Below are 61,523 nucleotides of genomic sequence, written 5' to 3'. Positions count from 1 at the left end.
AAGGAAAGGTGGCATGTAGAAGGAAACAATGGAGGGAGGGAAGAAGGGAGGGAAGGAAGGAAAGGGGAAAGGAAGGAAGGAAGGAGGGAAGGAAGGAAAGGGGAAAGGAAAGAAGCAAGGAAGGAGTGAAGGCAGAAGGAAAGGAAAGAAGGAAGCAAGGAAGTCAGGAAGGAAGGAAGAAAGAGGGGAAGGGAATGACAAAGAAAGAAAGAATGAAACAAAGAAAGAAAAAACAAACTAGAGGGTGAGCAACTGAAAGGCCCTGACTCTGGCAGCAGGCTGGGAGGAAGAAAGGAACGAAGGAAGGGAGGCAGGAGAGATGGAAGCAAGGGGAGGAAGGAAGAATGGAGGCAGGAAGGAAGGAAGCAAAGGATGGAGGGAAGGAAGGAAGAAGGAAAGGAAAGAAGGAAGGGGGGAAGGGAATGACAAAGAAAGAAAGAAATAAAGGGTGAGCAACCGAAAGTCCGTGACTCTGGCAGCAGGCTGGGAGGAAGAAAGGAAGGAAGGAAGGGAGGCAGGGTGGAAGGAAGCAAGGGAGGGAGGGAAGAAGGGAGGAAGGAGGGAAGGAAGGGAAAGAAATAAAGAAAGAAAATGGGGGGTAGGCATGGGGACTGCAGGTGGCTGGAAGAAAGGAGAAATGGAAGGGAATGGAAGCAAAAGAGCAGGTCTTTATTATGGTGAGTAAGTCTGACACTTTAGCGTTGCGCCCAGTGCCAGTCCATCCGTCATCCAGCTCTCCTACTGATGAGCATTGGAAACAAATCTGAGGAAGCCGGGCTTTATTTTGCCGCCTGGGTGACTTGTCGGAGTCGTCACAGGCCCATGTGTGCCTGCATCCCTCCCCACTGACGTCTCCCCACCTTCCCCTCGCCCGCTGGGAATCTCTCTCTCTCTTCTTCTTCTCCTCTATTCATTATGCAGATAGGTTGGAGTTTTATTTATTTTTTTTTGTTGTTGCCCAATCCCTTGCATTTATTTGATTCTTTATTTATCTCCAATGTTTCTGCTGTTTATCTGTTGTGGAGTGTGTGTATATGCACTTGATAAGTTGCGAAACACAGAGGGCATCAATCACTGTCACTTAGCTGCTCAACGCGTCGCTCACGCTGCCAGACCCCGAGAGCCACAGCCCCCCCCCTCCCCCCCCCACCTCCTCCTACCCCTCCTTGCCAACTCTAACCGCCATGAATTTAAAACTCTTTCAATACATAAATCTACGAGAGAGAGAGAGAGAGAGAGAGAGAGAGAGAGAGAGAGAGAAAGAGCAGGGGGTGGGGTGGGGTTGCGGGGAGCGGGGGAAGGGGACAAGCGCTTTTGTGCGTTTGCAATCTGAGCCAAATATATGTTTACACGTTTACAAATGAGAAATCCAGGAGCGCAACGTCAGTTCTCATATTCCACACACCCATGGCAGCCTGCCTGGCGCTCCGGCCCCCTCCCGCAGCTGAGTTCTGCAACAGTTATTTAGATGAATGATTAAAGTTAAGGCGCAGCCAGCAGGAGTCTCACCACTCTTATTTAAGGAAGAATGGGAGAGCTGTCATCTTTTGATGCATTGCCTGCCATCCCGCATGCAAAAGAGACGCTCTCACACCGCCATTGCCGCCTGCCTCCCTTTCTCACCCTCTCCTCCTTCCTCCTTTCTCCTTTCCTCCCTTTCTCCATCCCTCCCTTCCTCTTAGGCGGCTCCCTGAAGAGGTGCTGTGGGTGATTGATCAGGTGCAGTGGCATCAGTGGAGACATGTAGGTAGTCCGCCCACCCAGCCGGGCGAAAACGCTCCGGCATGCTGATCTGATGTGATCAGAGAGATAGGAGGAACAAGGGAGGATTACTGCACACTGTTGATCTATGGGCACTGAAGTCAGACTTCTGAGAGCAAAATGTTCTAATGGCTTTATAGATAAAGCGTAGTGCTGGTAGTATTAACTTCCTCCCTTTTCTTCCTCTGGGCAGATGGCGTAGGGAGATGTTAGAGAACTTGAATGCTGAACTCTGGACATTGGCTGTTTTCTCAGTCCTGTTTGCAGGACTTCATGTTCTAGTTGCCTGACTGTAGAGTGCTCTGCTTTTGTTAAGGAGAATCAGGTAGTTTACCGTGCTACATATTGTATTGTCAGTTATGTTATGTTAAACAGATGAAAAATACAAATTGTTTCGCAATTTGTGGTAAAGAGGAGACCATTCTTTAATGATTGTTATTCAATAATCATATAAATGTATATAGATAAAATGTTGATGCTGTAATCATTAAAACTTTACACATTTATATTTCCCCTGCAGAGAGTCAACAAAAGGAGCTAGTAAAACCACCATATTGCTGTACTTCATCTCTTTCAAGCACATTCTGTGCAGTGTAGGACTTACCATTATTGACTTTCTTAAGGTCATGTTTCTCATTTCCAATTTTATTGGTTGTCCTTTTGAGTATTCTGTCCTACTTCTAAAGGCCAAGATAGACAGTCAACATTTTCAGGTATCAGCGCCCAGAGTGGTTAAGACCCGTGCATCATATGCATACCTCTGGTATGTACATACCCCTTTAAAAATAATCAGGTGTGACAGGAAGTGTGGAGAGTGTCCTTTCAGCCCCAGATTAAGGCCGTTCTTCCTGTTGGCAATTTCACTTCTCCTATTAAAGCCCTCGTGTTCACACAAACATCCTCTTGGGAGCTTTGCTCCATGTGTGCAAGGCAAGAAGATGGCTTCAACAGGTCTTTCTTAATCTCTCAGGTGGTTGCACTACTGGAGGTGGATTAGCAACCAACACTGAGATTGTTTTTTGCAGAGGTTTGTGCGGTGACTGTCAGCTTTAACCAATTTTCACATTTTGACTGATTTTTCTCCAGTTAGGCAGCTCCAGTGGCAGATCCCTTCATGTCTAGTGTATCACACACCACTGGCTTGGCAGTGTGTTGGAGGCCCATGCACAGTATGACTGAAATGTTAATAGTTTATAGCCATACCCCAATATTTAGCCTGTGCTGAGGCCAGTATGGCCAATACTATTGAGTTTTTGTTGTTTTGTGAAATTAATATAACTGTATTTCCCAATGGAGGCTTAGTTTGCCATAGGCAGTATGCCCAGAGAAGTAAATCCAGCCATCGGCTGTCAGATGCTCTTTTGCTCCCATTGTTATCCTTCATGCAGGCTGATGTTAATATCAGGCATGTGTTATCAGCTAGTGGGCTTCTGTATTTTTGATCACTTTGTTTTTAGTAATTTAATTGGTTTTTGCAAGCACACCATAACCTAATGGTCTGTTGCCACATTTTAATTTATTTAATTTTGTTGGAGGAGGGTAGTGGTCCCGGGTTTAGGGTTAGGACATTTCACTGCATGATGCAGTGTAATAAACATTACTTTGTGATCATGATTTTAACCCATGTGCGTTCACATGTGCCAGTGTTTCATAGTACCTTGGTGATCCTAAAGAATCCCCTTGGTCAATACCCCTCCTGTGGTCAGGTGACCTTGCTGTCACCTTTACCTGTGGCAAGTTTCCACCACCTCAATTCACCATTCATTCAGCCTATTGTATTTTAACTTCTTCTACTATTTCTACTATGTTTTATGTTAAACTCCGGAAATTCTGTTTCTATTCAGTCTCTTTATCCCCACTCTTCAACTTTCAGTAAAGCTTATTCATAAATGCTGTCTTGTCCAATTGTTGTTAGTCTCAAGGACCCACCTCATGAATACACGTGGTTTGCAGCTGAGTGTGACGCACTTGGGACGGGTGTTAGCACCTCCAAAGCTGGCCCATAATGGTGGAGAGTGAGCAACTGCTGCAAGTGGAAAATTTCAGTATCTTGGTCTTCACCAGTGAGGGTAAAAGGGATCATGAGCTTCACCGCTGGTTAGGTGCAGCGGCTGCAGTGATGCGGTAGTGGTAAAGGGAGCTGATCCACATTGATTCAGCGGTCAATCTTTGTTCCGACCTACGGTCACAAGCTTTGGGCAGTGACCGAAGGAATAAAATCACTGGTACAAGCGGCTGACATGAGGTTTCTCTGCAGAGTGGCTGGGCTCACTCTCCATGATGGGGGGCGGGGGGGGAGCTCGGTCACCTGGCAGGACATCAGACGTGTACCGGGCATGACTGACTGAGAGGAGACACTGGGGCAGACCCAGGAAACACTGGAGGGACTACATGTCCCAGCTGGCCTGGATGCTCTGCTTTTCCTGTTGCTATCACGACCCTGACCTGGATAAGCAGCAGGAAACTGCTGGATGGATGGACTATGTTCACATTACACTAATGTTAAGTGATCTTGAGCATTTTTGTTGGTCCTTTATACAGTGATGTAGTAGTTGAAAAGATGGATATTATGCTGTTGGGATCTAAATATACTACTGTGGTGCCACTAATATATTTTAATGTCAACTAGGGTGAAAGGTGAGTAATATATTAAATACCAAGAAAAAGGGGGTATGTCCACTAGACCACTGCCTTTGTATAGGATGGGTTGATGTGTTGAATATCTTGATTCCCTATTCCATTCTTAGCAAGATGCGAGAGTGGTTTCTCAATAGTAAAGGGCAGGGAAGGCAGATAAATCCTGTGCACTAGTAGGATATTGTCTCCCAACCTGTTCTCCTGCTACTGACCTTTCTGTCTCCTCTGTATCTCTATCAGACACTCTGCCAAAACACAGCAGCTAGGAAAGAGATACTGTTCTGGCTGTATCACATGGGTTTAGCTAAGGGTGCCTGACTCTACAATGCTTTGTAATATAGACATTACTCTATCTTGCACCCATGCCACAACACTGCAAACATGAAACAGAACAGACAAATACAACAAAATATAAAACCCTAAGGAGCTTACAAAAACATCAACCAACAATGGCACAGCAATGCAACAAAAATGCAAAATATGGAACATCTACGATGATTACATCTGTTCGTACTACATGTTGGTCTTCCTCCTGCACAAACTCTTAAGCGATATTGTTTGTGGAGAAAATAACAGCTACAGTTTCATCTGTGTATACTTTTTTTTTTGTCAAAATAAGAGCCATAAAAAGAGTTTGGACATTGCAGATTTTAATGACAGCCACAGGCAGCCACAGTCACGCAGGCTGGCAGTTGATATTTTTTAGATTATTTGGAGTCTCACAATGGCAATATTACATATTGCAATATATTTGAAATCAGCACTTCTTAGCTATGCATTACTACAGTATACTTTTCAATCCATGCGTTTTATAAAAACTTTTACACATTTGCAAAATGATAGGCAACAACTGCAACCTCAACTATCCAACAGAAGCAATCTGACACAGTAAATCAATATTCTTTACCTCACATCCACAACCAGGATTTCTGCATTTCCCTTTCAGTCCAATCTTAGTGGCATCTGTAATATTCTGCAATATTGTCAGCATATTACACTTAAGCCAGTACACAATACCTTCATAAATCCTCTTATGTAGACATCAGAGGGCAAACATTACTGTCTCACACTTTCCTTTTTTTCTTTCTTTCTTTCTTTCTTTCTTTCTTTCTTTCTTTCTTTCTTTCTTTCTTTCTTCCTTCAGTCGATAAACTGGATCCAAAAGAATGACACTTTAATATTACAGTATGCTGTGTGATATGGGCCTATGCAGAAAGTACTGATTCTTTTAAATAAAACTTTGGCTCATGATCAACCAGAATACTTTTTGAATTTGTCTGATTCGTGGGAAAAAGACTTTATACTTTCTTTAACCAAAAATTGTTTCAGAGCTGAGCTGGTCTTCTTGAAACAATATTACAGATATTACTTCTCAAGAAACCCCTGATTATTCTCTATGGGGTGAAGTGATTCTCATTTTTGTCTTATTGCACTCATAATCTCAGTGTGTGTCGTATATATATTGTCTTTTTACCTTTTCTCTCTTTCTTTGCACTTTCCCTTCATATTGTCTTACAGACCTCTCTGCTTTCTCTACACTCGTTCTCTTATTCGTTCTCTTCTTCTCCCTTACTGTGTTATCTGTCTCGGCTCCATTTCCTTGCTCCCTGATACTCCCTGACTCAGTAGCTTTCATTTTCATGATAATCCAGCGACACCACTGGACTGCGAAATCGCTTTTACTGCCTTTTCTTTTTCTCCTTTTCCCTCTCTCTCTCTCTCTCTCTCTCTCTCTCTCTCCGTTTTTTTCCCCCTACTGGTTTATCTTTTTTCCTTCGGGCTTTATTTTGCTCTCTGTAATTAAATGTCATTTTCAGCTCTCCCGTTTTTGGGAAGAAGGAAGAAAAGTTTCTTTTTTTTTTATTATGTGATCATTGTCAAACTAGAATGGGGTCACTTGCCCTGTATCTGTCTTGGCCACAGCCAAGCAACCAGCAGCTAAATATGTTCAGTTCAGCTTCCTTTGTCTTATTTACAAATGAATTCTATAATTAAGCCAGCAATAAGATGATAGCACTTCATTAAATTACCCAATATCTAAGGTGGCAGAGTGGTTAGGTTCAATCTCTGCTGCATCCATTGTGTGTCTGCTGACAGCTCGGTGTCATGTTGAGGTTTCCTTGAGTAGACACTGAACCTTTCACCTGCTCAGTCATTGTAAGTCACTCTGCATAAGAGCATCAGCTAAATGCCAAAAATGGAAATGAAACAGAATGATTGAAATGAAAGGCATCTATTTTTCGTGGCGTTCCTACGTGACTCATACCTCAATATCAGTGGAGTACCTGAAATTTCATACAAATTTCATCTTTGAAGTTCAGTGCCATGATGAAATAAAAAATTTTTTTTCAATACATTCTGCTTTCCACCGGCACCTTGAACAGATTCATGCCATTTACCACTTAGAGAAATAGTGAGGGAGCATTTTAGGTAAACAGTATGCAAACTTCAAAGTAAACACTGATGTGTATTCAGCTTTGCAGCATCTTATCCTGATTTTGTGTCCTCTGACTGCATGCAAATAGTTTGCCGGAAATATCTGTTTCTCCCGACCCTTCTGAGAAGAAATCGAACATGTGAGTTAAGACAGAAAAGTGAGGAAAAATAGAAGTCCTTTCTGCTAATACTGACACAAAGCACTGAGGTAGCATAAACGGAAAGTTAAATGAAAAAAAAAAAAAAGCTTCAGCAGTAGCTATAGTATCAGATCCTGTGGTTTGTAGTGCAGAGCAGTGGGAGGGGAACTGTACATTTGACTCTTCTGTGTGACAGCAGATCAATGCAGCCTAGAGCACAGATAGAAATGAATTGATTGTCACCAATAAAACTCCAATTAAACAAACGAACAAGCCTGGGAGAGAGCTCCGAGACAAGCAGCTCTCATCTTCTCATCAGTCCTCAGGGAAGGATGGGAGGGAGGGAGGGAGGGAGGGAGGAGAGGGAGTCAGATGTGGGCTGGAGAGCCGGCGAGCGAGGTCCATTTCCCCTGAACACTCGCGCTATCTAGGAGGAGTGGAAGTTATGGATGAATGTGAGAGTGAGCAAACTGCAGATGGAGGATCAGATACCCATTAGAGAGAGAGAGAGAGAGAGTGAGAGAGAGAGACAGAGAGAATAGAGATAAAGGTAGTGCCATTGATCCAAAGCTTCCTTAATGATGAAAAGAGATCTTAATTGTGTGACATATTAGGATTCAGCAGTCAATTGGAGCGCACATCTGACCTTCCCTTATTTGATAAGTTAGTGTGACGCCCCTCACCACAGAATGTTTTTCTCTGTCTGTCTCTCTGTCTAGATCCTTCTCTACCTGTCTGTGTGTGTGCGTCTCTCTCTCTCTCTCTCTCTCTCTCTCTCTCTCTCTCTCTCTCTCTCTCTCTCTGTCCCTCCTGCTCTCTCTCTCTGTCAGAGCTACTCTCATAATCGTTGAGCATTCCCTACATTTCATTCTTGCATGCACTCAGGTAGGTTATAGGCCTCCCACCTAAGCAGCAGCTAAGGATGCTTTTTGCTCATATAGACCTCCAAATGAAGTTAAAGATGATTAATGTTCCCCATTCCTAGAAAATGTGCATGCTCTCACTACTCTCCCCTCTTCTCATCTCAGTTCTCCACTAATAACATTTTCCTCAGTATCTCCCTCTCCATCTCCTAAGCCTTGTAATTTGATTGTTCTTTTTCCTGCTATTGAGTTCCCTACATCATACATATGTATAAGAGGTTCACCAGAATACACATTCCATCTTCAGCTGCGATTTCCCTGCATCCTACAGAACAGGAAGCTCATTCTTAAATGGCGAAGACACTAATGTCATGGTGATTATCTTAAAGCTGCACTAGGCAACTTTGCACCTTGGCTGCCCCAAATGGCCACAAGAGGTAACTGTTTGAAATTTTGAAAACCCAGAAATCATGTAAGGTGATGTCAGTAAACTTTGTAGTCCCTGTACCTACATTTCTTCTCTTTATGGTGGGAGGCTACATGCAGACCAAGTGCTACCACTTCGCTTTGCGTCACTTCACTCTATCAAAAGTCATCTCTTTCACTGGGTGTGTTCCTGCATGGTCAAGCATCGGTTTTGTTTAACATTATTTATGTGTACATATTTTGGATTTTATTATTTTATTAATTTAATTATGTCCAAATAAAATCCACAATCATATGTCTAGAAAACATAATCTTGGACTTAGGCCTATTCTTTACTTTAATGAGCTAAGTTGCTACCGTTATTTGGATGTGATGGGACAGGTAGGTTTGCAAGCTAACAAGCTAACATTACTTGTTTAGCCAACCAGATCTACTTAGCAGCTAAAATATTTGAGGCTACTTCAGGTAACATTACACACCAGGAAGACCAACAATCTCTGTCACGTTTCCTCCATAAATTATTTTGTTAGTCAAGATCTTGATAAGCTGAAAGAGATGGACCATATCATTTGGGAAATCTCAACGCAGCAGTCTTCCATCTTTCGTTCAAAGACGAAGTGGAACTAGGAACAAAAATGTAATGACCAGGAGAATATGAGAACCGGACTTTTGCCTACATGTGATTAGTTCTCGCGACATGACTATCATGCTCATTTGCATAATGTTTTTCAACTTTTGTCATCGTATTGTGGGCCTATTACTCACTTCTAGACAATTAATGGAGGCAAACTGATCGCCTTGTGAAATCGCCTCTGGTGTACAACTACTGCTAGTGGCTGATGGGTGTGGAAGTGGTGAAGAGGTTCAGTCATCATTGGTTTCAGTTGTTTGTAGTTGGCCACACCAGACACCAGCATTTTATTTGGGCAGAAAGGGCAAATATATGTGTACCTACCCCATCACCCTCTCAATTAGACAGGATGCGATGCTCTTTTCTGTTGCAGCCCAAATGTGTGATTAAGGCTGATAAGACTAAATCACAGTGTATTTTTACATAAAAATCTTACCTAGTGCAGCTTAAACTATGAACCAGTTTTCAGTTTTATTGTACTGAGTGCCAAAACATAGATCACTTCAACTGACATTTCACGGACCTTTAGTATTTAGCATTTTCTAGTGGGTTGAATGAAGTTACACATTTCTGCTCTGGTTTGTCTTTATTAAGGGAGTTTCAAAAGCTTTATTTATTCTTTTACCTTCATCCTTCGCATGATTTGTTCAAATTTAACAAGGTGAATAGTGAGGTGCTTTGTAGTATGGCACTAATGATGCCTATGATTCCTGCAAAGCACAGCCTCGAAGCCGATACATTTTCATCACCACTTTCATATTCTCACAGCCATTCTACTGTATCATATTCCGGTCACATCAGTGGCATTGTGGGTATGTGAGTCAAGAGCTTGTGGTCAGACCTGTCAGTCAGAAATAACGTAAGGTTAGCGTCAACCGTATGTGCTGTTGCTCGATTTTGACTATGAAACTTAAAATCTAAACAGGATTTTATACATTATAGACAAATTTAAAATGGGGTGATTAACCCACTAATTTGCACATTCACCAAGATTAGACTTGCATTAGTGTGTATTGGATCTGGCCGCTACTGTAGCATTCCCCCAGTCCATTATGATTTGGCTTCAAAGACATGCCGTCTTCCTGGCCTCTTAACCTACAATACAAACTAAATACTAAATTGTAGGCACACGTGGCACTGAAAGGCACTTTGGATAAAAACCCTCTACCAAATGACATATATACTGTGTATTATTGTTTCGTCTCAAGCTTGTGATCAGGCTTGTCAAAATTTGATTTGGTGACTGATGAACTACTAATGTTGCTTCCTCCCCATAAGGACTTTGAACAAGGCATTTAGCCCACAAGCGTCTCCAGTTGATTTGCACAGTGCATAACAGCACAAGACTATGGCGGTACTAAGTAGTGTATGTGTGTGGTGTGTTTACTCTCACCACCCCAACAACATCCCTCTGGCTATTGCTGCAAAAGTTACTTCTCAGTCATTGTAACCTAATTGAATAAAGGTTAAGGAGGAAGAAAAGACTGAAGCTGTATTTTTCAAACCGTCAATCTTTCATAGGTTGCAGCAGCCTGATATGACCTTATAGCAAACACCCGCTCTTTTGCAAAAAGTCTATAGCTTATGGATTTCATGTCAAGAGAAAATATCTGATATTTCTTCTAACAAATCCACACCCTTTAAATGGATTTACTGTCAAGCAAAAATTATTTGATATTTATGCTAATAGAAAGTCCATCTATTTATTGGTTTCTGTTGGCATTTTATTACTTTCATGCCACAGAAAAAGTAGCCCTCTCTCCATTCTCATCTTTTTCCATTCTGTCGATGTTTGCTAAACTTGCTGACTCTGTACAGTAGCATTTTCCCCCTCAGGAAGACTCACACTGACCGCAGAACCCAACATGAAATCATGTCCGGGTGTGATGCTCCAGATACAATTGACCCTGAAGGTTAGGCTGAGGTTCATGGCGTGATGATGATGATGAAGATGATAATGATTATGATGACGATGGTGCTGGTTCAAGCTCCGCGCCATCAGCTAGAGAAATGATTAGGATTGCACCAGCAGAGTGTTAGCCTGACAGATGGCAACACATGGAGCTAGCTGACAGCACTGCTGACAGCGCATTCACAGCGAAGTCCCTATCTTGCATGTACACTACACTGTATCTTGCTGCATGTCTTCTGATGTTTTTCTGCCATCAAGTGTAGCTTATTCCTACCTGTCTGCAGCCAACTCACACTTCCAATATGCAAACATAATCCGACAAGACCACTGCGGAGATCTCTTGTCACAGCACCAAGGGGAATCGGGGCCTGCTAAAAATCTTCACTGGGTCATTATCCCAGTCATTGGTCGTTTATCCACATCTTTCTTTTTTTGGTTAATCCATTCCTCCAGCGATCAATAGACTTTCTGTCATTTTCCCCTAGATCAATTCACCTAGAAATCAGCTCTGCATGCATGTTAATGAATGGCCAACAAAAATAGATACATTAATTGAATGACTGAATACATTAGGAGATGTATTGAACGCAACAGCACTGTTGCCTTGACAAATAGCAATATGGAGTTGTTACTGGGTTCAGTGATTGATGAAAGATGAGGAGGGCTTTGGCACAAAACTGTCGGTTCCACTGCACTGGATAGGAATTAAGGGAGACAGAAACTGTTCTTGCATGACTAGACACAAAGAGCGGGGCCTGATCTTGTTTTTTTTTTTTTGTTGTTTTTTTGTATTGAGGTTTTGTTTTCATTTGTTTGTTGGTTTGTTTATCCATTTGGAGAATAGTTTTAAACTCCATCCAAATGCATCCTCAGGGGAAGCACATGCAACCCCTCAGAATAGCTATAATACTTGCCATCACTTCTTCATGACAGCTTCGAGCTTGAAGTCTGAGTGTCTGTGTGTGTGTGTGTGTGTGTGTGTGTGTGCGCGTGTGCGTGTGTGCGTGTGTGCGTGCGTGTTTTAGTGCGTGTGTATGTGCATGCATATGGATGGGAGGGTGGCAGTGATGTGATTGATGAGACATGAAAGTGAACAGAAGAAGATTTCCAGTCAATCAGCCCTGTGAATAACCACCTAGGCTGTGGATTAAAGGGAGAGAGCTGTCTCAACAAACAAAAGCTCACATCCATTACCTCACATGCAGAGTTGCTTTGCTCTGCGGAACAACACTGACAACAAAATTAAAGTGCATTAACAAAAATAGACGGTTTTGTTTTCTGGAGTCTGGGAGATGAAACGGAGCACATCTAATAACTTGCATATTGACTGAAATAAAAATCCTCTATTTACATGTGAGGTAAAAAGAGGTCAGACACTGACATCTCTATGAAGGAGGAGTACAGCATAAGATTATAGCTATCATGCACATACAATGAAACGGGACATAATAGAAATATGGGGCAAACTGTACATTGGGTTTTATTCAGAATCTTGCAAGACTGGACTGGATATCTCTGGACAATAGAGTTACTCTTAGTGATTTATCTCTCTCCCTGTGTCTCTCTCTCACTCTCTCTCTATCCAGGTCCAAGGGTTGGAGAAGCAGGTGGACTTCTCAGACCTGAGCCCAGTTGGTTCGGTGATGAAGACCCTCCCATATGGCATGGGCGGAGGTACAGTGGGGGGAACGACGGGGGGAATGGTGAAGCCTCCGTACCAAACTCGTATCTTCTCCACGTCCATCGACCAGACGCCCATGAAGTCCAAGCCGCCCACCTACAGTTTCTTCAACCCGTACGACTGGGCCCGGAACCAGTCCCTGCTCCTGGACCAGACAGGCTACCGCTCCAAGCGCAAGCCCTCGCTAAAGACTGCCCTGAAGACCAAGAAGATCTTCGGCTGGGGAGACTTCTACTTCAACGTCAAGACCATGAAGTTCAGCTTGCTGGTCACAGGGAAGATTGTGGACCACATCAATGGGACGTTCACCGTTTACTTCCGCCACAACTCGTCCAGCTTGGGGAACGTGTCGGTCAGCATCGTGCCGCCGACCAAAGTGGTGGAGTTCGAGGTCCTCCAGCAGCAGCAGCTACACCCCCACACCCAGCAGGACGTCCAGGTCCAGCAGACCCAGCAGTCCACCATCGACCCCAAAGAGGTAAAGACCTTCAATTGCCGGGTGGAGTACGAGAAAACCAACAGATCCAAGAAGCCCAAGCCCTGCCTGTACGACCCGTCTCAGACCTGCTTCACAGAGCACACCCAGTCCCACGCTGCCTGGCTCTGCGCCAAACCCTTCAAGGTCATCTGCATCTTCATCTCTTTCTTTAGCATCGATTACAAGCTGGTCCAAAAAGTGTGTCCGGACTACAACTTCCAAAGTGACCACCCTTACTTTGGATAAGTAAGTGAGACTGAACTGAAGAGAGAAAAAAGAGACATTGACAGTGATGATGATGACGATGACGATTATGATGATGATAATGATGATAATGATATTGATTATAATGCAGGGGACAGTCTTTTTGCCTCTCTCAACTGCTGTTGAATTGTGGATTTAAAATGAAGTATAATCAGCATTATGGATGGTTAGGATATGGCTGATTTCTCTGACTTATTTTCCAACTGTATTTGTTAACTTCAGTTTTTTTTTCTGTAAATAATGTACTCAAACTCGGCACAATTATTGCTTTTAGACATTGGTTTCTCAGTGTTATTACTTTTTGTCAGTTGGAGAATTCTGTTGAAAAAAGCTGGAATCAGTATGCCCTCCGAGTACAAAGCGAGCCGCTGAAACGGCTGTGCTATGCCATCACTGTATGGCAGCCGTTATGTTATGGTAGACTGACTGTTAATCATCCTCTCAGCTCTACGTTTCAAACCCCGGGTATAAGAGAGTTATATGTATGAGAAATGCTATGCTGGATATGCATACAATATACTGTATGAAAAAGCACATTAAAATCTCTTAAACTGTTTGTCTGCCTTTTACTGGGTAAACGTGTTTTGCTTTTGTTTTTGTGTTGGGTTTTTTTCAGAGCTGCAGAATAATTCCAGGGCACTCTGCACTTACAGTATATTCATGTTATCTAATTCAGCAAAGACTATTATGAAGTAAGTTACATTCCTTTCCGCTTAGGAATTCATACCCAAGGTGAGCTTTCTGTGAACATATATAATTCTAATTTTCTAAAGATATATTGAATGAATTTTTGTCATGGATAGAATTTTAAGAACTACACGAAAAAGCACCTGTGAAACATCCTTAAGTTGATGATAATGTTTGTCTCCTTTTGAGGAAATAGGAGTGTAATTAAGTATCTGACATCATTATTTTTAATTACATATCCCCTGGAATGGAAAAGAAACTTGATTATTGTATTGGAAGTAATATGACTGGCAGAATATTCTATTTGTTTGATCATGCAAACAAAATAAGTATTGCACACCTGAGCACACATTTTTGAGTTACAGCTAAATCTCCAGATGGCTTCCATACATTTCATTCACAGCTGAAACACTGGAACTCCAGCAACTTGCCACTTATAATCTCAGCAATAATTATATTTACTCCACCACAGCTTTGTTTCACACTCACAATATGATTTTATGGGGAATGAAGGGAGAAGGCATCACCCTTGTTAAATTATTAAAGCTCCAGCGCAAGGGTTTCAACGCAGTCAGGAAAAGTTTGATGTTGATTTCTAACACAACGCGCATCTTCTTTTTTTTTTTTTTTAGATGGTAGGTTAGATGGTACAAAGCTTGTAGAACGGAGTGAGAATTTAACCTTCCCCATGATTGTACCTCCACTGCAGCCAATATTTCTATCTTTGGGGAACAAACATCCAGTGCTGGAACTTCAACACCCAGCAGCAGCAGAGGCACAGAGATTTTGGCTAGTTTGGCAAGTAGCTGGCTGGCTGTTGTCTGACAGACTGTGAGACACCTGATTAGCTATACATACTGTCCACCAATCAGAGCATTCATTAAAACGTGGTTGCAGGTGACATCATAAACACCAGGAAGTAGGTTTGTAATTGTAAATCTGTTGGATTCTGCTGACAACCAGAGGGAGAGTTTTTCAGAGGGCAAATTTTAGTCAAATTTCCACAACGTTGACAGTTATAATAATTTAGGTAACTTTACTTTAACAGGTCCTTTGTTAAATTAAGCCATACCATGAAATTGAGAAATGCAATTCTTATTGCACCGGACCTTTAAATGCATCCAGATTTGGGGTTAAATATGAAGGAAAACAATAATCTACCCGCACACCATCTCCTTGGTTGAGTTAAACAAACTGAGCACTGCACACACAGTCTGTCTCTCTCTCTCTCTTGCTCGGTCTCAGACTCTCTCTCTCTCTTTTCTCCCTCTGTCTCAGTGCGGAGTCGTTTGCTCTTTGCTCTCCATACTGTTGATCTGAAGATAATGGTGCTCAGAATTTCATTAGAAAACACACAGTCGATGCTAATTGAATCTTCATCTCAGGCTGGCTCGATACCCTATTATGTTGTTGATCAATGACATTCAGATGGAGGTCCAGGGAGGTCCATGTATCTTCTGGAAGTTGCTGTGGACACTCAGGACACAGAGATTGATGGACTCCCTGCAACCCAGATTCACTGGAGTTCCCCTCTTTATTACACACACTCGCTACAGTTTGGTGAAGAATCACCAAACCAGTTATTGTGGAAGCATCCTTATTTATCCTTCTGTGTGTGAAAGTGTGTGTGTGTGTGTGTGTGTGCGCGCGCATGTATGTGTCTGTGCATGTGTGTGTGGGTGTGTTTACGTATGCCTGTGTGTGTTTGTCCTGGTGCATGTGTTTGTATGTTTACCTGAATTTCACTAAAAATATGTATGCAATAAACTATTAAATAGAGGACACAATGGTGAGTGTGTGCTTTCATTCTATATCATCATATTTCACAGCGAGAAACACAGCATCACTTGACTCAAATCGTATGGTGGAACAAAAACAAAAAATCTAATTGTGAAGTATGTAGGAGTCTAAAAAGAGCATTGCGCACTCTAGGAGAGTACTGGAGAAACAAACAATTTCAAATTGCTTTTAAAGAAACACTAGACTTTTACTTTCATATAAAGGTGCTGTTGAAGCTATGCGCCATAGGATTCTCCAATCCCTGCCATGTAAATTCATCTGGATTACAGATTAGGCTTTTGTCTGACACTCTTATACAGAGCGATTTACAGTGAGTGAGCAGGTGCAGGCTTGGTATCTTGACACCTGGCTGACACATTGACAGACACATTGGCTGTTATGGGGATCAAACCTGCAGCCTCTTGGTTATGGGACAGTTTCTCTCTAACCACTATAGGTCACTATACCGCCAAGGGATAGAAAAATAGATCCAGATTAATTATTAAATGTGTTCATTTTCTGAAAATATTCTAGGGCTCAAGTTTTTTATGCTTGCCCAAAACTTGTTACAACCTCATTCAATCAAACCTGCTCAACCAGTTATTAAAATATTGTATTTATTATGAAGAATGACCCACACAACTATTTGAGATATTATCACAAATCCACACACATTTTCATAAACCTATTTACAATAATCATTACATTTCAATTGCTTTACAATAAAGGACATGACCATTACATGTTGTTGTTCTCTATGTCTAACCTATTTATCTCATCACTCAGTAGTCATGATGTTATCTAAGACAGTAAACAAATTACTTGTAACACCTTTCTACTGCGAAGCCTTTGTCTTCTCAATAAGTGGTGTTGTGAAGAGATGAGAGGTGTTGTTTGTATCCATGACTGCCATAGAAAAACGCTTAGACATGTTACAGTACAGACATTTACATGTCACTGACTGTTGGCAAGCATGTAATTAATGCTAAACTCAAACTTATTGGCTGATTGTAAATATCAACTGATTCAATAAGGAAATTAATGGGCAATGTCACAACAAGTTGTTCTTGTTTCAGGCTGTAATTTGTTATCACACTACATTATGTGACACTTAGCAGGGATTTTTTTTCCATTTTGTGTTTTAAACTTCATTGTTTTATGATTGTCACTTGTGTGTTTGTGTTTACATGTTTTAGTGTTGCCTCTGTGTCAGCTCTCCCTTGTAAAATATAGAAACTTTTTCACAATTGGACTTTCTTGGTAAAATAAAGGTTAATTTTTTTTTTTTTTATAAAATAACTTGTGTTAGATAAGATTCCACAGCAGTTCACACAAAATAACTTTGTGTTCCAAGAGAGATTCTTTTGAAAATGTGTATCCACAGAAGAAAAGTTATAAAACCGTTTTATTGATTACATTTTTATTTTTAATTTTCGCTACATTCAGCGGACTCACAAAATTCTATCATTTTGTTATTAATAGTCACACCACTGGCTTGAGTAATTTTTCACACACCGGCCTACAAGTCCCACAAACCCCTTCGGCAGGGTCAGCGTAACCAGCCGATGCCATCAACTTCAAAACAGCCTTTTCCGAGCCTGACCCTTCCACACAGTCCATACAGACAGCGGTGGGTTGCCTGACCGTCCTGCTCCAACTCGTTACTGTTCCCCTGATATCTGGAAACATGCTGTCCTTCACAATGAGGCAACTTGCACGGGTAAGTATGGCACACAGTGCAGTTTGTGTGTTATTTTGTTAGTTAGCTGGCTGTTCAGTTAACGGTTGAGCTAGCTAGCTTAGTTACAACACAGGGATTGAAGTAACGTTAGACCACCTACGTTTGAACAAAGTGGATGATTATCACTAACTGGAACAATTTTTTCCACCAATGTATGTATATTCCGTAACTATCTTGTTTTCATAGCAACGTTGGCAGCTTTTGTTAGCTAGCTGCTGTGCTAGCATGCTAGTTGTCAGCCCATGTTTCAGCCCATGTTGCCAGCTGCAGCTAGTCCACGTAATGATGCAACAACGTTAGGTGTGTTTCATCATGTGTTGAGCTGCAGGACACACACTGTAGTACAACTGATTTAAGTTTTTGATGATCACGAAGCGGTTATACCTGTGAATTTAGCAACGATGACTTCATGAAATATTGTTAACGTTAACATTAACGCCAAATTGTAATTGATTTCGTTAATTGACCATTTATCAGCATTACCATTCATGGCTGGACACAGAGGGATTTGGTGAAGTCGAGTTAACTAATAGGCTGAGTATTGTACATTGCATAAGGTTAGAGAAGGTTACCAGACAATAATCATACTGACTAGAAATGAGGTGAACCTGGCCCCAAAGTTCAAAGTGCAAAATGGGGCTGAAATATCCTGCTACTCTAATAGTGCAAGAACACCAAGCAAATATTAACCTCTTTCCTTGGGGTAGTTATATATTTTTCATCCAACTTGGCCTTGTTTCAGCAGCATCAACAGAACTAATAAGGTCTATACTACAGCATCATAGCTGTTAAGTATTTATTAGCTGCAAGGAAAATCTATTCACATCCCTTTATCCCTTTATTGTTTTTCATAGACTACAACAGGGAGAGCCACATAATCTTGACCTGAATCCCGTTGACTTTTGTTTCAAGATATGCTGACGTGATTCTTAAACTCCATTTTAACAGAAAAATCTAAAATGTTTTGTGAAGACTCAAGACACTGATTTTCCTCAACAGACACAGTGGACATGTCAAGATACTAAACTGAATTTATTTTGGGTAAAAAAGCCCCCCTAAAAAGAGATAATTTTGAAATGTTAACATCTATCATTACCACAGAAAGTATGCTGTTTTCAACTCTTTTTTTGCTATAAAATAATTGTAGCCTACCGGATGCATACATTTTATATTGCAGAGAAGTTGCCCTAACACTTTAAGTTTACTTTTAAAAGTAGGCTAATCTTCATAATTTCTAACCCTCTCATTAAACAAGGGGCTTGATTAGTTGAGACATAAGGGTGATGGAGGTGTTGAGAGAAGTTGGATGAGGGTTAGTGTAGCCTAATTCTGGAGTTTAAATAGTGACCCATTTTGGAGATGGTAAGAATTTCATGTAGGCTAGTTTCTCTGAAACAACTAGGCTATGCCAAGTTTGTGCCAAAACCATGTGGCATGTATTCAGGCCTACTTTTATAAGTCAGTGTCGTCTTTGAGGTTTCCCATTAGGTTGAGTGACTCACATGCTTGCATGCTTCTCTTATTGGTGCTAAGTGATAAAGTGTGCATCTTCATTAAATTTCAAATAGGCTCATGAGAGGGTCTTCTTTTAGGCTAAAGGCCTGTGGTGTCCTCACAGGATCCGGAGATTTCCTCTCCATTTGGGGGGGGGGGGGGGGGGGGTTGTGTGTATGTGAGAGAAACATTTCAATGACTGTGCAGTTATTTTCTCCTGCTGTTGCCCTCAATATCTCAAGAGCACATTTTTCGGATAGTGATGTAAAGTCTGCCAACTGTTGGGAAAATGCAACTTTTGAGACCTTGGCTTTTAAACAATAGTTCATTTGTTCCCCAGCTCATATCTGAAGCAAACAGAGGGTGCAACAGCCATATTGGGGTAGTTTTCGCTAAAATAGGCCAGCTGCAACAGGTATTAGGATAAATTTCAGAGTAGTCGGTGCACTAGAGTCTGTAACACAGCAATTTTAAACTTTATTCTTGGGATCCACTTAAATAAGTGACTGACTTTGTGAACTTGTACTGTACATAAACAGCATTTTATGCTATTGAGTCAGTTAATCAAGCTTAATTTGTTTGGATTTTAGGTTAAAAAAAATTCTACTAATCTAGAAGTCTACAGCTTTGAAAGGTTTTATCAGCATAACATACATTCAGATACCAATTTTGTCAGAATAATGTTTTAATGTTCCCCTAACTGACCCAAAACAGTTGGGCCACAACCAAAGAAAGTTGACCTATAACCTATTCCTTATCACTCTGTTTCTATAATAATTCTCCCTCGGTGATTGCTCAACATTTAACTGAGTTGATATTTTGCATGTTATGGCTTTGAGAGAAGCCAAAGCTCAGTCCAAGTCTTTAACCAATGAGGACAGTAGGGAGTGACCCCTCCCACAGCCTCGACCCACAGTGAAGTGAGGTGAACTTGGCTGGACTGGACAGCTCAGCACAGCACCTTCCCAGACACTTTTGATATTTGTGGTATTTTGCCAATGTGTATCAGGCTTAAAGCTTAGACACCTTAAAGGGGACACTACTCAGTTTAACAGTTCACACTAGTCCAATTGTGAATACCTGTCTCCCAGTGCATGAAAACAAAGACACAAGATTCTAAGCTGTTATTTCTAAGCTATTTATTTCTTTTAATAACTTATGAAAATGTCTTGCATGTGCTTTTTTATATATGTTTTTTTTTGTAAAGCACTTTGTAGGCTGTGCTTTATGGAAAGAGCTTAGTGCCAGCAGAGATGGGGCTGAATGATACGGACAAAATATATTGCGACTATTTTAGCAGATATTGCGATATAACTTGCCTAATCAGTTTTCTTTTTTTATGGTTTAATGTTAGAATCTACATTCCTTTTACATGTAGTTCAAAACTGCTTTCAGTAGTAGGGTATATTGTGGGATTTTTTTTAATCCTTGTTATTGTCTCAATAATTTTTCAAAGTTGAAATTTGGGGACATTCCCCCTCAGACAAATTTAGGTTAATCCAGGCTTTCAATTATTGGCCAAGATTAGCCTATATGATCTCTCTAGTCAGTTCAATAGGATTCCAAATCCAAACCTGTACTTGACTGTTGTAATACTTTGACACCTTGAACGCCTCCCTTTTTTTTTTTTTTTATCACTGCTGTTTTGTAGGAACCGCGGGTCATGGCTTACTGTTGCCATGCAATTATTGAAAAACCCATTTGAAACTCTTTTGCTCAAAGTTGCAAAGAGGCTATCTTTAACTTCTAGAGCTTGGTGCTCTGATCAAAAAATGCTTAGCTTTGTCAGTAACCTTCAAATGTGTGTTCTGTTCATTGTAAACAGCCAGAAAAATTAGCAGTGTCGCAAAATGAAGTTCCCAGTGAATGAGCAGACATTTGCCTAGTGCTATTGCTTAAGTTTCTTTTGTCTAGGCTTGTTTTTAAATACGCCTCGGCTTGCCACAACTAGACAAGCAGGCAGGTCAGCGTGGCAGTGTTGCAACCAGGAAACCGACATTAAGTTACAGTTGATCTGTCATTCCTCTGTTTTATGCCCCTGAATGCACCTCTGACGAGGCAAACAAAGCACCTGGGTGCTTAACTCTTGTATGTTGTAGACAACGGGTTGGAGGAAATAACTGCCGCTGTAGGAGAAAATGTTTGGGTTTTGATGAGTATGTGGGGAGTCAGTATGATTAGTGCGAATTAAGTGATATCACAATATTTAGGGTCCAAACCATGATGTTTAGTATAGCTCAACATTGTAACATTTGTTCTAAACTTTCTTAATTACGCAGTTCAACAATGTCCCTCCACTCATGAAATCACACTTCAGAATAACTTGTTCAAAATACAAATGATAATGTCAGATAAAATAAATACTTATTACTCGTCCTTTCATATGGTATTTTCAATGAAAGACCAGAGCTGCCAATGTGATTTAGTTTGCAGCGCATTGCTTCCGATGATGTAAGATGTGGATGCCTACATAGTTTGATGACTAACGGAGACAGTGCACAGTGTCTTACTGTGGTTAAAACCTTTCTCCCAACTATGTAGTGGTAGCTTGCTACAACATGCACAGGAGGATCTATCGGCTAGAAAGTGCTTCCCGTAACGTTACAAATGTTAACTGGACACTTCAAATATTACCTTGGCTTTTTGCCGTTATTCACAACTACTTGTTTCTTCAAAGGTTGAAAGAAATTGTAGGCTTTTTGTTATCCGTAATGCAACCTTTTCTATACGCAGTTCACTTTGGCTTGCCCCACCTACCAGACATCCACTCCCGTCTTCAGATCTCTGGATTTAGAGCAGATTGCAAACGTACACCAGCTTCCTTTCCTGTCACTACTGATGGAATGACATGCTCTCTGACTCTCTGACTTCATCATGTCACTATCCATTCTAGCGCCTTCTTAAATGGACTTTTATTTAAATGCAGTTTCTGAGCCGATTTTTAAATAAAAATTTCAAAATTTTCCTTGGGCAGCTCAAAATTGTGTTTAGGCACCCCACCCAAAATTTTGCAATGCAGGATAAACCCAGTTAAGTATTTTTAATTCTGATTTAATAGACTGTGTAGCCTATTTGGCAGGAACGATGAGAGGGAGAGGAGGGAGGGATGGTATGGCATGCGAGAAAGGCCATGAGCCGAGGCTGACCCCCGCAATGTCACAAGTACAGTACGCAGCATGCATCTCAACTCACCGAGATGCCCGGTGTAGAGGTCTTTTACAAACCCCTTCACCACAGGATGTGTTGTGGAAAGATTACAGCATTAATGTTCCGTTCCCCGGCCGACTCCTCCCGGAGATTGGCTTCGGTGCCGGCAGTGCTTCGGTTCCTGATTGTCACCCTGACAACCCTTTGACCTGAATGGAGTAGAGTCGCTCTGGACGGTGCTTCGACCCCTCCACCCCTCTTCACCCCGGCCAGATTTCTCAGTCTGGTGTCATCCAAGCTGAATCACAGGGCAATTTGTAACGGGCAGCTCTCCTATTAGTCAGTGACAGGGAAAGAGGCAACGGAGTGTCAGACTGACGGATGTCGCTGCCCTGTTGACACTTCTTTTCTGCTACCTTCTCTTTTTTTTCCCCTACTCTTTCTGCTCTCTAGTCTTGAGTTTTTCTTGTCATCCGTGTTACAAGGCTGATTGTTGTTTGGAACAGCGACTGATGGACAGCAGTCATCTGTAAAATTGACTCCCCTCGGCAGCTGGTGCAGGAAATGGCCAAAAATAATACAGAGTTGGGGTTAATGAAATGATTTTCTCTTTCTTCTTTCTCTTTTTCTTCTTCTCTGTCATTGTTCTTTGGTCACAGATGTTTGACAAGGAAAGACAAACTGCCAACGATTACCTTATCAACGTCACCCAGATGCGGTGCGTCTGTGACGAGGCCATTCTTTTGTGCCTGGCACCCAGGTTGATGTGGCCTAGCCCACCCTTTTTCTCACGGCAGAGTTTTCATCAAGTTCACCTTCAAACGACAGCATAATCCGTCGTCTAAAAATAGTCCCAATGTGACAGATTTGGTGCTTGCATCTTGGCTCTCACTTTTCTCGGATCAGTTAATCTTGTGTTTATTAATTAATCTCCCGTAATGATCAGGGCTGGAATGCGAGGCAGAGTGGCAGACCACAGGGACTGCCCTGTGTGTTGTTTGTTTAAATCCAGAGCTGTCCCGTTCGCAGCCGTGGAACTGATCTTGATGGAGAGAGGAACTAATAAAAACGCCACACAAGTGCCACTCGGCTCAGCCTGTTTAGCAGCTTAGGGTGACATGAGGGAGACAGAAGAAGGGTGGGGAAGGGGAAGGGGAGATGCAGGTGGAGGCAAGGAGGGAAGAGGACGTCCTGAATCCCCAGTCAGACAGGCACCCTTGTCTGTTCTGCAGTCATCAGTAGCGCTAGAACCGTGGCAGCATTGGCTTGTGTTGGGCTTTTCTGCCACTGCTTTTGCTGGCCTTGGTGTGTCCCAGCAGAAACGCAGACAGCGAAGGACAGTTCCCGTCAAGGTTTAATGACCCGTGTGATTTCTCAGCGAGAAACGTGTCCTCAGAGGCAGGCCGACCTGTCTCCCCAGGCCCTCATCTCTTCCAGAGCCCTTGGGGGCGCCCCCCCCCCTCCTCACCATCACCACTGCCACCGGTGACAGAAGGCCAGGGAAGAGACTCCTCAAAATCGGCCATTAATGTGCCAGTCTCCTCCCCTGGCGTGTCACCCCTGTCCCCTCCACCACCCTGGGGAGGAGAGGAGGGAGCGGAATAGAGAGGATGGGCCGAGCCACGATGGAGCAGATAGCCTTTCTGCAGGCTGCTAGAGGGTTTTTTAACAGTTTTTTTTACAAATTTGGGAAGTCAAACTTTAAGAAAGACTATGGTTGGGTTGGGTAGAGCCAAAATTGACAGTTATTTTTGCCCAAATCTTGATGTTCTGTTTTGCAGTCCCAGTTGGCCATCACGGCATTGCAGATTTAAATTTGGGCTAACGTTTATTATTTCAGCCCAAAATTAGGTTCTTCATTTTTTAAACTGGTTGAAGACTACAATGTCAGTTTATTTGCTATATTTACAGTGCAAAGCACCTTCGAAAGATTAACTACGAAACCATTTTTTTTTTTTACACTACATGGAATAAGCTTTATTGCATTTACTCATCCGGGTGCCCTCAACCAGTCATGAGCATTGTGTTAATTGCTTTTTAATGGTGCTATTAAAGGGAGGTTGTCCCTCACACCCCAGCACACCTGTACAGATGATAACTGTAGGTTAGCAGTGGTGGGATTGATCTCAATGTAGGGTCATCATCATATTGTTGATTAAATGATAGGAGGCTGCCTATTTGGGTTGAGTGCAATCCACCTGTCAAGGATTTTTTTTTTTTAAACCCCTTGGTGCTCTCCCAGACTGACAATAAAAGGAGTGTTTTTGAGTGATTTTTAAACAAGATCAAATGGATTTATTTTCACATTAATAACTAAGCTGTAGTCTGCAATATAATATTAATGTTCTCTTTCAGCAGACAAGTTGACACTTTTAGGTTCAGTATTGATGAGATTACTTGAATGCGGCTGCTAGTGGCCAGAACCAGATTGGGCAGGCCGCTGCCTCTGACTTCGCCTGTCTGCGATGACCTGTTGCCTGTCTTCATTTTGTTTGCTATCTGCCTCTATTATTCTTTGTCCACATGGATGCACACTCTGATTGTCAAGCGATCTCTACGCCAGTGGTGTCCATTCATGCGCCATCGCCAAGATTTTGTAGGTTTTCATTCCAGCCAAACACGAGACCAGCTGATTTTACTGATTAGTTTGGTTATAATGAAAACCTACATTCCCCTGGCCCTCAATGGCACGATTGGACAGTAGGACAACAATTTATTTAGCCTGTCTTACATTGGGATTGGGAGGGATTTGTGGCACTTTGGATACCCATTTTTCCAGAGTAGTTATGTTACTGTCATCCTCTTTTGGATCCCGACCTGGAGTCTTTCAAACATTGTACTAAAAATAAACAAAGTAAGTTAGATGTACATAAATACACACAAGTGCATCATTTGCATTTTAAAATAAATTGATTTAATTAAGTATTCTAACACACATACTCTGAATGGTTTTTCAAGCAGTGCTATATCTTCATCCTCTTGCATCTTCCTGACTTCACACAAACTACACTGCTAATCAAAAAACGAACTGTACCTATCATCTGTTACGATCATGCATATAGGAGGAACCCAGGATAGGATTCATGCTTAGCTGAGAAGAGGAGAAAAGAGACAGAGCCAGTGAAAACTGTATGGACTCTGCACACTCACATGATCAGGCACTGCAGCAGCAGCAGCAGAAGAACTCGCCAGCCCCAGTCCAGATTAGATAAGCAGGAAGTGCTGAATCTGTTCTCTCTATGCCTCCTCGGTACACTGAGGCTCTAAAAGTCAGTCCCTCAGTTTGTAGAACTGCTGATAGAGGCATAATTGAACAACCATGCTGATTATTGATATCACACAAACACGCCAGCTTCTAATTATACCAGGCTACATATTAGAGTGCATGAAAGGAGGAGGAGGAGGAGAAGGGACTTGAAATGGCGCCTTATTTATGTAGGACAAATCAGGGTGTCGGTTCATATGTGTAAAATGATCAAACAGACATGCTGCAGAAACCATTCTGTGGAACATGTCTCTTCCATATCTTCTAGTCCCCCTTTGAGACAAGAGCCTCAGCTAATTTCATCTGCATAGATGATAACCTTAAACCTCCATACACAAGTTTTTTTCAATTTTTTTTAATTTCCTCTAGGGACCCACATTTTCAGAAATAATTTCTAATCTTGCAAAATGTTACTGATGTTGCCTCAAAACCTCACCGCTATACTGGGTACTATTTTTACAGTATTTTATTAAGGCTACCTTGCATTGCAGTGACAAGATAAGACTTTGGCAAAATAGCACATTTCGTAGGTTTGGATGCATATATCTCCACAAAATTTTGGTAACCCATTTTAATCCTCCTGAGACCCAGCTTTAGGCACTGATCCAGTGTTTTAAAATTACTGTCTCAGGCTGGTTTTTATCTCCAATAGACTATATGATAATTGTGATATCTATAGCCAACTAACGTACTCTCAATTCTCCCTTTCACTGTATCCCCCTCTCTCTCGCTCCCTCTCTCCACCACCTACCCCTCTCTCCCCAGCCGCTGTGCCAGCGAGCCCCAGTGGCCCTGAGTGTACGTGGGCAGCAGTCACATGCAGCCAGCCATACAGTGGATGAGGAACGTCCGTGGACAGGGCAGGAGAGCCTGGCTCAGGATGACCCCGAGATGTGGGTGCTGCTGCAGAAGGAGAAGGACAGGCAGTGCCGCGGCTTGGAACTCATTGCATCCGAGGTAAAAGAGCTGTCAAAGATATGAGTGATGAAATCAAATAGAGGAATGCAATTTTTCAGGGGTTTTTTTCATGTTTTATGGACATACAGACCATTCACTTTCTATACACAACACTAAATACAGTCTCCTTAATTCTCAACTGCGGTCTCGCATTCACTTACTTCTATGGATTGCCCTGGTATTGCCCGATATTCCTATATCCACTCACATGCGTGTGGACGTGCACAGGCTCTCACCTGCACATGCACAGTCACGTTTTTTAGGTTTTGTCTTATACTTGTCTCTTTTAACTTATTTTGTGTCCTTTGTGATGAGCCTGTTTAAAGCGCTTTATTTTGGTAAAGATTATTTTTTCCACATTTTTGCTTTATTGGTCAGTTTACAATGGAGAGAGAGACAAAACTGTGGCCAAGGTCCCAGGCTGGAGTTGAACCTAGGATGTATATGCACCCTAGACAACTGAATAAATGATTTAAAGTTCCTAAAAAGCCTAAAAAGCTTGCCTTCTACAAGGCCTTTGGAGTGTGCAGTAGATAGTATTTTCATTTTCCCCTAAAATGACCAAAGCAGGGTTGGTCAATGATTAGAAAAAGGATTGCCTGATAGCCTGAGCGCACTAAGACATTGACTTGGACCACTTGATTGGTCTATCATCTGGTGATAAGCCTGTTATCTCTACCTCTCTGCTCTGCCATTGGCCCAGTCCGTTTTCTGACCAATTGGATGCCACCTCAGAGTTGGTCATGGATCCGGCAACTCGAAAGTAAAAGGCTGTTGCTTTGGTCGTGGAAGCATTAGTTTCCTTGAGCTGAAAATGAAGAATCAATCCCGTACCATATTTCATTTCATTTTTAAAGGTAGACAATTACTGCAAACACGCACTCAATGCCCACGACAAGAGCTGGCAGCACCTTCCCTGTATGTTGGCAGTGCAGGTAGCTGACAACGCCTCATCAGGTCTGATTAATGTTTTGGCAAGATGGCTGAATGGAGAGACTTGCCAGCCTCATGAATATCCACTCTGGTTTTTGTTTTGTTTTTTGTCCATGTTACGGCTGGCTACATTTAGAGATAAGTGTCATTTGATTATGAGGGCTCATCGATGAATACAGTAAGTACAAAGAGGGTCAATTTATACTATGGAATTGTACAAAGTTGTTAAAATATCATCGATTTCAAATTTATTCACAATCAATTATTTACTTGTTCATTTTTCAGTCATTTTGCTGTTGTATTTATGAACTTTTTTATAGTAATAAATTCCTTTAAACTGGTTATTTTCATTTTGCCTGCTGGGCCAGTGAATACATACTGACGACAAGTAGAACTCTGACCTTCTGCCGTTCCGGGAAAGTGGAGAAAAGTTGGCGTTTAAGTGTGCCAAGTGTTTTTATTTTAAAAATATCAATTTTAAATTGACCCATTGAATTCACCCATTGACCAACTGTGCTCAGTATTCATTAAGCCATTCAAACCTAGCTTCTTTTATAGTGAAAACAGTCATTGGGTACAGTACTTGCTGTAAGCAAGAATAGCTCGGTTGTTACAGAGGCGTTCGGACGGCTCTTTGTTTTTATTCCAAGGCTGTATGGTGTGAAATGGGAAATTTTACTATTCAAAAGAGCAGGCGAGGTTTTATCTAGCATTGTTCTTTTCCCTCTCCTCCTGCTTCTTCTTTGCCACAGTAGTTGTTCAGTGGAGTATATCGGCTCCCTCTCAACACAAAGCCTGACCGCTCTAGTGTGAGATAAAGCTGATATCTTCATACTGCCTCTTCGCCCCCCTGCCTCACTCTGCAAGGCACATCACAGTACAGCACAGGCAGGCATTCCTTGAAGGAAAAGACATTTTCTCGCACGTGTCCACCCACACTCACTTTCTTATACACACAAGGCACACATACACACACATTCTCCAAGACGCTCAGGAAGCAATTGCATTTCCATTTCTAATACATGCACAGTCGTCAACATGACAGACGGACACAGTGGAAAGCTGTTACTGGAGCTGTTATCTCCCTTGATCTCCTCTTGGCTCCCAGGTGAAGTATTAGCATACCCCCCCAACTAGGGAGAGAGTGGAGGCTGTACGTGTTTGTGTGCGTGTGTTTGTGGTGTTGGAGCCTGGCACTGGCCAGGGTGATAATATAATAAAATGTTGTTAGGAGGCCATGCCAAGGGAGGTATCCACCTTCACTTATGTTTACAGTCAGTGTCACATACATTTGTATATTGAACTGTTGGGTTGACAGACACTGTTATAAAATGGTAAAATGGACCATACATGGATATTATGTAAGATGAGAATTTTATGTCTATGGCTTTTGAAATTCCAGGCCATGGACTAGATGTAAAGCCTAAGCGTTTTTTGTCTAATTATAGCACTTTTGCAGAAATTCATCCCACATTCAACTCTCGGAAAATTATTTGTTTTTCTTGGCTAATTCATAAAAAAAAGCCTCACCAATGCATCTCAGCATTTGAAGAAATGTTTATTATTAGAGTATCTTGTATCCTCTAGCAGCATGAGGCAATGAGCATTGTGGAGTGCAGAGTGTTAGTCCATGGAAGTCCAGGGATTCAATACTGTAATGATTGCCTTTAGCTGGAGGGGGATTTCTCACTATCACTTAACAGACTTTAATTTGCGGTCCTTGTCCCTTCTGTCCACTCCCGCCATTGATCTGTGTGTATTGTGTGTGTGTGTGTGTGTGTGTGTTCTCTCCACAGAATTTCTGCAGTCGAGCAGCTCTGGAAGCCCAGGGCTCGTGTCTAAACAACAAATACTCTGAAGGCTACCCAGGGAAGAGGTGAGTGTGTTTACAAAGGCACACCCCCCTGCTTATTAACACTGTTGCTATTCTCTGCTTTACCATATCTCTCACAGACATGCACATACACACACATACATGCACACATGAGTTTAAGCCTACACATAGATTTATACTGCGTTCCCTAGCATGCTCTATATAATATTATACGCCAACAACACAGCAGCTAATCTATAGCCTCCAAAGAAGATACTTTAGGTGAGGTAGTGGAAGGATTTAGTGCATAGGCCAATAGTCTTTTATCTTCCATTTTCTATGTTTTATTGTGGATTATTCTCCCTTAGATGATTCACATTTCTCAGCAATAATCAGAGAGCTGACATGTTTTAAAATGTTCCTCATTTGGTGCCTTTGATTCCGGGAATTTAAGCCTACAGTAAATCTCTCTTGCACTGTGTTTTTTATTTTTTTATTTTTTTTTTTTGTCCCCAGCCGACTCCCCTACGGGTTTACACTTTAATGTAATGACAATAAAGGATGATCAGATTGAATGAATGGTTTGTAGCCATCTGTTGCTCCTTCATCTGTAATTTCACTGGAAAGGTCTGACAAGCATTTTCACCTGAAATGTCCCAAATCTGCTGTGGTAAATTTTAGCTCTAGATTGGTTGGATTGATTGATTGGATTTTGCTAAAACATGGGGGAATGATGCATCTCACGCATTGTCACATGTTCAAAATTACACTGATCAGCCCAAGGGGGGCACTACATAATTTGATCATCCATGTGTCACGCGCAATATCTCAAACACCACTAATCTGATTTTGACATCTCACCGCTGCATTCATAATTACACTGATTGGCCGAAGAGGGAACTACAATCACAGCTCAAAACAAGAGGACATATTTGTTACTGATTGGCTCAGACAGGGACTTTTCCCATGTGTGGGGGACAACATGTTTACTGTTGCCTTATTGTGGTCTTTCTTTTTTTTTTTTGGTCCTCCCCCACAGGTACTATGGCGGAGCAGAAGTGGTGGACCAAATCGAGCTGCTGTGCCAGAAGAGAGCCCTGGAGGCCTTCGACCTGGACCCAGCCCTGTGGGGGGTTAATGTCCAGCCTTATTCTGGCTCCCCGGCTAACTTTGCCGTCTACACCGCCGTGCTCAACCCCCATGACCGCATCATGGGCCTGGACTTGCCCGATGGAGGACAGTCAGTAGATGCCGATTTTTTTTTATTTTTTATGTTTTTCGTATTCTCCACCCTTTTCATTCATTCTCTCACCCACTCATTCTTATGTTTTCTAATTCACTCACTCCTCAATACCACACCTCTCCAAGCTTTCAATTTCAGAGTTGAAGGTTTTATTGTTATTCTACATAACAGTGTGACATGGGTCCGTACTGAGGAGAGTTGATTACACATTTTCTTTATTCTCCACTTACACATTCACTCACCCACTAAATTCTACAACCAACCCTCACTTACTTACTCATTCCCCTCTACCTCTACCACAAACACACACAGACATGAGTAGCAGATATTTTGTGTTTCTCTACATGGCAGTAATTTGACGTTGATTTCACACATTGAAAAATAAAAGACAGTTTGCTGAAAAGCACCTTTTTATATCGTGGAACATTGATCCAAATTCAACATCACTCCCAACAGTATTTTCACTCTAAATATATCATTTGTTACCAATGTCGTCTTGCTTCAATGTCGTCAAGTTTATTGCATTCCTGTATACATGTTGGCAGACTGAGATTGTTCTCTGAGAGAATGTGTTTTGTCACAAAATGAGCTCTTACTCAGATAAAGAGCTGAGAACTCACAAGATGCATTTAATGAGACCTTTACCCACAAAATATTGGTGTTTAAAGATCTATTTATTCTGTCATGAATTTAACAAATTTGTCTCAAGTCGACATAGCTGTGTGTGTGTTCACCTGTTTTTCATCTGTTTATATGTTACTGTCTTTTCTCCCCAGTCTGACCCATGGCTATATGTCTGATGTGAAGAGGATCTCGGCCACCTCTATCTATTTTGAGTCCATGCCCTACAAGCTCAATGTAAGTAGAGACGTCTACTCTCTGGTGTCCCTCAGCTACTGATATCAGATATTAGTCACTGCTTTACTGTCTTAAGGCAGTGATGAACAGGCAATTTTTTGAGGTTATGCTGATGAGCAATATCACCTGTAAAAGGGATGGGGATGAAAAAACTGGGATAAAACCCAGATGTTATAGTGGACTGAGGCAAACCTGGGTTAAAAAATATTGGAAAATGCTTTGTATGTATTTCAGTTCTCTTTACATGCCTGATGACTGGGATTTGCCACATAGAATAATACAATGCCAGAAAGTCAAGACAGTCACAGGGAAGTATTTCAAAGTCAACACTAGACCGCTTGATTGACCGCATACCTTACATGATCTAAATTGCCCTGGAAACCCCACCCATCTGGTACTTCATGCAAGTTGAATAACAAAATATATAAATATAATGAACAAATATTGTTTGTCTAGTTGAATTTCCCATCTACATTGCCTCAGAACATTGGCTGTGTGTCAGAGCCTCTACAGTCTTCTCAGATGTCTGATACTGACTAGTGAGGAGCATTCCTTCCTTCTGCTAGAGCCCCTTCTACAGATTCTATTACCAAGTAGTCACTATCAATCATCTCATCTGCTTGTGTTTACCATTTTATATTAGTCAGTTTGTGTCCTTAATTGTAGAGTAGTGGGTTGAAGCAGGGACTGGGGTTTAAAAAAAAAAAGAATTGTACACATCATTTTTTTAGTCAAATTGTACAAAGTGTATGTTTATTCGTATTTGTGAACATTTTAAAATATTTGAACTACTTAAGTTGCACTCAGTAATTGTAATAATGAGAAATTACAAAGCCCCGCGACAGCAGAGATTCTATGGATTGCATGTTCAGTTGTTCGCTCTGTTCACCACTTTTTGCCATGTGGGTGAAAGTGTGCCGCAGGGAGTTAGGTTGCACACTCTCAATCGGGAAACCTGTGTTCGATTCCCGGCAGGGACGCTTCCACAAAATTCAACGTTGCGGGGCTGATAGATTTAGTCTTGTTTGATCCTTGTTGGGGAAATTCTCTTTTCTTCCACCCCCCTCCAGAGGGAGGTCACAGTGCAGGGTCAGCTACAGAGCAGCACCCCTGAGGCTGATAGGGATTCATTGTGTTGCTCACAGACACTTCAGAAGGTTGGATGCTTGCTGACACAGAGGCTTGAACCCCAGCCTTCCGGTCACTCTACTCACTATGCAACCCTAAAGTCCCATATGTTGTATACACTACACACAACATTCAAGTGCTGTTTTGCACCGGCATGGAAATCTGTGTAATCGGTACTCCTCAGTCATGGTAGTAAGACCGGGAATGGCATAGTAAGACCAAGTTAACGTATAGATATGATCAGTGCTCCGTAGTGGTGTGGATATTCCTGGGGTAGTAGTTGTGTGGTAGTAGTTGTGTGGTAGTGGTGGTAGCGGCTGATCGATGCCTCAGAGAATCTGCGTGTCCAGGCCTGTTGATGTATGGGCAGGCAGGACCCCTCTGCGAGAGAGATAATGGGAAATCGACAGGCTGGCCAGCACCACTGGCTCCGTCTTCACAATGAGCACCTTGATGGAGTGAGGGGGCATCCATAGATGCGCTCTGGAGATGGGAGATTATCAGGTTGTCTAAATAAAGCTTCCCCCCCTCCCTTGCTCTCTTCTTTTTCTCATTCTTTTCTTGTCTGTCTCTCCCTTCTTCATCCCTTCTGTCTCTCTCGCTCTCTTATTGCTCCATCTTGCTCTCTTTCTGTCTCCCGCATTTTCTCTCTACTCTGTTGCTTGGAGGAGGGGGAGAGGGGTAAGATTGGGTATTCAGGCACGAGACAGGCTGGTCATTTGAATAGTGCGGCCTGATTCAATTTCACGTGACTCGGATCACATCCACTGAACAGTGGATTGTTCAACATGTCTCTCTAAAAATTGCTTATTTATAGGAAAGCAGTCTCCAACCGTCCTCTGATCTGATCGACCTCATCAGATCAGTTGAGTAGCTCCGTGAAAGATTAAATTGGGATAAGTAGGGGTGCATTATTGCAATTGCTCCATCATCTTCTTTCATAGGCTAGGTAGAAATTTGTCCCTTAGACCAATGTCTTTCCCTTTTAAGGTAGCTGAAGTACTTCATCTAAGCTTCAAATGTAAACATTTGATCTCTCCTCTGTGTTGATGTTTGCTCTTGATCCTCAGCTATGTTGACAGTTTTTTTTCCACCCGCTCCCTCTTTTCTCCTGTCTCTCTTGACCCTTTCTCCTACTCTCTCACTCATCTTCTCATATCCTTCTTCGTCTCCATTTTTCTCCTGTCCTCCTCTCCTCTCTCTTCCGTTTTTCTCTCTATCTGTCTCCCTCCAGCCTGCAACAGGACTCATCGACTACGACCAGATGGAGATGACGGCCAGGCTGTTCCGGCCCAAGCTCATCATCGCTGGCACTAGCGCCTATGCCCGCCTCATTGACTACGCCCGCATCAAGAAGGTGCATGGAGCCCTTACTCCTTATTCAAAACTCACCCAGCCTTTACCTTATCTCTCTCTATTTCACCCTCTCTCTCTCTCTCTCACCTGCTACCTGTTCTCTCAATTCCTCTTCTGGCATTAGGAAGGTTAGGGACCAGGTTTCTCTCATTTAAAACTCAATCAACCGTTACTGTTGAGCTGTTACACACCCCTGCTCCCTTGGAATTCCATTTCCTAATTTCTGTCCTGTAATCTGTATATCCTATAGGGACCACTGTCGGCTTGGACTCACTGTTGATCATTCACATTCAAACATTAATATTTTCGCACACTCTGTTTTTGTGGCCCTTTACACTCTCACAAATTCACACACTTGCACACAACACACATGCTGTCTTCCTCTCTCACCTACTCAACCGAACTCCCTCGTACCCATGCACAAACACACACATACACAGTAGCTACTTTTAACCTCACACCTCACTGCTCTCTTTGACAATGCACAAGAGGCCCCTTTTATTTGTTTGGTGTTACACCCACCCACTGGATGTCCATTCACGCCGTGACTGGCCCTCTTTGTTGCGGAGTCCCACTTTAGCCAGTACCATCAGATGGAGTGTCCCGCCATTACAGAGCTGTGTGTTTATTAAGCACCATAACTACTTTGCCACTAGGCCTGAAGTGCGGCCATATTTTTTTTCCCCTGGCATTTCTCTGTGGAACTATTCACTGTTTTATGGCAGAGGCTGCCAGGCTGGGCTCCCCTCCAGGTTTTCAGGGTTATGCTACCTAGATTAGAGCAGATTTTTTTTTTTTTTTTTTCCTACTTTTTTCCTCTCACATTTGTTTCCCTATCGGCATTCATCAAATACTGTACGTCACCCTCTTGTGTTCTTTACTCCCTCCAGTAACCCTACCATCTCCCTTGCCTTTTAATCTAATAAACATGTGCTGATCCAGTTTAGATATGAGAGGAAGGGAGATTGTCATGATAATGCATATTAATTGGAGTTCTAAAAAGATTGTTTACTGCTCTGATCATTCGCCAGTGAGTCATTTGCATGTTAGCGAGCTATTTATTGTTTGTGCCTTTTTCAATAAATGCTGGCAAGAAACGGCAAGGATTTATTGAATTATGCTGTAATACTTCGGGCCTCTGAAGACTGCTGAAGAGTATAATTACAGCAGCTTCATTTTGAAATATCTGCCCTTTGAAAAGATAGGTACTGCTAACTGTGATGTAGAATAAGTTATCAGATCTTAACTGTAGGGAAGAATGTAATAGAATGTCTAGAGATTGCAGTCTAATAAAATGCACAGTACATTGACTGAGACACAGATTGAGGCAGATTAAAACATGTTCCTGCACAATGCACAAGTGAAAGAGTGATTAAATGTCCGAAACGGACAAGTGTTGAATTTATTAGAACATTCATCTTAGTTCGGTTTCATAGTTATTATAGTAGTTGCCCCTACATGCCAAGAATAACAATGCATTTTATTGCAAAAGACTCCCAGGGATCGGGAGAGTAAATTCATGATTTGATTTCCTGTGCTGAAAATAATTCCTGCCTCAGTGTATTTAAAAGATATTATCTTAATTCTCTGTTTGACCTCTCACCCTCCCTCTTCTCCCTCAGCTGTGTACTGAGTTGAAGACCTACATGCTAGCTGACATGGCCCATATCAGTGGCCTGGTGGCAGGCAAGGGCCTCCCCTCTCCTTTCGAGTATGCTGACCTGGTCACCTCTACCACACACAAGTCCCTCCGAGGATCCAGGTAAGAACTAGAGAGACGTGGTAAAATCCCGTTGATCCCATCTAGGAAGAAAATGTACTGTATGAAAATCATGTTGATACTTGAGGATGCCATTTTTCAGGGGTTATTATTTTGTGTTGATCTGAATCTGTCAAACAGCTGTGCACCATAGAAGAGACTTTCGTGGTAGTAACTAGAATTAGAATAGCTAAATTTGTCTCTCTGCAATGAACAGATATGGGCAAATAGTTTCTACCGTTACTTAATGTATGTATGTATGTACTTAATGTATGTATTTTATTTTTATTTGTACACAGGTCTCTCGTGAAAATGAGATCTCGATCTCAATGGGACTTACCTGTTTAAATAAAGGAATGAATTAATGTAAATGTAGCTTTATATTGGCCAATTGCCTTGTACTTGGTATGTTATTGTGTTGTGTGTGTGTATACGTTTCTATGCATATATGATGCATCAGAATTATGTATGGACTGGTCGGTTTATGGACTGGTCTGGTTTGGTATACTCATCCAGGATCACTAGTCAGGCCCCATCACTCAGTTCTCATTTACCAAAAAACGGATCTGATGGCGACCATCTAGGAAGAAACCTGCCTTGAGTTTTAGAGAAAAAGCGGGTGGTTAACATACTTGAGGCTTGGTCAGTAGAATCCTTTGTTCTGTCCCGTCCAGGGCCGGCCTCATCTTCTATCGTAAGGGCGTTCGCTCCGTGGACAAGAAGGGCAAGGAAATCATGTACGACCTCGAGGACAAGATCAACTTCTCCGTCTTCCCCTCCCTCCAGGGTGGACCTCACAACCATGCTATCGCTGGTGTGGCTGTAGCACTCCGACAGGTCAGCGAAACAAACACAGAGGCCTGATTTCATTGTAAATGTCACAGGGTGAAGGAGGACAGTCTAACCACCTTTTCTATCAGGGAGCAACTACACCAGACAGCAGTGCCGGAGTCGGAACCAGTGTACACAATACCCTTTATTATAATATGGTAAAAGAATGACAATAGATAAAAATACTCAAAAAAACATAGTATAAAGTTTTAGTCCAGTGTCGTCTTTGTCCACCGGCGTCCCGAGTGGCAGGTACAGGCGGGGACTTGGACAGCCGGACCCAGAGACTGGGACAACTTAAGATTAAAAAAAAAACAAGAAGAATATTGTCAGGGCGGTACACCCCACCCCAGTCAGTCTTTGGTTCTATTAGGGCTTAGTTGTTGACTCCAGTCTTAGGTACTACATTTAGGACACACAACAATAGGTTTTGGATGGGAAGAATTAACCAAAAATAACCCACGGCACAATAAGAGTTCAACAAAGGAACAATAACTCAGGACAGTGAATACTACAACCATACTCCACACAGATTAAATCCACAACAGCCCAAACAAGAAAATAATAAGACCCAGTCCAAACCTACTGAAGTAGTCCATATTACAGCGACTTAATGCTAAAAACCCCAAACTTGATAAAAATATATTAAGAGTCAATAGAAGGAGCGCCAACTAGCTGACACCTTTAAGTGTAGTCTGCAGAGTCCGATGTAGGCTACTGCTGGTAGATGAACGAGAGAGGTACTTAACTGAGGGAAGGGTGGAATGCGTCCTTCCACTTTCCACGAGGCCTCCTCTCCCTCGTACACCGTGGACCAGGAACGCGGGTCAGTGGCCTCTCCGGCGTGGTCGTAGCCTCGTGTTTCCTGGGTGGCAGCTCCTCTGGCCACGACGGCCTCTCTGTCGACAGTTGTCGGTCACAAACACCACGCTCACGCTGTCCCCCGAACTCCTCCAAACACTGTTCCCTCTCTTTCTGCTGAAACAGCAGTCCTCTTACAGCGCTCCTCCGAACACGGTGCTTCTCCGCCGTTTTTTTGTCTGTCAGGGACCCCAATCTCACGTCAGCTCCAGCACACCGCTCCCTCCGCCTCCTGCTCCCTAAATGAGAGGACATAGAAGGAAACCAAAACCACCAACACCTGTGGGCCAATCAACCACGTGCCAAAAGTGGGGGAAAGAGGCGTGTCAACCAATTAATCTCTGTACACACAAACACATACACTCGTTACCCTGTGACATAAACATAATCCATACTTAATTTGTCTAGGCTACGCTTTATTTTCCTGGTCCACTAGGTATTTCCTTATTAGGTATTTCCTAATAAGAAGTTGATAATTAACTCGTATTTACAGTTAAATAAAGATTATCTCACTACCAAGATGCTTTTGCGTAACCTGACCCAGGACCTTGCTCATTGACCTAGGCATTTTCTCTTTAAGTGTCTAGCAAGTGTTTACTGTCTGTACCTTAAGGCTGAGCTAGACGGCGAGCTGATAACCCATTACTGCTGCAATTCTGTTTCTGGAGTGCTGTCTACTAAAAGTACTATAGTGAGATTGAATTTTAACCAGATAAATGAGATGGATATATTTCTCACTTTGCTTTTCACTTGTACTATAGAAGGAAGTGTTAACTTGCCATCCACTGCACAAGAAAATGTTTATTTCTCTAGACCACTGACTCCAACAAACTCCAACTTGTGTAGTAGTGACCACTGTTCTGGTTAACTCAACCGTTTCTCTTTGTTTTTTCCCGTGTGTGTGTCCAGGCACAGTCTCCCATGTTCAGGGAGTATACCACCCAGGTACTAAAGAACGCCAAATCTATGGCCACAGCTCTTCTCAGCAAAGGCTACACCCTGGTCTCAGGTAATATAACTTGGACTTAAATATGCTGTTTAAATTCCAAAGTAGATATTAGGTCAGCAAACAGCAACAAGAAACACATCGAAAACACAAGTCAATAATGAGAAATATGTCCTGTCACAAAATGCAAATTGCATGGTAAAAACAGAAATGCATTCAAATTCATGATTTGCGAATAGGCTAATGTCAGTGTATTTGCACTGTCAGTCAAGAGAAGAAAATCAACTGAAAGTGGTCACTTTATGGTTTTGAGCAGGTGCTTGAATTTCCTGAGTCTTGTACCGCATTTAATACGCTAGCCTCAGCTGTTTTTGGATGTATAGCCTTCAGAAAACCTTAAAAAAACACTACAGATTTGTCCTGTGCTTACACTGCATTGTGAGTACATACAGCCTGGTTTTCAGTCCCTTTGTGATGTTGTAGATGAGAACAATTGTAAAAAGGATGTTGTGCACTTTTATGATGAATTGTTACTGAATGAACTTGTAAATAGGAATGTGTTCTTATTCAAGTTAGCTGGTTACATTAATTGTTAAAGGAAATGTTGGGGATTTTAGGCCCAAGCTTCTTTTCTGGGACAGAGGAACTCAGCAGTGTGAATTTTTAGAATGTTGAGAATATTTTATAATTGGTGTTTTCCTAACATATTCAAACTGGAGAAAATGAACATAGCTTACACTGTAAAAAGCAGATGAATAATTGAGTCTGTACGGACAAATGTGTAATTTCCTGCCTGGTTATTTACAGTGCATCTATTTTCATACACACAATTTCCTTTTTAAGGTGATTCTGACGGTTAATTTATGACATTGAATTTAACTAATAATTTAACTTTATCTGGATCAGTGATTATATTGTTTCCTATGGAGTTTTTATGACTTTTTATAAATTTATAGAATGAAGTAAAACACGCTATGCTCATTTCTTCCCAGAATAAATTTGAACTTGTAAATACAGGGCCCACACCAACATAAAGTTAGTGTGTGGACAAACGAGGGAAAATGTATGACAAGGGTGAAGATGCGAGAAACAACCCACTACACAACCGAAGTCATTTGGGTTCATTGTTTGACTGCATTTTAGAGCAAAGTTGGTATTCCCCATCTCTTCAATTCAACATCCTAAAGGCTAACGAGTGAAATAACACAACTTCATTCATGTTGCACCAAGGATGAGCAAGTCTGATGTGATGGCTGAGAAGTGAAGTTCTGGTCTAAAAAGCCACAAACTCCCCCTCTCTTCAAAAGTTTTTCCTAAGAATGCTGAATATTTCAGGCGGGACGGACAACCATTTGGTCTTGGTGGACCTGCGGCCTAAGGGCATTGACGGGGCGCGGGCCGAGAGGGTGCTGGAGCTGGTGTCAATCACTGCCAATAAGAACACCTGCCCCGGGGACAAGAGCGCCCTGACTCCTGGTGGCCTCAGGCTAGGTATGGCACAGCTTCACTTTACACTGCATTTAGCTTGACTTGTAGACCAGGTCTTGACACACTTTACCTGCTCTTTTATTCTGGGATATGATCCGGAACACAAAAAGGCAAGAAAACGGTACTCTCCCTTTAGAAATGAATGGGATTTGTGTGCCTAAAAACCCCAAATCAGCCCAAAATCCCTTAAATTTGCATCCCCATCGTTCACTTTCTCAAGATATTGATCTGGATATGTTGGTGAGCTATTCACCACTTGCTAAACTTTACCTTGTATTGAACCAATACGTAGGTGAGGTATTATATCACATTTATCTTGCACTTGATATCTTCTGTTTTTACTTAATTTCTCAAAATGTAGATCTGCATATATGTAAATTGGCCAGCCACCAATGAAGCCACAAGCACTGAGCAGATTATGATTAATTAAGTCTGTTTGATTTACTCACTCGTCTTCCAGGAAGTTCAAGAGCCATGCGTTTAGCTTTTCCTTCAGGCGAGATATATTTCACCTACAATACTCTGCACTTACTACCTTCTCATTTACTTATTTTCTTGAGATGTGGACTCGAATATTTTATTGCGCTATCTACCATCAGTCCAACCACTAGGATTTGGCATATGTAGAGTCTGTGTGAATGAATCACTCAAATTTCAGGAAGCTCTAGGATTCAACACATTTTTTTTTCTTCCAAAGACCACACATGTTCCTAATTTTAAAAAAATGTAGAAGCACAAGAAAGAAAGAGTTGGACTTGTAAAAGCAAATAAAAAAGTTACCATCCATTACTTTGAATCTCAAGTTGCAATTTTCAAGATAATTTATTTCAGTACCACATGCCAGTCAAAAGGTTGCACCGTAGAACCCTGCAGTCTCTTGGGGAATGGAATCTGCTTTCTTAGGACAAATGCATCCCCCCTTTCAACTACAAATTTGAGACAAATTGTGAATGAAAACTGCAATTTGCCACCCGGCATCCCCTGTGAACAAATTACCCTCTGATTCGAGGATAAAGCTTTTCCATTAACCTGTGACAAACCAGCACACCTGTGCTCTTCTCTGTCCCAGGTGCCCCGGCCCTGACCTCCAGACAGTTCAAAGAAGCCGACTTTGTGCAGGTAGTCGAGTTCATGGATGAGGGCTTCAAGATCGCCCTGGATGTCAAGAAAAAGACAGGTAAGCCTAGTGTGGGCAGGGAGACTGATTAGGATGTAACCCGGTGGTTGGCAACATTTATGTGCCTCATACTGTTTTTCCCCCTGGTTCAATACATTTGTTTGTTTGGGCTCAAAGCAACAATTTGAAACTGTGTACATATTAACACACTCAACAGAAGAAGTACAACATCTTTGCCAGATACGACGCACAAGTGCCTGCTGTACCTGGCCTCAAGAGATGATTAAATTATGTGGACACTGTAACATGAGAGGAAACAAAAAGCCCGTTGGTGATAAAACAAAGGAAGTTAAAAACAGAAAGCTGAGCCTATCCCCCTATCTCACTCTTTCTGTCTCTCTCTTCCCCTCCTCTTCCTGTGTCTTCCTTAGGAAAGCTCCAGGACTTCAAGAACTTCCTGCTTCAGGACCCAGAGACTGTGGCTCGCATTGCCGACCTGCGACACCGCGTCGAAGCCTTCGCCAGGCCCTTCCCCATGCCGGGCTTCCACGACCACTAGGCCAGCCGATGGGGAGCCGGGGCAGCAGGATGGAGAATGTGTGGATGGAGAATGTGTGGATGGAGAGGGAGAGATGATGTCGTGGTGGTGATGTCTGTGGTTGGTGCCTGTGAATATGGATAGGCTAACTCCGGAGTTGATCGCAGACTTCTTTCCTTGTTTATCCAATCAGATCTGGGAGAACATAGTTTTGTAATACTTTTTTGCAGTCATCCGTTCTTCAATCCATTCAATCAATCAGCTCAGCTCAATCCATTCTGTGTACAAGCACGGTCCCTCAGTGTTGAGGTTGAGAAAACAATGAAATTTGAGTCATTTTTGTAGAGCCACAGAACCTATTTTCTGTTGTTTATGTGTAAACATCTCTTTCCCAGCTGTTGTCTTTGCACCACAACTTCATCATGGTGTTGGGAGGGAACCAAAAAAGTCAGAAGATCAATCAAACGACAACTAAAATACTCTCAGATTTCTGTGTGAAGCCCTTGCTGTCACAGACTGCACTACTTGATAATAATATATAATTGGGTATAATTAGATGCACCGAAGAGTCTTAATGCTGTAAAATGTCTTAACTAATGTGACTAATGTAGATGATTATATTCACATGGAGATTTGTACATGTGTCAGCCATGTACTCTCGTTATGTTCTAGAGGAGTGTTCCGCCAAGCAGTGTTGTTAGCCTGTTAACTTCTTTTGGGGAAAAAATAAAATAAAAATTGAGGTATCCTAAATCAGAAATTATAGCGACGGTCTATGCTAACTCAAAATTTTGTTTCAGAATAATTATTGAAAGTTAGCCCTCTAACTTAGTGCTTTCTGGAACAAGCGTCCAAACTGGTAGGGTCCAAGTCAGTGAAAATCAGCAACAGGATTTCTTCCCCTGTTGTGATCATCTCTTTTTCTTCTGGCATATCATAATTACAGATTTGAATTAATTGACCTGTATATCCTTTATTTTGTTATGAATGCTTTTGACAGATAAATAACCAAATGTAACAATGAATAGAAATGTCACTGTCATTTACATGTGTTTACAAAGAGTATATACTTTTCTATGTATTATTTAAACAGAATTAACTATCTGGAACTTCTGTCACCTCACATGGTACATCTTAAGGTTTCTAACGCCAGCTCATTTGTTGTATTTTCAGAGATTAACACATTGTAATGCAATATCACTCCATGTTCGTTATAACTGTCAAATATTATGCCATGGTGAGTGTTCAATGATGGATTGTGGAGCAGCTAGATTTGATATAGTGTCTTCAGAGGTTTTTTGTTGGTTGTCTGGTTCATATGGTTGTGTTTTGACTGTTATCACTGCATCAGTGAGCAAGCAAGATTTCTACCTACAGCACAATGGAAAAGAAAGAGAAAAGGAGGTAGGAGATATCATTGGGATACTTGTTGACTACGCACAATAGACAGCTTCTAGACTGAGCCAAAAGTATTCTCCACATCACAACCTTTTGAGAGCCAATAGACTAGACGTTGCCAAAATATAAATATTTTACAATATTGTTCGCAAATCATCTGTTTGTATTTTATCATCTGATATTGCCTGCCTAAAGTTCATTTCACATCAGCGCAACTTTGAAATAACTTTGTTTTACAGAACATTTTTATTATAGATAAAAGCTTAATCCTAATAAAAAAAATCCAATAATTCAAATACAATTTGGTTTGTGTCATTTATATACATATTCATAGGTGTATCACGTTTTTCATATTTTGAACAACCCTGACTGGTGGTTAATAATTAGTGTGTGGGAAGATGTCACTGTCAAAATGTAATGATGTTTATCTGGAGTGTGATTATGCAGAAGTTAGCGTGGGAGCATAGATGTATTTGTGCATCCATTTGTGTGTGTGTGGAGCAACAAATGTTTAAATTGATGCAGTAGTGTGTGTGAGTAGGAGAAATACTAGCAGTACCAGAGGGTTGATGGTGGTCTCTGGGCGCGGTTATAGTTTATCTGTAAGGGTGTGGATGGGAGGGAGAAACTGTCCATGTTAGATACTGCAGTGATGAAAAGTGATCTACAGATGTTGCCGTTGTAGAAGTCCCACTTTTTACTGTCCACTTGCTGAACTACTGCTGCACTTGTGCTCCGACCCAAAGAGGACCTGTTTGGAAATGTTTGCTCCCGTTTCAGTCAAAAGTTGGGAGCAGTGGTCTGGCAACTGGTTGGTTGAGAGACAGAAGTTTGCGCAACAATAAACCAGTTAGGCCATGTAATATTTGAGCAAGAATTGAATTGCTGATGTGGCATAAGAGCAGGAAAAATGCATGAAGAGGGACTGTGTAGCCCACTGTGTCATTTACATATTTTTATTTATTTTATTATATTTTTTCCAGATTTGTTAATTATCCCCACTGAAGCCAGTATTGTCCATCTCCATTGCGACTTAATTAATCCCATTTTAAACAACTCATTTAGAGTGAGCACTGTATTTATATGGAAGGAAATTTCTTTAAGAAGTAATCTCTGTAAAGGTGATGTGTGAGAAACGTTCACAGGCAACAGGAGTTAGATCAAATTGACTCAAGTGGAAGAAATGAATGCTGATAAGTTTTAGGGGTTCAGGTCCATAGGGCTGAAACCCTAGTAATTGTTTTTGTTGGGATTCTTCTTCTTCTGCCCTAAAACGATCTGTACCTCAGAGTCCGTAAGTCCTACAGCAACCAAATTTGGTGGCTAGGCTTCAAATCTCTCCCACAAAACTTAACAACAAAACTTACACCGCATGGCCAGACAGATTACGGCTATTGCCCGGAGTTTTGAAAATCCAAACCGTTTTTAAAACACAGCATACACAACATATTTCTGCCTGCATCATCTTTGTATGACAGAATGCTAGACCATCCAAACTTCACGAAGGCCCACCTATTTGCCAGTGGCCTCATAATGCATCAGACCACCTTTGGTCATGCTAAAGAGCACTGCCATCAGGACAAATTGGCAATTTTTCAAATGGCAATGTGTCAGGCAACATTTCACCTGTAGCCTAGTTGCAGGACTGTCACCAAAATGTTCTATTGTTGAGATGTAGAACTTTTCCATAATGATGAATCAAGCTTATATTTTTTTGGTCATTTTATGTAAAAGAGCCTTAATATTTATCCTTAGGGGGATATGGTGGGAGGGCACTGACTCAACCCTATTTTTTCCACCAAGTGATATAGATGAGCAATATCCTTTAGCAGCAAAATGGATTGCAAAATCAATCTGTAAAATGAAGAGGTCTGTAAGGAAGAAAAAGTGCAATGAAAAAGTACTCTTCACTTGTAATTGTCATAATTGTAAGCAATATCGCCCATCTGGTACATTTCCTCATAATGTTGCTCATATATCAAAGCCTTAAAACTCCCCTCTGCTCTGCCCTCTACTGTTATAGACACTTGCACACACACACACACACACACACACACACATACAGACACACACAGTTACAAATGAAAAGATAATAAAATTCAGTTCCCTTGGTAGCTGATTTGACAATAAATCATGTCTGTTTAATGAGGAGAGGGATAAATGACAATGTCAGCAATTAATTGGAATCATGTATTCAGTCTGTCAAATCTGTGTGTGTGTGTGTGTGTGTGTAGGTATGCATGGGTGTACTTCTGTCACTTGAATACCTGTCATAATTAGACATGGCGGAACATGATATGATAGTAGAAAGATCCAAACATAGACAGGAGCTGCCTGCCTCGGTTTAATGACATTCCAAGTCCTGTTTAGATACCAAACCCCACTAATGCGCCGTAATTATCCCATAATGAAACATGAGTGTTCCTCATGGTGTAATCGCTGTCTGCCCCTTGTGTGTGAGTGCGTGTGTGTGTGTGTTGTCTGTCTGTCTGTATAATAATCCTAATCCTAATCCTACTACTACCACGCCTGCTGCTACTACTAGTACTGCAACTGCTACTTCTGCTACTTCTACTACTACTACTACTAACAATAATAATAATGATACTGATAATAATAAACTTTATTTCTATAGCACTTATTATCTAAAAGTAGAGTTTGCAAAGTGCTTTACAGGGGTGCATAAGAACGAGAAAATAAAGGATAAAATAAATAAGGAAAATAGGTAACACACTTGAGAAAAAAATAAATACATAAAATGAAAACACAAGAAACAACTCAAGATTATATTCCAATTGTTGTTGTTCATGCCATAGTCTACAATAAAGACTTGGATTTTGTCAGAGTGGCCTGCAATCAAGATATCAATATAGGCAAATTAATACATTTATCATTATTTTGGATTCGTTCATCCTTTGCCAAAACTATAAGCCTCAACATGGTACCACTACCTTCTGGCTCCGCACCTCCTCAGTCCTCTGGTTTAAAGTCAGACGGGGGAGAATCTGGAGGAGAGAAGGCCTGCACCTCACATGACCCGTCAGTGGAGAAAGAGCTCAGCGACTCTCTCCATAGAGTTGGCTAAAAAAAACTGGCTGGGAATCTATTGAGAATCTAAATGTGTGGCAGACAGAGACAAACAGTGTTTGAGTACTGAGTCACACTTTATTTGGATAGTCCAATGCTGACACTCAACTATCAAGTGACTGTAATGTGTCACTGAAAAGTCTACTGAGTTTCAATAGTGTTAAAAGTAGTCTATAAATATTCAGTGTCTGGGTGACAGTTAATTTTAGGCTTAGGGTTAAACTAAAGTCAGGATTACATAGTCTGTAGAGATGCAGCAAATAGGCAAATGGCACTTTGTTGAATATCTACTTTTTGTCAAATGATAATTGAGTATCAACATCTGACTATCCAAATAAAGTGTTACCAAGTGCTCTTTTAAAGATTGAATATTGAGATAATTAATTAGCTAGCATATATACCTGCATGTATCTATAGACTGGATTGATGACACTCAGGGGAGGACAAGGAAATCTTTCCCTCATCAATTAACTGTCCCAGAGTCCCAGAGTCCCAGATGTGAGGTGGGGGAGGAAGCCAGCAGTTCACACAGAGCTGACACTCACTACACTGTGTGTGTGTGTGTGTGCGTGTGTGTGTTTGTGTGTGTGTGTTTGCATGTCTGTGTGTGTGTCTGCCTGTCTGTGCCTTCCAATGCAGGCAGCGTGCTTGTGCATGTGTGTCTGAAAGAGCCAGAGTTATATCTATTTTACACACAAATTTTCCTCTCCTACAGACACTTTCGGTAAACACATTTTCACGCCCTACCTGCTGCAGTGAGCTAACAACTCTTGAAAACTGTTTTCACCTCCTCTTCCCCAATGGAAAACTCTCCCCGCTCCAGGAGCGAGGAGGGGATACTATGGAACAAGACTGCCAATGCAGCATAAATCTTTGTCCTGCTTTTCACACAGTGCGAGCTATTCTCATGCCGTGTATTGTAAACACGCCCCTGGCATATTTAGGAATTCATACAGTCAGGATGTTACCTTGTACATTGTCATATTTTTAGTGGGATATGCTGTTGTCTATTTTCTCTCTGCGGTCGTGTTGGCAAGTGGCTCCTTTGTATTAAGGTTTAACAATCCGTATTGGTCAGCATACTTATATATAAGCCTACTGAATAAAACTCTGCTTTTATATGGATAGACAACAACCATGTCACAGAGAATGTGGCAGGATAGAAAAGCCTGTCAGCATTGGTTTCTTAAGAAATACCTATTGATAGACAGGTGATTTATCAGGCGAATGGCCACTGCAATTTAAGTTTCTAATTAAATCTAAAATTCTATAAACCATATTTTCTCGATTATTATTTCACATTACATTATTCTTTTACTGTGGCATAAAATCTATTTCATCACTATGGAATAGTCAAAGACACATCAAAGACACAACACGCTGAATTTCTTGTATGCAACTTCAATATATATGAAGTATTCTCTTTAGACTAACCCCAAAAGTCTTTTTCAAAACATCTGCAATGGGACAGAATAAACAGAATCACTGCTGGGTCTTCTGTCCCTGGCTGTGAAACATCAAAAATCATTTATTTGCCTTGTGGACATAAAACTTTTGCAACAACCTGCCTGAGGAACTATGATTAGCAATCTGTGGATCTTCTTTTAAGACACACATTTTTTCACATTTTGTTGTAGAAGAACTGTTACTCTGTTTGTTGTGAGTCAGTATGGTTTCTGAAATTTGCTGAGCTGGCCATGATGAGCTATGGGTGTTAATAGCTGAGAACAGTGAGTCAGCAGCGCAAATGTTCCCTTCTACTGTAGGTGATTTGTATGTTAATTATTCTACTTTAATTTTAAAAGTGCTATACAAATATTGTAAGTAAGTATTATTATTATTAGTTTTACAGAAGTAGTAGTAGCCTAGTATACATAGGAATATTTTCTCACTTGTGTAAAACAAAATACACGGTGCAGTACTGCCTTTAACTTTAACAATTCCCAACATTTTCTTAAGATTAGTCTCATCTCTTACAAACTTCTCTTGGTTTCTACTTACAAACTTCTCAATAGGGCCTACCTAGTAACTGTAGACAAGCATCAAAACATTCTTCCCTAACTGCAACTGCAAAATAGTTTCAAACAATTATTTAGGATGGCTATATTCACTTAAATAAGTTACTTAAATAAGTAACTTTAAGTACAGGAAAAGGCTCAGATATTGGTTACTGCCTTTTTGCTAAAGGCTTATTAAATGTCTAATTTGCTCACTGAGACATACATTAGACAGACAAATTGTGATAAGCTAAGATTAACAATAAAATGTTAAGCTTAAAATATAAGATGCAGTAAAGCTATCCATACTTAATACCTACTCAATTGTCTGAAATCTAGTTTTAAATGAATGGATTTCAAGGCTTACCTTTTCACTGCAACAATTTTAAGTCAGTTTTAAGTTAAGATAATAAAAATAAGAATACATTTGAGAACTTTGCTTTCAGGAATCCCATTTTTTTCCCTTAGGAAGCCAAATAAGAAGAAATTTATGAAAATACTTGAAAGCTATTTTGATGAATATCAACTTTTTTTCTAAAGTTATGAAAAAAAGCAGCTAAGAAGATTTTTATTTTCCTTAGAAGGTTTTGTGAATCTGGCCCCTGTTATGATGAAAGGATTGTTATGGGCCATGCCGTCATGCAAACTAAGCAGTGTTTGGTTGGAAATGACAAAATAGCCCAAATGGAACAAGACCCCCCCCCCCAACCCCCAACCACCCCGCCCACCCTAACCCCACCCACTCAAACAGTCTCTTCTTCTTGATCCATTGACAGATGTTGGGTTGGGGTTGGCCTGCGATGTTGAAACACACCAAGCACATTCCAGCTGTAGGAGAAAGGATGGAAACATGAAAAGCCCCACTATCTCCACTGGATCAGTGGATCTGCCCAAGGCCTCTCAGCCACGCTACCCAACGCTGCCACCGTTGCCTCCTGTTTTGCGGCATGTCCTATTTACTTATTTATTCGTCCCTCCTCCACCCACGACTTACTTCTTATCTCACCCATTAAAATTAATCCTCATCTAAAAATATCTACTCTTGCTCGTCAGAGAGGATGTAGTCGAGGAGGAGATAGTCTCTCTCTCAATCTGCCTGTCTCTGCCTCTCTCTCACTGCCAAGGGCTTAAGTATGCTATGTGTGGAAAAAAAGGACTCTCTTCTCAACTCCTTCTGAGGTAGAAAATGACAAACACAACTGTGTTTGTGAAACTGAGATTTTAATCACATGCTGCCATAACTCCTCATCTAGTGACGCATGGCTGCCTTAATGTTTGCTGTTTTGGAAAAGTATGGGTTTGTTGGCACGGACACTATTGAATTTATTCATTTTTATCCATATCCATATCCATTTTTATCCATAGTCATATTTTATAGGTAGCATGTGTTAGAAAAATGGCTATACGTGGGCAAGGAAAAATATGTTATTGGATAAAGAAAACTGAAAAACAGGAATTTAGTAGCGAATGGACATTTGAGAAAAAAGTATGTGTTCAGATGACATTTTAAAAGTTTGAATGTTTGAATTGTTCCAAAGTCAGAATGAGGTACTGTATGTATAAACAAGTACAAAAAGAGATAGAAAATAAAATCCCACCATCTCCCAATATTCTACAAGCCTTTATCATAATTGGTGAGCTTGGGGATGGCGGGTCTCTGTGGCCTCGCAGATTCATACGAAGACAAAGACAAAGACAAAGACTAACAAACGGACGCAACACAATCACAACGACCTGTGAAGCTGTTCAGGTTGGATAATAACTGTCCCCTTGTGTGTGTGTGTGTGTGTGTGTGTGTGTGTGTGTGTGTGTGTGCCCTTGTGATTATGCCCCAGTGTGATGCTTTAGCCTGGCTGATTACCTGTCAGCAGGTTCTGAGCACCTGACACACACACACACACACACACACACAAAAACAACACCCAGCAACAGACAATACCCACTGGGCAGGTCACCACATAGATGAGGGAGGCATATTGCTGTTTAAAGGGAGCAGTATTTCCAGCGCACACACACACACACACACACGCACACACCTACACGCACACACACACACACACACCTCTACCAGTTCCCCTGAGCCTGGTGGTTGTTCAGTTTTTTTGGGGGAGGCGATAAATAAATGGGCTCATGGAGGGACTGGAACATAGATTGTCTATTAAGGAGTACATTAGGAGAACCCAGCGGTGCGACACTGAGGCAGTTTGTGTGCCATTACTGTAGGATTATAGGTTGTGGTTTGATATCCACTGATACTGAGTGAGAGCAAATACACCGGTGCAGGCATACACACACACACACACACACACACACACACATACACATCCGAAAGCATAGACAGACACACACATAGAAACACACATTCATCATTCAATGAACTCTCCAAAACAGGAAAATTATGCCAGCATGAGGTATATTTGGAGAAATTATTGATTCTGGGTCTGTCATTTTCCTGGCATCGCTCTACCTAAGTGAAAATAATGTTTTGGTCCTTCCAGACAAACAGTGATCAAACAGTTCAGTGGTTTGTCTCTTTGGACTGCATCTTCCCGGCTCTCTATGGGGCTGAAAACTGGTTTAAAAAGAAGCTCTATGACCCACATGCATATTCATCTGTGATGACTGATTTCTATTTTGGTCCTCTTCATCTACAACTTCATATCTCAGCATGTGTGCATAATATGTGACTTATTTGTCCCAACATTGGATTTGTGATGTGATGAGCTCAGTAAATACAATTTTTTTCCCTAGAAATTAAAGCAAGATTTTGATTTTGTAGAACGTTCGTGAGTTCATGAACAGTCAGCTATGAATATTGGTTATCCAGGGGACTCATAGCGATGTCACCCACTTTTATTAGTTGGCAGCAGGGTGGCATAGTGAGTAAGGAGAACCATGTTGAAGACACCAGCTGCAGGGTCACCGCTCTCTATCTGAGCCTGACCTCTGACCTCCCTGTGGAGGGGGGCATGCAAAAACAGAATTAATTATTCATTTTTCATTATTATTATTAAATTAGCCTGAAAACTCTAACATGAATTCTTATTGAAGGTAAGAGCTAAAATACTGCCAATATTCTACCAAAGTGAAATATTTTAAACTATATACGTAGCATCTATATGATATACAAGCAGCATAGATAGTATATGTTTGTATCTATATGTGTAGCAGATGACCATGCACAAAAGAAGCAGCCGTCTGACTCTTGTGATCTTTAATAGCTTTTCTTTTCAAGGTTACAGTGTAAACTTAGAGGTTGTGTCGAGGAGCGTGAGGTGAGACTCAGGAAATGAAGAGGAAGCAGTTTCGCATCAGTGTAGCGACAACAGGCGGTCCTGCCAAACTTGGTGCCCCTGGAGTTGCCTGGAGGACCTTTAGAAGTCAGGACCCTCTTTCTTCAGGCTCTTGTAGTCCGTGTTGACGGCCACAAACTGTGGGAGGCAGGAGGAATACATTTAAATCTGTTTTGCTTAAATTAAATTCATCAGTGCTGTCTTTAGGAGAGCACATGTGGAAAAACAAAAGAAGTAGGAGGTGGACTGATTTTTCCCTCTAGTACACACATCCACACGCACACCTCGCACACACGTACACGAACACAAACACGCACTCATTTGCCATGATTCTTTGTTGCTCATTTATTCCCCAGATTTTCGTTTTGCTGAGCCTTTCAGGACAACAGTTTGCATATGTCATGGGCAATATATATGTGTGTGTGACTGCGTGCATGTGCTTTGCATACATCGCAGCCCTCCAACCATGAAAGAAAACACATTTTTGCATTGGCACTGATTATTTTCCCTGCATATTTTCCTTGATTGGTCTGCCGTTAAACCCTTGTCTCCCCCTCTGCACCCCCCTCCCCTCCCCCTCCTCATTATGATCATTGTTTGGACTTCAGTGGAATCTCGATGTGAGACCTTTGCCTCGCTATCGAGAATTAAACATGCCGTATCCTGACCTTTTGTCTGCAGTGACTTTCATTCCACTGGCAAGCAACAGAGCCTTGAAACCCTCAGAAAATGCTCTGTTCTCGGAAAAACACATCACCCAGATCTCCTCTTTTGGGGCCCATCAGTTGGTTGTTTTTCTAGTCTGTTTTGGGTCAGCGTTATTAATACTTTTATTAGCTTGTCTGGAGCTCTGCCCTTGTTCAAGAGGTTCAGCAAATTACTACCAACCACTAAAATCCCCCAGTTCCATCTGCCTTAATTTGTTTTTGAAAGACACTTTGTTTTCCTTTTGTTTGAACAGATGTGAGGAAAGCCAGGAGAAGCAGCCATGTTGATCTAAATTTATTTTTCCAGCATTAGTTTGTCCAAATTTGTTTTGGTAGGTTTGCAGACTGATTATGAATGTGAGATTTTGGTTGGTCTAAATTGGTTTCTCCAGATGGAAAACCACTGAAGAGATGCCATTTTCGTCTAGATTAGTTTTCCGGTGGACATGATTGGTGTGACCAGTCAGATGGCAGTACAGTGTGCGCTGGGGGAATAGTCACCTTGTACTGGTAGGTTGGGTCGAGCTTGTTCCAGGGCTCTGGGTTGTTCTTCTTGTTCCACAAGCTGGCGATGGGGAGAGATTCAGGACATGGAGAGCAGAAGAGAGAGAAAGAGAGAAGAGAGAGAAAGAGAGGGAGATATGCAGAGTGGAGGCAAATGGGAATGCAGAGAGTGGATGCAGAGGAAAACAGAGACAGAGAGAGACAGAGATGTAAGCAAATAAAGATAGGAAGAGAAACAGATAGAGAGACAGAGGAACAGAAGGACAGAGACAATAGGAGATAAATACACAGACGCCGGATGGAGAAACAAGTGGGGGGAGAGAGAGAGGTGATTATGAGATGAGGTGAACTCAGCCCAGCAACTTGGCAGAGCTCCTCTGTTCATTAACCAAAGTCTGGATCTCACAGAGCTCCACTGTGAATGTCCATCCCTCCTCCCCCTCCGGCAGCGAGCAGCGCCGCCAAGCACAAACAAAGAGACGGAGAGGAGGCAGAGGGACTGATGGCAGAGCGAGCGCGTCCCTCCTCTCTCCATTACCACAAACACTAGACAATCTGTCAGAGAGAGGCAGCCGCTGACCGCAGCTCTCATCACCGCGCAGTGATGAGGTCAGGCTTTACCGCTGACCCTCACAACAAGTGGTTCTGTGTCCAAAAATACAGTGCACACAGAGCGCATTTATGCATGTAGCAGAGTTCAACAATCCCATCGGTGAGACCAACTACGGAAATATGTTAAAACATTCGGTGCCAAAGTTCGGTTTAATGGTTAATCTTACATTGTGCTTCATCCAATCACCACACCCAAAATAGCTTCTTTTTAAAAACCATGCTAAACTGGATTTTACATACAGTAAATTCATAGACAATGTAATAGCACTTGATATTCCTGAAATAGTTCTAAATGTTAAAGCAATATTCCACTTAGTTTTAACATGGGGGTTATTTGGCACTTGACCGCTATGAAAACCAGAATATAAACTACTCACCAAGATCGGATGCAGCTGGACGAGTTTGTAGCGTTTGAATGAGGCCGCGAAAATAGCCTGAAAACTGACATTTAACACGTTTGTGAACACATTCAGCAACATATCCCACTTTCAAACAATAAAGCAGTTTCTATTCTTTGTTTACACTAAAATTAGTATTTAAAAATAAAAGTAGATCCGGTCTCCCAAACAGGAACTGTCTCTCCTAAATGGTATCCCTCCACTATGTTCTCTTCTATCAATAAAAATGATATTTGGCGAAATTATGTTCTAAAACATTGGACCAACAGTCAATTGAAAATCACAGTATGAGGATCTGTTGTTGAATCTGTTCACAAATGTGTCAAATGTTTTCAGGCCATTTTCGTGGCCTCAATCAAATGAATGGGTAAAAATCCAAATGCTACAAACTCGTCCCAGCTGCATCCGATCTTGCTGATTAGTTTATATTCTGGTTTTCATGGAGGTCAAGTGCTGAATAACCCCCATGTTAAAACTAAGTGGAATATTGCTTTAAGTATCCTCTTGCCTCTTGCTTTATCCGGCCAAGTTTTGGATTCAACTAACATGAACGCTTGTATGGGGAAACCTCCTGCGTTGTGAAACATTTTGATATTCGACTGCGGAAACAGCAATAGCATTAGGGATTATGCAAATGTAGCCATCATTGGAAACAAAATTGTTTTTTGTTGCACTACTGCTGTCAGTGCACCTCCAGAGGGAAATATTTGGAAAATCTTACAGTTTCAGATGCGAAAGACTTCCACAATGGCTGCGAGTCTAGACAAACAGTAGAAGGGCTTACGTGACATGAGGTCCTCTCGCCAGACGGATCAGGTAGAAGGTGGACCCAGTGACGCCCAGAGCCAGGAAGAAAAATTGAGGGATTAACTGGAGAGATAGAGAGAGGAGAGAGGGAGAGGAAGAGGAGAGGAGAGGAGAGGAGAGGAGAGGAGAGGAGAGGAGGGGAAGAGCAAAGCAGAGCAGGAATGCATTAGCCCCAGACCACGGAGACATATAAAGGTAAACAAGCATATTCTATCAAGTGGTTGGGTCTGATATGTACCATGCACATGCACCTGTGAAATACACACACACACACACACACACACACACACACATACACGCACACGCACACTAGTAGTTGTTATTCCTGTTATTCCTCTCCCTGCCCTCCTCCATATGCATGAGGCCCAGGCCATGTGTGAGGCAGCTCACTGTCAGCCTGGGTTGAACGGGCAAGGACGCAGTGGAAGAGAGAGCTGCCGCATCTCTGTGTGTGCCAGCCTCTCCTCCTCAACGCTGCCTGTCAGCCTGAGCGACAGGATTACACACACACACTCACAGTCCAAAATGCACACACACACACACACACACACAGACACACCCTGAGAGAGAGACATATGCATATATACGCACACACGTATACATGTCCGCACATACACAGACAAAGATGTACGTACCCAAACACATACACACACACACACTTTGCAGAGGTTGAGAGTGGTGATGACAGGAATTAAAATAGAAAGCACATTAGGGGGGACAGGGGATAATGTAACATGTCATCTTAAACACCCAAAGCTTAGGTGCGACAATCCTCTCACCATACAGCATCACAGCATCTACTCATCACAACTATACTGCCATACATTTCCTCTCTGCCTTACTTTGTGTGTGTGTGTGTGTTTGTGTGTGTGCGTGTGTGTGTGTGTGTGTGTGTGTGAGAGAGAGAGAGAGAAAGAGAGAGTCACAAAACTGGCGAACAGCTGTTCCCAGCCCACACAGATCTAGTCAAACTGTGGAGAAATGACAGTTTGATCAGGTTGAACTGAAGGATATCTCTAGTCAGCTGTGTCTAGACATCTGTCTGCTGTCTGATTGCGTTGCCACTTGCCTTGTGGTTGATTAGGAAAATTTCTTGTGATCAAAAATTGATATTCACCACCTTAAAGCAGCGGTAGGTAACTGAAGAAAATGCTCCTCCCTCGGCTACACTCGCAGCAAGAGGCAATGAGCGTGCAGCCGAGCCACAGAATTTACTTTGAAAGCAAACAGCAGAGAAATAGTGCTATCATTGCTGAGATTCTGACATATTATCTTAGTCAATTCTGTTCACCCAACATGGGGATTACTTTTGCCGAATTCAAGCGAAATGTCAACTTATAAAACCTACCTACAGGGGCTTTAAGTTTGTAGTGCACTGTTGGGCCAGGCCATGTGGTCAAACAAAGGAAAGGCCTACATGTAAGATTGAAAGCCTAAAACACCGGCCTAACAAGGGAATCAGAAACCTGAACTCTAGCCCACCCGCTGGGCTAGGACCTTAAACAAAGGAAAGCAGCGCCAAAATTCCAACAGGCCCTGAAGTTCACACCTAGGTGCGAACTGGCTGAAACCCAACCTCTGGTCTCTCATTGGACGAGACTCGGGAGAACCCCGGGATGTCCCCATGACGTCACCAAGAGTATAAATTCCAGAGATACCTTTCCTCATCGCCCCTTATTGCGACCCCGTTGCTGAACAAGGTGGTACCTGAAACGTTCGAACTGTTCTTTTGTTTAGCCGAGGCGCAGTCTTCAACTCGCGGGACGAGACCAGACTGTTTAGTGTTAGCCATAACACTGTTGGATCCAGAAGGATTAGATTAGCTGTTTGTGCATCCGGCATTCTAACTCCTTACACGCACTGCCGTGTGTAGCAGACCTGCAGAAGTGGACTGGAAGAGAATACAGCTGAGGACACTCCTTCCCTCCAAGAAGACAACGTAAGGATACGTTTCTTCCACCAAGTCGACTCCTGGCTGACACCTTCGCTGCCTACGAGGAAAGCCAGCTGGCCGTTGTTCCGTGCACGGAGAGATAACGGTCCCGCAGATATCCTGGGAAACCCCCTGGAATCGATAAGACGGACTCAAACACACACCAATCACTCGAGAGTGAATCCCAAGTAAGAGGTTTTGGTTCTGGGCAGAGACTAGAATAGGTGTGTTAAATAAGCTTACTGATCAGAAGCTGTATTTGTGCGTATTGGGAAGCGCATCGGACCGCCGCGTCCATATTATGCTGTATGAATAATACCTCAATCATTATGCTTGCTGCTTAATTTGATTGTGTTAATGTGAAGCTGATTTGTGTTCAATTGCATGCCGCTGAGCTTGCATCCATGTTAGTAGCCACCGTATAAAGCCAATATACTGCCTTTTACCAGTTCAAAGACCAGTAACCCGGCGTACTATTTCCAAGTCGTACCCCGAGTTCCTGTGTGGTAAAAGGCTATTGTTGTGTCTCTAGACGGCGAGTAGAACCTCTAGGTTTACCCTGAGTGTTTCCCCCTTTCTCTCTCTCTCTCTCTCTCCCTTACTAACCCACACACACACACACACACACACACACACACACACACCCACATCTCATTACACATTCATTGCTACTTTAGAATTAGATGGTGTTGGTTTAGCTGCCTAACTCCAACTCCATCTTGGTTCCAAAACCCCCTTTGTTCAAACTGCGCGGTCACAGCCGCCATCTTGAACTCTCGCGAGACCTCCCACTCACGTGGTCACGTCCGCCATCTTGCTCTCTCTCTCTCTCTCTCTCTCTCTCTCTCTCTCTCTCTCTCTCTCTCTCTCTCTCTCTCTCACACACACACACGCACGCATCCATACGTGCCATATGCTGTTTGTGCCTTTATGCTTGTTAGTTAGACTGATAGTTATAGTTGTATAATAAGTTGTTGATTAACTGCAGTGTTATTGATTATTGATTGATATTGCTAAAGTTAAATAAACTCCATTATACTTTTAAAGAGAAGTTGTCTGTGATTCCTTGTGCATATGTGTTGCAATAACTGCTGGTTGTGAGGGCCTGTGTACGAATTCACCCTTCACTGTTCACTCATAAATGTACAGTGGTACTCAACCACTGTCATTTGGGGGTGAACAGCCATTCTGAGACTGTATTGAAGGTTCGGTTATTGGTCCCTGATTCCAGGGTGGTGCCCCGTTTATATTGACTCCCGTCAATAATTTTATGAATATTAATAATTTCACAATTATTAATTATTAATTGCTAATAACCAAACCTGCCCCTATCAAAGCCCAACAGCACACACACACACACACACACACACACGCACATACACTATAAGTTCAACTTTGAACACACATACTTAAGTATGCACATACGCAGGCTGCAAAGACTCAACTTCGATCAGTGAAGTAAACACAAATAACCACACACACACACACACACACACGCACACACGCACACACACTCACACGCACACACACACTCACACGCACACACGCACACACACACACACACACACACAAACAAACACATTGCAGCAGGTCAACTTTGATCACTGACATAAACACACACATACAAATACACACACCAAGTGAATGATGAAGACAGGCCAGCAGGTAGGGAGCTGTCCGCTCACCAGTGCTGATGTGTTCATACTGTGCCGCACTAGTGAGTGTTTCACCTTTTACCATTCAGCCTGACCGATATAGGAAGTGTTTTATACTCTGTGGGGTTCGATACTGTTGCTGGCCTTATTACTTTTCTGGTACACTGCCAAGTCAACCCCGTCAATCCAGTAATTTGGGTCACCCACAGCCTCGCTCTGAGGCAACAGAAAACACACAGCACAGCTTCTGTGTTTTTAGATGACTTATAAAAAGACTTCTGACTTTTTATAAATGTATTTGTTTTTCTTTCTTTCTTTCTTTCTTTCTTTCTTTCTTTCTTTCTTTCTTTCTTTCTTCAATAATTTATTGTGGGTAACACTTTGAAAGTAACTTTCCAAATCCTGCTCATTGTTAGAGATCAATTAGTAAAAAAGTAAGTACAATATTCTATGAAAGAGTCAGAAAGAAGATGAATCATTTCATTATCATTGTATGACCTAGTCAGCAGCAGGCTGTTATCCATCCTTTGCTTGCAGCCTAAGAGAGATTTTCTACCAATAGATACACAATTTACCTTTACATTTGTAATTCTGATATTGTGATATACTGAGATTCCAAATTGCAAGTCAAACAAATACTTTGTGTATACATAAATATAATTATAATACATATACTATAGCTATGCGTATGTACATGTATACTTTGTGTATACTGATATAAGGCATTTATATATACTTTTTCATAGGTAAGTAATTCTTCCATACCAATCTATGAATTGGGGACTGGGGGCTTATTTGAAAACAAAAACAATGCCCATAAAAGCTTATTCACAATCATTATTAACTTTCACAAAAACTAAATGAAATAGTTTACAGTCAATCAGCCAGGTCTTGGATGTAAACAGAGAAATCAATAGTTAAGAGAGCTTGATGACAAACATAGGAATGATCACAAAGAAATAGATACATGAATAAGAAGCAACCTACCCCCGGATGTTTCTTCGCATGTTCAAACATGGTCCTAATCATTTTTATTATGTTTATTTTTAAAATGAACAAAAATTTGAAAAAATCAACCCCAAATAAAAGCTAAAGTTTGGTGAATATGTCCATGTGGATCTCTCTATGCAGATTTATGTAAAGAGCCGTTTGCTCGTTAAAGTATGTTGGCCAGTGCAGGGAAACCTGTTGCCAAACTCTTCTCTCCGCTCTATCCCTCTACTCCCTCCCTCCCTCCCTCCCTCCCATTGGATGAATGAGAGGGTCAGAGGGGACAGAGAGAGAGAGAGAGAGAGAGAGAGAGAGAGAATCCTAATCCTCATAATCACATCTGTTGAGCACTGTGTGGTGTAGAGGACACTGTATGTTGTGTTGTGTACTCAGTGTACTAAAGCAGTATCTTATACAACAGCATGCCATCATGTATAGAGAACTGTGATATATATTGTCACAACAGATACAACAGTAGCCACATCAGAAATCCCATATCCTTGTATTTATCTTTAATTAGTACTGAAGAATTTCCCAAAAACTCCTCTTGGGAGTGAGCCACAGTGCAGCAGTAGTGCACCTTCCTTCTATAATGGCTTCAAGTGTAGTTCTTGCAGTCATCTTACCACATAACTACATTATATTGCCGTTACTTTACTACACTAACAAACCCGCAGACGAGCCTCCCTCTCTTTTTATGGATAGCCATCACTTTAAAACTTTTAAAGCTTTGCCCAGCGGTCATTAAACAGTGCTGCTTTTGCAAAGCATCTTGTTATGTGTGTACAAGAGGCGAGAGGCAAAAGGAGCCACCGACAACATTTCCCTCGGGTTATGACCTTTGTCCCGGAGATGATAATGGCAATTGATTACCAAGTAATGCAGCGCCTGCAGACCTTTCAAGTTCCTTAACGCCACTTTGCGACCTAATGTAATTATCACCAAAATGCTACGGTGGGCGAAATGCGCGGGCAATTAAAGCTCCTTATTTAAGATACCTGCTGTGTTCTCACCGTTAATCATGCTTAAGGGGATGACACTTGCTGGTTGCATTTTTAAACCGGCACTTTAACTTTGTTCACATTAACCCAAACGTTTTTAAACGTCAACTTTAAAGATCGTCTGTGGAATATAAGAAACGTGGCCTATAAGGTGATTAAAGAGATTTGGAAAAAAAGGTCCTTGTAGTATTGCAAGTGTGGTGTTTTAACCCTCATTTAACCAGGCAAATAAGAAACACATTATTATATCCAGCAGCAGCCTGGGGGATAAATATTTCTCTCAGAGTAAAGGAGGATATAAGGAGGATAACAAATGCCTCACCCGTAAGTAGAGGCCTGCTGAGGACGGCCTGTGTTAATCGGGGTGCGCACCCATTTCCTCAACTTTTAACTTCTGTTTACTCTGTGAAACTTGTCCAATATTTGTGAGTGATTTATTCTGCCGCGCCCTTGTCCTGCAGCCCCGTGAGTCACCCTAAGATGTTTTACCTGACATTTGTCAGTGGAAAAAAATGCTATTTCTGTATACCACATGGCAAAGGTAATGGCTACAATTTGTCACCCAGCAAGGATAGAGAGATTGATGAAGGTTGATGGGGAAGGAAAGGTGTTCAACAAAAGAGGATGGGGGGAAATGAGATGCATTAAGATGAAACGGGCGGGAGAAAAAGTCAATACGCCCTCCCCCTCCCTCATCAGTCTCCTCCATTGTTGCCCCTAACAGATTGCGGCCCCAGCGTTTAAAAGAAGAGGCAGAGTGCAATATCCAAATCTAACTGTTTTCCACTGGTGATGCAGCTAAGAGGAAGAGTGGCTTTAATGAGATTTTCTCTGTAAGAATGGATACAGTAAGCTGTGCCCCTGTAGTGTCCTGACCCCCCCACACACACACACACACACACCCCCCACACACACACACACACCCTCCACACACACACACACACATACACTTGCATACTGCATACACACATTTAGACAACACAAGCAATTTATCTCTGGCTTTTTTGTCTTGCTTTCTCTTTTTCTTTTTCTGTCTCTTCTCTCTCTCTCTCTCTATCTCTCCCTTTCACACGCACACACAGACACACACACACACTTGCATACACATATAAGGGCAACTTTCCCCTTGCTTTTTGTTTCTCTTTCTTTTTATTTTATTGTCTGTCTGTCTGTCTGTCTGTCTATCTCTATCTCTCTCTCTCTCTCACACACACACACACACACACACACACATACACAAACACACACTCACATGCACTCATAAACTTGTACACTGCATACACACATTTAAAACCACACATGGGCAACTTACTTATCTCTTTTTCTTCTTCTCTTTTCCACTCTTACACACACACTTACATACACACACACACACATACACACACACACACACACACACTCATACCTCTTAGTCTTTTTCTCTTTTGGTCTCTCTCTTTCTCACACACACACACACACACACACACACACACACACACATACTGCATACACACATGTAACATCACACAAGGGCAATTTGCCTTGTTTTTTTGTCTTTCTCTCTCTCTCTCTCTCTCTCTCTCTCTCTCGCTTGCTCTCTCTCTCTCTCTCACACACACACACACACACCCACACACACACACACACAGTCCACTACAGTGAGGTCATGCCAGCTGCTGTATCCCAGATGACCCGACACACACACATAACCTCTATACATTTTCAAGGAGTCTCCCTTTCTTTCCGCAGCGGGCGGGGAGCAGACAGTCTCCTGGGTGACAGGAGTTTGCCACGCCCAGCGAATACAGGAGCCTCATCTAAACACAGAGACCCCCCCCCCCCCCCCCCCCCCCCCCCCCTCAAACACACAGCAGTGACCCTGTCTGTGATCCCACCTGGATATCCTCCAAATAATGGATGGCTGTGTTACAGATCCCCCCCCCCCCCCTGTGATTTTGGCTGGTGATGGTCCAGAGATTGACTGTGACATAC

General features: G+C 41.9%; 3 protein-coding genes across 3 annotated transcripts; 2 read left to right on the top strand and 1 right to left on the bottom strand.

Annotated features, from left to right (window-relative positions):
• The first annotated feature begins 10,759 nt into the window (after positions 1-10,759).
• On the top strand, positions 10,760-13,211 carry nxph4 (neurexophilin 4). Its single transcript, XM_071922670.2, has 2 exons — positions 10,760-10,807; positions 12,393-13,211. The coding sequence occupies exons 1-2, from the start codon at positions 10,760-10,762 to the stop codon at positions 13,209-13,211; spliced, it is 867 nt and encodes a 288-aa protein (XP_071778771.2).
• Positions 13,212-17,286: 4,075 nt separating this feature from the next.
• shmt2 (serine hydroxymethyltransferase 2 (mitochondrial)) lies at positions 17,287-42,846 on the top strand. The gene is made up of 12 exons (XM_071922679.2): positions 17,287-17,415; positions 26,108-26,299; positions 29,029-29,108; positions 30,085-30,285; positions 31,065-31,146; positions 33,509-33,631; positions 35,253-35,392; positions 36,064-36,226; positions 37,991-38,090; positions 39,363-39,518; positions 40,585-40,692; positions 41,064-42,846. Exons 1-12 carry the CDS (start codon positions 17,383-17,385, stop codon positions 41,189-41,191), a joined length of 1,506 nt encoding a protein of 501 aa, XP_071778780.1. The 5' UTR covers positions 17,287-17,382; the 3' UTR covers positions 41,192-42,846.
• An 8,016-nt stretch (positions 42,847-50,862) lies between these two features.
• On the bottom strand, positions 50,863-58,766 carry LOC144539365 (cytochrome c oxidase subunit NDUFA4). Its single transcript, XM_078283822.1, has 4 exons — positions 58,549-58,766; positions 53,951-54,036; positions 52,154-52,217; positions 50,863-51,083 (listed from the first exon to the last, which is right to left on the bottom strand). Exons 1-4 carry the CDS (start codon positions 58,588-58,590, stop codon positions 51,027-51,029), a joined length of 249 nt encoding a protein of 82 aa, XP_078139948.1. The 5' UTR covers positions 58,591-58,766; the 3' UTR covers positions 50,863-51,026.
• Positions 58,767-61,523: the final 2,757 nt, after the last annotated feature.

The sequence above is a fragment of the Centroberyx gerrardi genome, chromosome 5 (assembly GCF_048128805.1).
Source record: "Centroberyx gerrardi isolate f3 chromosome 5, fCenGer3.hap1.cur.20231027, whole genome shotgun sequence".
Classification (NCBI taxonomy): Eukaryota; Metazoa; Chordata; class Actinopteri; order Beryciformes; family Berycidae; genus Centroberyx; species Centroberyx gerrardi.
Note: the sequence above shows the minus strand (reverse complement) of the source record. Positions and strands in the feature narration are given on the sequence as shown.

Coding starts and splice junctions, on each gene's coding strand:
- nxph4 (XM_071922670.2), top strand. CDS start 10,760: ATGAAATCATGTCCGGGTGTGATGCTCCAGATACAATTGACCCTGAAG. Junction 10,808..12,392: donor AGATACAATTGACCCTGAAG/GTTAGGCTGAGG, acceptor CTCTCTATCCAG/GTCCAAGGGTTGGAGAAGCA.
- LOC144539365 (XM_078283822.1), bottom strand. CDS start 58,590: ATGATTAGGACCATGTTTGAACATGCGAAGAAACATCCGGGG. Junction 54,037..58,548: donor ATGCGAAGAAACATCCGGGG/GTAGGTTGCTTC, acceptor CTATCTCTCCAG/TTAATCCCTCAATTTTTCTT. Junction 51,084..52,153: donor ACCCAACCTACCAGTACAAG/GTGACTATTCCC, acceptor TGCCTCCCACAG/TTTGTGGCCGTCAACACGGA.
- shmt2 (XM_071922679.2), top strand. CDS start 17,383: ATGCTGTCCTTCACAATGAGGCAACTTGCACGG. Junction 30,286..31,064: donor GACTTGCCCGATGGAGGACA/GTCAGTAGATGC, acceptor TTTTCTCCCCAG/TCTGACCCATGGCTATATGT. Junction 39,519..40,584: donor TCCTGGTGGCCTCAGGCTAG/GTATGGCACAGC, acceptor TCTCTGTCCCAG/GTGCCCCGGCCCTGACCTCC.